The following is a 72,089-nucleotide window of genomic DNA, read 5'->3' on the forward strand; positions in this document are numbered from 1 at the left end:
TTTCCAACACATAACTCCTATTTCCTAAATGAGTTCAAACCTAAAACTCATTAGATTTGAAATTCAAATCTTCCCGCACTTTCTTTGCACGCTCTCCATATTTCTCGCCAGCAACTCATCCTTATCTGCCACCGCAACTCATAATTTCAGCAACCTCTGGGTCATGTTCTGTCTTTTTAATGCGAACTAGAAAATCTGCACAAATATCGCCTTAACTGGTTGTTAATTGTTGTAGACTTCAATAGCAGTTTTTTTGATGATATCCCATCATGACTGACTCACCTTTGGTCATCACATCCAACTTACCGATCACTACTCCGAGATTCTCGGTGGATATCATCCTTCAACTTGTATCACCGACGTAACTCTTCACCTTTTGCCACTGGTCACTAATAATCAATCACACTGATCACCTGTCTATCCAGAGTTTTCCAGTCGTGCATAAGACTACTAAAATACAATCCGAGTCACCTCTTGTGACCGCATCATCATTTCAACTACCTATTTAAGAAATTGATCTCAACACCTATCAGATGCTTGACTCACCGGTCAACTACTCTGTTGATCCTTCAACTGACTAGTCTTCGACCAACACACTGCTTAAGTGTGTCAATAATGCATCTTAGGGAAGCACTAGACTCTCCATACTGATTGCAACCATGAGTAAACCATTGAGGTTTACCACACCTCCTTTCCTATGAGCTTGACCTTATTCACCGGTAAGTATTATTCATCAATGAAAATATTAACTAATGAATCGGTTGTGCCAACACCATCAGTTATGCCAAAAATTTCCCCCTTTGGCATTGATGGAAACACTTCAAACTTCTCTTTTAGCAACTGGTCACTTCTGCTTTTGTTGTACCGATTAGCTGCATTGTTTGATCTTGAGTAATAATCTTACTCCCCCTTTTTCTGGCTTCCATTCATGTCACATCTGACTTCATCTTCCTTCATGTCACATCTGACTTCACTCCCCCTTTGACAACAATGAGAAAGGTGTAGTCTAGACATCCTAATGCACATACTGCAATGACTTCTCCCCCTAATAGGAGCAGTCCATAATCGTCAATCCAAATACATAGAATTTTTCAAGAAAATCACACTGGATTGATGTTGTTTCGATCTTCACTCACCTTAGAGCCTGCAGGGGAATTAGCCCTAGCTTACCTCTGAGATACTCAAAAGTATTCTTAGGTAGCACCATCATGAAGATCTCTGCCACCAATTCCTTGGTGGGCACATATTCCAGTCTAACTTCTTTCTCTTGAACCTGTTCCCTAAGATAATGACATTTTATTGCAATATGCTTGGTTTTGGAGTGCATTACCGGGTTTTTTGATATGTTGATGGCACTTGTATTGTCATAGTGTATCACCACAGGTTCAGTCACCTTTTCTTGGATACCTTCCAAGAGCTGCTTAATCCATACTACCTGTGTACAGTTTATTGTAGCAGCCACATACTTTGGCTTAGTTGTGGATTGAGAGATACAATTTTCTTTCTTTCTTGTCCATGACACAATCCTATCTCCAAGAAAGAATTCACCTCCGCTAGTTCTCTTTTTGTCATCAATGTTCCCTGCCCAGTCTACATTGTTGAAGACACTTAAGTTTAAATTTCCCTTATGTGGATACCAAAGACCATACTCATCAGTCGCCTTAAGGTATCTGAATATCCTCTTAACCACCACCATATGAGTCTCTTTTGGATTTGCAGCAAATCTAGCAACCAAGCCAACTGCTTGCGCTATATCCGATCTACTGTGCACTACATACTGCAACTTGCCGATCATGGATCGGTACAGTATCTCATTCACTTCATTAGCCTCATCATCTTTGGAAAGCTTGCAATGTTTAACCATTGGAGTTCCAACAGGTTTGGAATCTTCCATTCCAAAAGTTTTCCTTTATATATTTGGTTTGTCTAATGAATATACCATTCTTTAGTTGAGATACTTGCAAACCAATGAAGAATTTAATTTCACCAATCATGGACATTTCAAATTATTTCTTCATTTCTTCTACAAAACCTTTTCTCATTTCATCATCTCCTCCAGAGATGATGTCATCTACAAAAATATCCGCAATCAAATGTTTTCCTTCTTTTCCAATCTTCAAATACAAGTTACTATTGTCACTGGTTCTCATGAACCCTATACTTATCAGGTATGAGTGCAGTCTCTCATACCAAGCTCTTGGTGCTTGTTTTAGCCCATACAGAGCCTTCTTCAGCTTACATACCATATCTCTTCTATTTTCTAAAGAAATCACTTCCGGTTGCTCAATGTACACTTCTTCCTCTAGAACACCATTCAAGAATGTCGATTTAACATCCATTTGGTAGACCTTAAACTTCCTGTAAGGAGCATAAGCAAGCAAGATTATGACCCCTTCCACTCTAGCCACTGGTGCAAAGGTCTCTCCATAATCCAAACCTTCTTCATGTGCATACCCTTTGTAGAGTAACCTTTCTTTGTTTCTTACTACTTGATCGGTTTCATCCATTTTGTTTCTAAACACCCACTTGGTGCCTATCACATTTTTTGTTCTCTAGTCTGGCACAAGGGTCCAAGTTTCATTTTTCTCAATCTTCTCTAGTTCTTCATCCATAGCTTTGATCCAGTCTTCATATTTTAGAGCCTCCTTTGTTGTTTTGGGATCAATTTTAGAGAGCAGACAGGTACTCTCCCTTGCTTTTCTTCTAGTCAATACACCTACATTTTTGTCACCAATAATATTGTCAACATAATGATTGTTTCTGACATACCTTGGTGGTGCCGGTTCATTTCTTGGAGCTTCTTCTACTGGTTGTGTAGGTTCTACTTCACATGCTTTCTCATTTGCAGCTACACTTGGATTCTCTGCAGCAGGTTCGACCGGTACAATGTAATCGAATCCTTGATATTCCTCTAGTTCACTCTTATTGTCGTGTTTATTTTTCTCAAAGAACTCATCTACTTTGACATTTGCACTTTCCACAATATTACTGGTCCTTTTGTTAAAACACTGGTATGCTTTACTCTTTGTGGAGTAACCTAAGAGGATTCCTTCATCACTTTTAGGATCGAACTTTCCAGAGTACTCATCCTTGTTGATGTAGCACCTACTTCCAAATACCTTGAAGTAACTCACATTGGGTGAGTATCCACACCATAATTCATAGGAAGTCTTATTTGTCCCCTTCTTCACCTGTATCTGGTTCAAGGTATACACAACAGTACTCACTACTTCTCTCTAGAAGACATGTGGAATATCATTCTGACTCATTAGAGTCCTCGCACAATCAATTAGAGTTTTGTTTCTTCTTTCAACAACTCCATTCTATTGAGGTGTTCTGGGTGTAGACATCTACCTCATAATCCCATGTTCTTCATAGTAGTTTATGAACTCTTGAGAGGTGAACTCTCCTCCTCTATTCGATCTCAAACATTTTAGATTCTTACTGGTTCCTCTCTCTACTCGAGCCTTGAAGACCTTAAACATGTGAAAAGCTTCAAATTTTTCTTTCAAGAATACAACCCACATCATTCTTGAGAAAGCATCTACAAACAACATGAAGTATTGGTCCCCATAGAAACTCTTAGTCCTCACAGGACCACACAAATTTGTATGCACTAAGTCCACCACATTCTCAGATGAATAAGATTTGTTGTTGAAACTAGATTTGGTCAACTTTCCTAGCTGACAATCTTTACACATAGCATTCTCAGGTTTCATAATGTCAGGCATACCTCTGATAGACTTCATTTTACTAAGCTTTGCTATGCTATCAAAATTAACATGACACAATCTTTTGTGCCACAACCAACTGTCTTCTACCTTTTCCATTAGGAAACTTCCTACATTGGTGTCTAGGTAGAACAAATTACCTTTAGTTTGTTTATCGGTAGCAATCATACATCCTGATTTATCACTTATTTTGCATATTCCTTCATTAAACTCTAACCGGTAACCCTTATTATTAAGTTGTGCAACACTTAACAGACTATACTTTAGCCCTTCCACCCAATAAACATCTTCACAATTTGTTTTATCATTTAGGGCTATAGATCCCTTACTTTTTACTGCACAGGGAACATCATTGCTGAATCTCACCAATCCTCCATCACAGTCCTCCATGCTGAGGAATTTGTTCTTGTCACCAGTCATATGGTGAGTGCAACCACTATCAATTACCCAGTTTCCACACCGGTTTGAACTAGAAATCAGTGTCATATCACTTTCCTCTGTGCTATCTTCCTTTACCACTACAAATGCAATCCCTTCTCCATCAAATCCTTATGATTCTTCATCGGTAACTCCTTTTATAAGATAGCACTCCTTCTTTCTATTCTCTTTGTATCTTCTAAAGTTATCCTTCCTATCATTGTCAGGACATCTAGATGCAATATGACCTATTTTATTGCAAGAGAAACACTTAAGGTGTAGTTTACCTCTGTACTTTCCTTTTCCTCTTGGCAACCTTCTTGCTATTAGTGCTTCAAGCTCATCTTGTTCATTTTCTTTAGATAACAAGTTGTCATGTTCATGAGAATGACCGGTTCTTGTAGTAGAACTACTTTTAGTTTCTTTTCTTCTCATTGCTGGTGCAACTATCATGGAGGATTTGAAGGCAACATCAATCTTTGGCATACTATTATCATAGTTGCTCAGTTCAAATACAACCAACTTACCAATTAGGGAGTCAAGTGTAACATTAACTATTACCAAAGATCTGAGTTCCTGAATTGCAGAAAACCTTATGACATATTGAGGTAGCAAGGTTCTCAAGATTTTGCTGACCACATCATCTTCCTCAAGTTTTCCACCAGCATTTCTGATGGATTTTACGACATCCTTTTTTCTTTTGTTGTATTGTTTTATATTCTCTCCTTCTTGCATCCTCATCTCATCAAATTTGCCTCTCCAACTATCCACCTTAGCCTTTTGTATATGAAGATCTCCTCCATAAATAGTCTTCAGCTTATTCTACATCTCATAGGTTGTTTTCAGATCTTGAATCTCAATATACTCGTTATCAGATAGAGTACTAGCAATCACCTCCATAGTTGTGATGATATCTTGCTTCTCTTTGATCTGATCCGCAGTGAGAACCCCAGTAGGTTCATTGTACTCTATGCTTACATGATTCCAATATTGATCTCTTAGGGTTCTTAGGTAGAGCTTCATTCTACCACACCATAATGTGTAATTCTCCTTAGAGAACTTGGGACCTTCCTTTCATACCATCTTGGATCTTTCCTTAAGCTGTTAAGCTCTTTTGAATCTAAGGACCAGGGTTCTGATACCAATTGAATCAACACTATACCAGTTTTACTAGATATAACCTTAATCAAAGTTTTTACTCAAACTTAACACTTATCAGTAAAGGTAGCATTAATAAGAAACATGCACACATAAAATCAATCACACATGAGAAACAAGGTTTATCACGTGGAAGCCCAAATGGGAAAAAACCATGGTGTAAGTAGAAACTCACAAAATTTGCACTCTTCTGGAGTACGCCTAGTGAGGAGCCATCCCTGTTAGGAGATTACAAAGACACTGTCAGGTGCCACCCGATTAAGGGATTTTCTTGAAGTCCTGTTAGAACCTTTACCCTATTAGAGGTAGCCTTGTTAAAGGACTTAGGATCATCAATTAAGATGTCACCTGGTTAAGGGATTTTACAAAGGGCCCTGTTAAAGTCCACTCGGTTAAGGGATTTTACTATTTTAGTTATTAAAAAACAAAAGAGAGAATGATCTGCTATAATATCTACTTTTAGCTTAATCAGATCCAATTGAAGCTCTTCGGTTTGACCACCAGTTACACTTGCTCTGCACTCTACTTGTGCTCTGTATTCTTTCTCTACTCTTCACACTATCTGAGCTCTGCACACTCTCTTCACCACTCTACTATTCACTTAGCAGTTCTGCACTCTTCTCACTTTGTTGGATCGCCTCTCTTCAAAATTGCACTTAGCAATTTTACGATCAAACTTTTTGGTTTTCGCCAAAAACCTTTATACCATATTTTTCCAACACATAACTCCTATTTCCTAAATGAGTTAAAACCTAAAATTCAGTAGATTTGAAATTCAAGTCTTCTCACACTTTCTCTGTGCACTCTCTATCATTCTCGCTAGTAACTCATCCTTATCTACCAACGCACCTCATAATTTCTGCAACCTCTGGGTCATGTTCTGTCTTTTTAAAGCGAATCAAAAAATCCGCACAAATCTTGCCTTAACTAGTTGTTAACTATTGTAGACTTCAATAGGAGTTTGTTTGATGATATCTCATCTTGACTGACTCACCTTTGGTCATTGCATCCAACTTACTGGTCACTGCTCTGAGATTCTCAGTGGATATCATCCTTCAACCGGTATCACCGGTTCACCGGTGTAACTCTTCACCTTTTTCCACCAGTCACTGATCATCAATTAGACTGATCACCGGTCTATCCAAAGTGTTCCGGTTGTGCATAAGACTACTAAACTGCAATCGGAGTCACCTCTTGTGACCGTATAATCATTTTAAATTCATGTTTAAGAAACATATCTTAACACATATTGGATGCTTGACTGACCGGTCAGCTACTCTGTTTATCCTTCAATCAACTATTCTTCGACCAACACACTGCTTAAGTGTGTCAATAATGCATATTAGGGAAACATTGGATCCTCCATAATGTTTGCAACCATGAGTAAACCATTGAGGTTTACCACACCTCCTTGCCTATGAGCTTGGCCTTATTCACCAGTAAGTGTTAGTCATCAATGACAATATTAACTGATGAACCGGTTGTGCCAACACCATCAGTTATGCCAATAGTTCTTTCTACAAGACCCTAATTTTAAATTTAATTCACTTGTGGACAATTTCAAATTTAAATTTTAAAAAATCAAGAGGTTAATTAAAAGAGCCCTAATTTTTAAAATTAAAATTTTAACATTTCAAATTAAAATTTTAAAATTAAGAGGTTATTTAACAAAGGCCTAATTTTAAAATTAATTTTTTTTGGATAAATTCAAATCTTCTAGTGGGTAATTTTGAATTTAAATTAAGAGGTTATTTTCAAAGCCTTAATTATAAATTTAAATTTCCTAGGAGGTTGCATAAATTTTCAAAAATTCAATAATCAGTTTTCTAAAATTTTGACTTATTCAAATTCCAAGTCTCAAATTCTCATTTTTAAATTTTATTTCACATTTTTCAAAATTAAATCTAATATTTATTTTTTTCAAATTTGTGAATCCCATTAATTAAGTGGTTTTATTTATAAAATCCTAATTTATTTAAAATAATTTGCTTAAACTTAAATTTCAATATTCATCCTGACAATTAATGGATTTGATCTATTTGCTATTTCACATATGATTACATTGTTATTTACGTACATTTATTATAATCGTGTGTTGGATAATGGCTTCTTTTACTTCATGCTACTTCTTTTCATTCATAGTACTTGGACATATTGCATTTTTTGGACTTCCAAGTTCATTCCTTTTCATAGATTAGATCTCAAAGCTTTCATTTTTCATGTATGTTGCATCATGGCGATGTTTTTGGGAAAATGCATTTCATACATAGATCACCTAAAAGCTTTTGTAGATCCTGATCCTAGAGATGACAATGAGAAACTTAATACTTGTACCTCTCCTAGGGTATCTAATGTGAATGAAGTAAGAGCTAATACTCCTATCAATGATCTCTCTAATGGAGAGAAATAATTGAAGAGCAACATGGCCCCATCTTTTTCTCATACACATACCCTTGTGCAAGGGGGGCAAGGTCAAAATATTGATGTTTCCATCTCTCTAGATCCTCCTTATTCTCCTAGAGCCTATCTTAAACATAAAAGCATATTTGTATCTAATATGATGTCTCTCCCAATATAATATTAAGCAAAGATGAGGCCTTAGATGATAAGGATCTTCCTTCCCCATCTACCAAAGAGGATATGCATGATGAAAGAAAAGAAAATCCTCCTCTACAAGATATTCCTTCTTCATCTACTAATCCTTTCATTCCTTCTAAACATCCGTACACCACAAATTTCAAATAATTTTATTATAATGTTCCCCCGCCTTATCAATTAAAAGATTCTTATAGGAGTGGTTTTAACATAATATCAAAACAAGGTTTTAGAGGACAAGGACTTGAAAATTTTGAACAAGGAATTCGAGTCCCTATAGAGCCTCCTACACAAATCACCACAGAAGGCCTAAGAAATGATAATAAATCTCCTATGGATGAACTCATTAGGATTCAAGACTTCAAAAATCATCTTGCAAGACAACAAGCCATTAGCGCTCGCAAAAGAGATTCTTCTTCAAAAGCGTTCATTTCATCAAACCCATGATCACCATGCCGATGATTGTCCCTATTTTCAAAATTCAATGAAAGAACTTATCGATATTGGTAAAGTTAAAATCATGGATGAAAATCCTTCCTCTTCTAATAATGACTCTTGTCCTCAATCTCAAAAGATTAAACCTACATCTATTAATGATCAAGAAAGATTAGCAAATAGAATATTTTGGAGATTGAAGTATGATAAGAATATTTATTTTCCTTTCATTAGACCTAATTATAATTATAAGCATAAGAAAGGTGATACACATTGTCTTTTTCATAATTGGTATTCTCATTCTCTTAGAAAGTGTAGAACATTTAAGGAATTTGTTCAAGAACAATACAATTGTGCTCGTATATGTCTTTCAAGGGATCTTGCTCCCTTTTACGTGAAAAGGTAGTGCCTTAGCACTCCTTTCACCCTCAAGTTTCTCCTCACCCTATGACATAAGAGTTTAACTTAATTGGGGGCTCTTTGTCATTAGAGGTGGTTATTATTCAATTTCAAATATCTTGGGGTAGCAACATGATTTCCCCTCTTTCTCTCCTCTTTCTAAGGTTTCACTATTTTCTTTGTGATTGCATTATTCATAGGTTGATGCCCTTTCTTGCATAGAATTATCCTTCATGCGAGCACATATTTTTTCCTTGGAGGGGACCTATTCCTTGATTGAAATGGTGAATTTTTAAGAATAATCTCTCCTTAGAGAACTTTTTTTAACCTTCTTCTTCCTCTTCCTTTCTCATTGAAAATGATCTCTTCTTTTGTGTTGTGTTATTCATCACTTGAGGTCCTTTTCTGGCATACAATTATCCTTCATGCAAGCACATGCTTTTTCCTTTGTTAGGACCTATTCTTTTTCGGAAATGGTCCGTCTCTTATGAATAACATCTCTCTAACAAGATGTATAATTTTCCTCCTTGTCCTCTTGCTTGGGGCAAGGATGGTTGTTTCTACCTCTCTCTTTCTATCTAATGTATTGCTATTCCCTTTAGTGGTTGCATTTCATGTGTTGATATCCTTTCTTTCAATGATATGTCTCTTATGATTAATCCCTCCTTAGGGGAATATGCGATCTCTCTCTCTCTCTCTAAATATTACCACATCTTTTGAGATGCATTTTACATAAAGTAATGTCTTTTCTTGCATTGGATATTCATTCATATGAGTATATTGTGTATTTACTTATGCCTAATCTATCCTTAGAATATTGTGTAAGTCTTCTCATTGTCCTTACACTTGGGGGGAAATGATTTATTTCTCCTCCTCTCTCTCCTCTCTAAGGATCTACTTTTCCTTTGTGGAGTGGTGTTTGTTCATGATTGGGTGTTGTTCCTTGTGAGAAGTTATTGTTGGCTCAAGGATTCTCTCTTACACAAAGAAGTGTAAGTCCTTGGATACAACCTCTTATTCACTTGGCAATATACATCTACCATAAACTTACCCCTTTACATTGGGTCAAAAGTGTGTCACCCTTCATCAAGAATCCCTTTCACCTAGCAATAGGAGGAAGGTATGAATTATTGTTCTCCTTCCTTTTGGTAGAAGATGTTATGCTTGTTTAAGATATCTCCTCTTGGAGGTATATGTCTTTTGAGAAAAGATATCTTCTTCCTTCAAGGATCCCCTTTACACTTGTTGCAAGATATCTCTTTTCCAACTATCTTATCCTTGCTTGAAGAGTATTCCCTCTATAGCCCGGATTTATGAAATTGTTGCCTAAAGGATATCTCCTTGGTGTTGAAGGTAAGGTATCCTTGTTTCTAATCTTCCTTAAGACATCAACATAACACTATGTGGACATCTTAAGGTGGGAGGGGTGGCAGCCATATCGTTCCCTTTGTACTATATTGTACTATACTCTTGCATATCATTTTTGCATGTCTTAATGGGGTGTTCATTATTGGAACCAGAGTAAATAATCTTAGAGCGATATGCTTCACACTCAAAACTTGATGCAATATTTGATTTACGTCTTAGACAAGGTTACACATCACCGAAAATAGAAAATTCTTAAACGGGATGGCCTCAAAACTAGGCATGTATCTGCCACTTGGCATTTACACATTTGCACACACACAATTGCCCCTTGGAATTTGCATTTACATTAAATGTCTTAAATAGGTTGAATCTCACTAAAAAATAGAGAAAAGTCTCTTACACGGGGTGCTATACACTTGAAACTAAACATCACTTGCACACACGCATGAGGATGGGTGGAACTAGCTAAAAACAACTAGACTATTCTTACTCTCCTCCCCACATGGATCACCTAGATACAAGCATTTAGGGGCAAGTAGTCCATGTCCTTTTCTCCCATGAATCTCCTAGATAAAAACATCTAGGGGCGAGCATTCCATGTCCTCTTTCATCATTCTTCTCATGGATCACTTGGATAAACACATCTAGCGTGTATTCATGATCTCTCTTCTTCCTCTCATGAACTCATAGTTTTGCTATTGATAGTTTAAGGATGATTCTTTCTTTTCTCTTTTATGTGATCACTTGTGTTCATGAGATGGCATTTTTAAACAATGATACTTTTTGTTGACACATTTTGATATCGAGGTCTCTTCGGCTAGTTGACTTGAGGTCTTGTTTTTGGTCTTTAGCTTTTGGGTCTTGTGTGCTTTTGTGTCTTTGCCTTTATTTGTCTTTATTTATTTTTAATCTTGTTTTGTGTGTTGTTGCATATTTTTGAGTGAGTTAAGATCCTAAGATTGGGGGCTTAGTTCCTCAGAATTAGTGATATCTTATACTCTTTTTTATTTTGCTCGACATTCGTCATCTCTCTTTCTTCTACTTTACCATGAGTATTTCCGTAAGCTTATACTCTCACTAAAGTGGGGGCTAAATGTAGCATCTTGAAATTGCACCCCTTGCAATTTTGACCGCATTTGGGGTGCTCACCTTATCGGTCTAATCCCCATTCTTGATCGGGACCTACTTGTGCCTCCCCTATGCAACCAAGCTTCATGTTTGCATCTTGTAACTTGCATAGCCCCTTGTTCCTAGTGTAAATGAGGGCAGGACCAAGACTCCATGCCTTGGTGGGGGTTGCATATGCATTATATATATATATATATATATATATATATATATATATATATATATATATATATATATATATATATATATAAAGCAAATAAGGAATTAAGCTAATTAAGTAAAATTAACTCCATTGCAATAGAGGAGTACTAGTCATTTAAAAAAAAAATTGTGACTAATTATTTAGTTGTGTCTTACCTGATCACCAAAATAGTCATTTATTTAGTAATTTAGAATTGTGTTGCAAAAAATGACTAGAATTTGGTCATTTTTACTTGACGTGACTAAAAGTTTTAGTCACCTGATCATTTATTTACCATATTTCTACTAGTGAAGGGTTTTCCCCATGTAAATCACTATGTTATGTTATGGATGATATTATGTTTATTTTTGTTAAGTTTTTGTAACTATTGTAGCAATCTGTAAGAGTTTTTACATTATCCTCCTCTCAAGGTTAGTATAGGAAGTTGTTTCACTACTTAACTTCCTTACAAGTGGTATCAGAGCTTGATCACCTTTGGTTTTAGTTGTGAGTTGTTGGGTTTTTTGAACTAATCTAGATTTTAGTGTGAGCTTGTGTAATAGATACATTTTGATCTTGTTGCAAGAATTTTTCAAATGGCAAGTTTGTTAGGGAGAATGGAGGTGGAGAAATTTTCTAGAAGTAATTTTGAGATGTGGAAGCTGAAAATGGAGAATTTGCAAATAGATCAATATTTGTGGGATGTTGTTGATGCAAATGTCTCAAGACCCTCAGATCCTACTATGACTTCTCAAATACAAGGGTCTAATCAGATTGTGCCTAGAAGACTCTGTTCTAGTCAATGTCCACGAAGAGAATACTATAAAAAAATTATGGAGTAATCTTGGTGAAATGTATCAAGCGAAATCTTTACTAAATCAGATTTTCTTGAGGAAGAAATTGTATTCATTGGGAATAGAAGAGGGTGGATGAATTAGAGACCACTTGGAATCATTTAATATGTTGGTGGTTGAATTGGTATCTATTGGTGTTAAGATTGATGAAGAGGAGAAATGATAGATCTTTCTTTGTTCTTTATTTGATTCGTGGGATTCTCTTGTTATAGCTATCAATAGTACTTCTATTGTTTTGAAGTTTGAAGATTTGGTGGGTACCCTACTTGGTGAAGAGATGTAGAGGAAGTTATCCACCATTTTGAAGGAAGCCCTAACTGTTCATGGAAAACCTAAGGAAAAAGGCAAGAAGAATGGGAAGTGCAATAAGTCCAAATCTAGAGGGAGATCGAAATCTCCTATAAAGTCCAAATTCATTTGTTGGAATTGTGGTAATTCGGGTCACATCCATAAGGACTACAAAGAAGAAAAGAATACGAAAAGATGAAGTTTGATTGTGATTCTGAGTCCGAGAAGGAAGATGGTGATATCTTCATTGCAACTTTGGCTACTCATGTGGGTAATGATGCATGGTTAATTGAATCGGGTGCATCTTTTCATATGACTTCCAATAAAGATTGGGTTTTTGAATATGAATAATTTAATGGAGGTAAGGTGTACTTGGGTGATGATTCACATTTAGATATTATTGGTCATAGTAAAATTAGGATTAGATTTCCTAATGGTAGAATAAAAAGGATTAGCGGTGTGTTGTATATCCATGGATTAAAATGAAGTTTATTATCTGTGAGAAAACTAATAGATGCGGGTGTCCAAGTAGTAGTTTTTGATGCAAGATGTAAGATGATTAAGGGTTCTATGGTGATTGCTAGAGGTGCCAAGTTCAACACTTTGTATAAGATAGAAGCATACACTATTGAGTGTAATAGCACTTCTGTAAAAGTAACTCCATGGATACTTCATCGAAAGATTTGAGGGTTTCACTTTCACTGGATTGACATGACTTTTGGGTACCTAAGGGTTCCCTTTCTTTTGAAGAAAAGTTACCTGCAGAGAAGACTATGTTATGACATCAGAGACTTGGCCACATTGGAAAAAAGGGTCTAAGGACCTTGAAAAATAAAAAACCTTGTTGAAGGTTTGAATGATTGTAATATTGACTTTGATTTATGTGGGCATTTCATTTATATAAAACAAACCATGTTTAGTTTTACTCGAGTTCTCATAAATCTTGTCGTGTTTTGGATATTATTCATTATGGATGTGTTTGGTCCTGTAGATGTTCCTTCCATTGGAAAATCCACATATTATGTTTCATTTATTGATAATTTTAATAGGACATGGGTATACTTTCTAAAGAATAAATTTGAAGTTTTCAGTTGTTTTGAAGAATTTAAAGCAATGATTGAGTTGCAGACTGGAAAGAAAATCAAATGTTTGAGGACTAATAATGGTGGTGAATTTTGCTCTCGTGGTTTTGATAGATTCTATAAAGACTGTGGCATTGATAGATAGATGACAACTCTGTATCCTTCACAACAGAAAGGAGTTCTAGAAAAAATGAATAGGACACTGATGGAGAAGGCTAGGAGTATGCTGAGTAGTGCTGGTCTAGAACATAAGTTTTGGGCTAAAGCTATTACCACTGCTTGCTACCTGATTAACATGTCTCCTACATCAGCTCTTGTTGATAAAACACCTATGGAAGCATGGTCAGGTCACAAGCCTTCATTGAGTCATCTTAGAGTTTTTGGTTTTGATGCATATGCGCATGTGATAAAGCAAAATAGAACAAAGTTAGAGAACAAGGCTATGAAATGTATCATCATCGGATACTGTTATGGTGTGAAAGGATACAAGCTTTGGGACCCTGTTGCACAGAAGGTAATTCATAGTAGAAGTGTTATTTTTAGAGAAATTAAGTCTCCTTCTGTTAAATTGCAGCCAAAACAAAATAAACAAGAAGATGTGATTCAATTCCCTTCTATGCCTAAAAAAGTTGAATTAAGACCACTTGATAGGCAAGAAGCTGAAGAGAGCTCATCTAGCTTTGAATCTTCAGAAGAGGAGGAAGAACTTCCAACTCATCTTGTTCAAAGGTCTACAAGACATAGATATTCACCTAATGATTGGAGATGTATTTTTACTTTGAATACTAATATGGATGAACCTAGATTTGTAGAAGAGGCATTAGGTATGAATGATGCAGAATCCTAGAAGATTGCTCTGGAAGAAGAAATGGCAACTTTGAAAAAGAATGATACATGGGATCTTGTACCATTGCTTGAAGGATGGAAACCTGTTGGTTGTAAATGGGTGTTCAAAAAAAATATGGGTTCAGATCGAGGAATTGAGAAGTATAAAGAAATGTTGGTTGCAAAAGGCTACTCTTAGGTTAAGGGTGTTTATTATGGTGAGATATTTTTTCCTGTTGCAAAAATGACATCCATTAGATTTTTTCTTTCTATTGTTGTTGCTTATGATTTAGAGGTTGAGTAAATGGATGTGAAAATTGCTTTCCTTCATGGTGATTTCGAGGAGGATATTTATATGACACAACTAGAGCACTATGTGGTGAAAGGTAAAAGTAATTTGGTCTGTAAATTAAAAAAAGATTTGTATGGCCTCAAATAGAGTCCTAGGATGTGGTACTAGAAATTTGATACAAATGTGTTGAGTTTGGGATTTGAACGTTCTAAATCAGATCATTATGCTTATTATAAATTTGATGGTGATCATATCTTGTACATTGTATTATATGTTGATGATATGTTATTCATTGGTAAAGGGAAAGGTATGATTTCAAAACTAAAGTCTCAGTTTGTTGCTATATTTGAAATGAAAGATCTTTGGTGCAATGAAACACATTCTTGGGATGGAAATTAGAAGAGATAGAGTGAACCAAAATCTATGGCTAGGCCAGAGTAAGTATGTGAATTTAGTTTTACAGAGGTTCAATATGCAAGATTGTAGACCATTGTGTTCCTTTTACAATTGTAATGAAACTATATGTTCCAGATTGTCCTACATCTACATTGGAGATGGAAGACATGAGTGGAGTGGCTTACCAAAGTGCAGTGGGAAACTTGATCTATGCTATGGTCTATACTAGACCAGACTTTTCCCAAGCAATGGGATTTTTTTCCATATATATGTCTAATCATGGTAGAGTTCAGTGAGATGCAGTCAAAAGAGTCTTCAGATATTTAAAGGGTACCTCAAAGTATTCTTTGTGTTATCATGGTAATTTGGTTGGAGACATGATTTCCCTTGATATTCATGGTTATGTGGATTCAAACTGGGCATGTGATATTGATAGTAGAAGATCCACTAGTGCTTATGTGTTTACTTTATTTGGTGGTGCAATTAGCTGGATGAGTAATCGATAAGTTATGGTTGTTTTGTCCACTATGAAACCAGAGTATATGGTAGCTACTCATGCTTGTAAAGAAGCCATTTGGCTTGAGAGATTGTATTTAGATATTGGAATAAAAAAAGGTTCAATGATAGTTTATTGTGATAGTCAGAGTGTGATATGCCTTGCTAAGAACCCGACATTTCATGCCCAAACCAAGCACATTGATGCTCAGTATCATTTTATCATAGATATGGTCGAAGATGGCAGGGTGAAGTTGGTTAACGTAGAAACTTTGATGAATGTTGCAGATTCTTTAACTAAGGATGTGAACATAGAGAAGTTTAGATGGTGTTCAAAGTCTATGGGCCTCATGTCCCCTAGCAATTAATTTACTGTGTTGATACTCCCTTTTCTATTGCAAGGTGTTCGACAAGTGGGAGAATGTTGGGAAAATGGTGTCTCAACCTTACATTTACATGAGGTTAATATTTATAGTAAGTTTTTGTTTGAGCATGAATGGTGTGAAATTCTCCCCAAAGCGTTATATTAGCTAGATAAGCATGCTAGTAAATTTTTGTCACAAGATCACAACTAGTTTTGAAGATATTAAAGTCTCTATTTTGGAGAGGTGCAATTAAAGGTTTAAACTTAATTTTGGGGACTTTAGACCCTCTTAAATACCCTGAAAATTGGGCATAAATAGTGTAGTAATTTATGAGGTGATAGAGAACTTCTTGATCTTTCTGACTATTCAAACGATTTGACAATTGGACACACGGTTCGCAAGTTATGGCCTCCGAAAGTTTGTACTCCTGAAATAGGAAATATAAAATTTATCAAACACATAAATGAGTTGTAAAAGGGAGAGACACATGTTGATGTGTGTTTTAACATGTCATAGGGCATCTAGAAGGGAGACAAGGTCGGCTACACCTTATTGGGTGGTTTTAGTGTATGGTTTTGTAATACTGTTTGACGGTTTCTTGTATTGTATCTCCTATATATGAGGTGCATGAGATAGAGGTTATGTGTAAGAGTCTTATGGCTATTGAGTTACCTCTGAATCTCTAATTAGTGGTACTCTTGTGAAGATATTTCTCTGCAAGTATATTGTAATTTTTTTTTATTACTGAATAATATATTGGGTGGTTTTTGGAGTGTGGGGTTTTTCTCTCGAAAGGGTTTTCCCCACATAAATCACCATGTTATGGTTTGAATGTTATTATGTCTATTTCTATTTTCTGTAACTGCTGTAATGATCTATAGAAATTTTTGCATTACCCTCCTCTCAAGGTTAGTGTAGGAAGTTGTTCCGCTACTTAACTTCCTTAAACTTATCACTCTGTATGAGGCCCGTCCATAGTCAAGCGACACGACAAAAGACACAAGGGACAACACAGTAGGGACCATTGATGCATGTGAGGAAGTACATCTGCCTTGATCAAATCATCTAAGAGCTCAACCTACCAAAATTGTGGCATTAACACCAACTCGATCATGTCAATCCGTGCATTAAGGGTTGTACATCTCGTCCATCGTACCTTGATATTTTTCTCTACAAATACAGGATGAAGAAACAAGTTTGAACAAGCATATGAACATGTCGAGACTCAAACCGAGGATGTGATATCAACACCACTTGCAACGTTGTCGTTGCACTGCGGGGCCATCCCCGTTTATCTATTTATTTATTATTATAGTTTATTTTATTATATTATTATTACATTTTATCTTATTATTATATTAAATTTTAGTTATATTGTATTATATTTTTAATAATATTATATTATATTTTTAATTATTATTTTATATTTATTATATGGGTTTAATGAAGTTAAAAACTTGATTAGCATATTATTATATTATATTATTATTACACCATATTATTATTATGTTAGATTGTATTAATGTTTTATATTATTATTATAATCAATTAGAGTTATGGTTTTATAAGTGCTAAGTTTAGTGAAAGCAAAAAATTAATTAACATATTTTAGAGTTTAGTGCATTAAAAAATTATTTACAACATATTCATATTTTTAAGATTCTTTAAAACTTAGGAAAGAATTGTATTTTGTACTAATTATGTAATTGAAGAATAATAAGCAATTCATAATAAATAATATTTCTGACCTTCAAAAAATTTAAATTGAGAGAGTCATTTCTAATATATATTAAAGGCTATTCAATCATCATTTTGGTGATTATTTATGGTAATAAATAAGTACAAATTCAATACACAAATTTGTAAAAATATGTAAGATCAAATGTAAATTACTTCAATTCAAACATTGTATAACATTATTGTTCTATGTTAGATTAGATTTTGTAAAAGAAAAGAAATCTCAAGCACTATAATTGAATAATAGTATCAACAAATAAAATTTACACATAAATACAAGCAAGAATGTTTAATGATCATATAATTGGATCAAACACGAAAGTTTAATGATCATATAATTGGATCAGATTAAAATTATTTGGAGCTATTGAAAATCAATTTAAGTTCTTTATTGTATAATTTTTCTAAATTGCTAGGAATATTTTTGAGTTTAGAATAAAGAATCAACTAACAATATTGTACATGGATTGTTTGTGGGACCTTTTAGATCATGTTATTGGCAAATTGTCATTTTGTATTTATGCATATGCGTATATTTCTATCGATGTAACCATTGCACCTTGTTTGGGTGCAACTGCTAGTCTTCAGTTTTCTTACAATCGAAGCACCATGGTTAATAGAATGTGATCAATATGTAATTTTTTTCTCTAAAATAATTAAAAGTGAGACACATTATTATGCTTAAATTAGATTCTAAGTAAAAGTGAGAGAGGGACTATTATCAAAATATACTATAAACAATAAAAAATGGTATCTCCATTCATTTTGATCTTCGAGGAAAACAAAATTAACATAAAACACCAAAAAGCGTTGTAATTATATATAATTAGTAATAAATGGCTATAGTAGAGGATCATATGGAGCATAGGCCATGTTTCCTAAAAAGTCTGTCAACATCTGAAAGTTGATATCTCGTCAAAGTAAAAAAGAAGTTGGACTATTGACTTTAATTAAGTGACTTGTAGTTTATTAATTAAGATGACTTATAAACGATTTGTTAAAGATTAAATCTTGTTGAATGAATATTTTTAAGAAATAAAGTTGAGATCAAAATAGATATTCTTGAAATTCAACTCAAGAATAAAAGAAACAATATTTTATAGATCTAATATCATAACTATAAAAATATTCTCAACTAATTTTTTTAATAATAAAATTTATGATATAAAAGATTGAAAAAAAACTAGACGATATCTAACATCAAAATAACTTTTTTTTCATTAAAATGTCGTGGAATAGAGAGTAAAAAGTATTTGAGTGGATTGAGCCTAGGTGAATGGGGGACAAGGATGTTTGTATGTGGTCAAACTTCCATTTTTTTTCCTTTGAACAAATTATTTTGTCAAATTTGTGCCCACTTTTCTAAATGATTTAGGTGAGTAAAATGACCTACCCACTTAAGACCAACTTCATTGAGTCAAATTGACCGCCCTTTATTCTTCCCATGTATTTGTTAATTTTCTTCATAGTTATATGCCACTACTATATGTTTTAAGTCCATATTCATGATTGGTATTTAATATATAAATACAACTTTATTCCACCCAAGTATTTATATCTTTTTATAAGGGAATAAAATCCATTTAACATAGATTGATTATATAAATTTAAAAAATAAATAGGTAATTGATTTAGATTAATTAAAGTTGAATTGATTATTATTATCATAATTTAATAAATATGAAATAAGATTTAGGAATTGAATAAAATAAATAAGTAGGTATTTAGGTTTAATTTTGATATAGAAATGCTTGTCAAGAATTTTGAGATGTCAAAGATTTATAAAACTAAAATTACTGAGATGTCAGAAAGTGCGATAATAATTACTCCTTATGAAATGCTTATATTAGCTCTAGTGAAAGTTTGGGTATATATATATATATATATATATATATATATATATATATATATATATATATATATATATATATATATATATATATATATATATATAATGGGCCTAATGAGTGATCATGGCTAGCCCACTAAGGCTAGACCCTACCAAGTATGTGGTGGTTGCAACATTGGTTAGCCACTAGATGTAGCCACCAAGATTATAGTTCTTTAATAAAATTTAGTGTTGGGTAGCCACTCAAGTGGTACCAACATCCCCACCATTAGGGAACTTCCACCACTAGGGATCTATCACCAACCGCTGGTTTGTTTTGAATGAGCTTGATATTTATTTTTTGTTGTTGTAGAGCACATAAATTTTACTTATGGTATTTTTTTATTTTTTTAATAGGAATTGAAAATATCTCTCTAAGTAATATATAATGGAATAATTTTAGTCATCAATTTTTTTGTTTGTGTCAAAATTTGGTTCCTAGATATCAATTTACTCTAGGATGGCTTTAACAAGTGATATATTTCACATATAGAATTAATTTTTATATTTGAATAATATATGGAGATAATTTGTTGTATACTACATAATATTTTAGGTGGTATTTCACTTAAATGAACATAGAGAGTTTGTACTTATAAGAGTTTGAGATTTGAGGTGTGATTGTATGAGCATCCATATATATTTATGGTTAAAAATTTGTGGGGGTGCATATTTTTGTGAGACTAATATGATGGTATAGTAGGCTATTATTTTTAGTATTCCTTGATACAAATTTATAGGTATTTTTAGAGTCTGGAGTTGTGTGGAGATATGTATACAAGTTGTCTTATAGTTTGAGGACATGGATCAGACAAGTGTGAGACTTGAATTATTGGCTAAGTGAGGGTTGAGTGTAGGTAAACTGATGGTGATGATTATGCTATCATAAATATTAATGTATATTCAGGTAATAGTATGACTACGTATGTGGTTTAAGGTGGTGATGTGTTGAATGTTAGGATGTTGTCATTACCTCCTAGATGTTTGTTTGGTTCCTTGACTATGATTTTCTTATTAAATATTTCTTTAGAAAATTATATCTAGAGTCAATCTCGTTTTGAGTCTTGGAATCTATAAGTTATCTTATTTATTGTCTCATTTTTTTGAGTTATGTATGATTTGATGACAAGTTCACATGATTTTCATATTTGAAATCTATCAGTTGTGCAATTTAGTGGGATGTCCTTACCCATAGGTTGTTAAGATGAATCACATGCTATCTATCTATATCCACATATATATTTTAGTGTTGGTACTAAATGTAATAGTTGGATTATTAATATGTTTTGGGATAATAGGATGGATTATTAGAGTGTCTCTAGATATTATTTTTTTAATCAAAATATCATGGGTAGTTTGGTTAAATAATTTAATTGGAGCTATTAGAAATGAGGACTTATTTTTAAGATTGTGATATCATGAGGATTCCTTTTAATTTGTATTTTTGGCATGACATGGTTGTTATTCATATGCACTAGTGGTTCTTAGATTGATTCCTAATTGTAGGTGGTACTTTATCATTTTTTCTTGGTGAGCTTGGTTTAACTTTATTATTTAGTCATTAGTATTTGAATTGAGTGAGTATGCATCATGGGTGGTCTTCATTTAGGAGATGGTTATCACAAGCCCATGGATAGATACATATCATGGTTTGGTTAGATCTTTGTTAGTGACATGGACTCATCACTTGGTTATAGATGATATTCTTTTGTAGTTTTTGGTATCATGGAAAATGTTTTGGATCATGATTCTTGTATATAGTGAGAGTGCTTTGATATCTTGAGTTCCTTCAATAAGAGATGGTTGTCTTCTTGTGATTCAATATTTTGACATCTTGGTTAGCCATGGAGGACTCTTATAATCTTTATTAAGGTGTCTATTTATGGATTGTTATTTTTCAAGGTAGGAGTAAGCCTATATGACGTGGATGGAAGACAAATAGCCACCTTCCATTTCTGATCTACTCATGCTCTCACTTTGGCCTTGTTTCGTTATCTGTCTATTTCGATTGTTTTGTGTGTCAATACTTTTCCTTGATTAGGGGTGAGATCTTTGGAATATTTTATTTTGAGTTTTTAGGTATTGTGTTTCTTGCCTTTAATTTTTTTGTCTTAATTTTAATTGATATTTTCTTGACTAACCTCATTAGGCTCTTGGTTGTATTTATAATTGATACTTGGGAAAGATAAGTCTTCAAGTGATTCACTTGAGGAAACAATGAAAGGAGGTTATTTTAATGTCTTGGAGTCATTAAAAAAGTCATCCAAAGATGTATTAGTAGGTGCAGAGGCTAAGAGTTCTATTGAATAGACCGAAATACTAAGAGGGGGGGACAGGTGAATCAATATTCAACTTCAAAATCTAAAACTGAAAGGTTAATATGCTAAACATAGCTTAATCTTAATTATCCTTGAAAACATAGAAATAAATTGCATAACACAACCACAAAAGAGACACCAGATATTTTTCTACGTAGAAAACCCAAAGAGGGAAAAACCACGGAGAGGGTTAACTTTCAAGATAATATAACTAGTTATATGAGATTACAAAATAGGCTCACTGTCAGAGGGCTAACTGCCCAAAGAGTTTACTGCTCAAATATAATTGGTTTACAATCAAAAGGCTTACAACCAAAATGAGTGAACTAAGAAATTTTCATCTACATATGCGTGAAAACAGTTCCAATTAAAGCTTAGACAACACACTATCTGCTTGCAGTAGATCTGATTAAGAACCTCTGCAAAATACTTCACAAACTTTCTACAATACTTTGACTGTTTGTAGCAGACCCGATTAGGAACCTCTGCAAATCACTTCACTAGCTCACTACATAATTCTACTTATATCGAACCAACAATTCAACTCTATTGCTTACCGCTACTATTCTTCACTCATATGCTTCACACACTACAAAAGAACATAACATTTTAATAACACACTACAACCATTGGAGCAAAATATCAATATAGATCCTCAAGGTCAGCTAGACCAGGTAAGAACATATCCACAGAGCACCAAAACAACACAATATCATAATGTTGCAATAACCAGAGCACAAAATAGAATAACTGAATCATAGCTAAGACCAAAAATTTCAGAGCATACTAAACACAATCATCACATGATTTAAGATGTGAAAACAAAGAAACCAATGAAGCCATAAGACACTGTAGGAAACCAGAGCACAAGAATCTGCTCACCACAACATATCCAAACATACAACTGAAACATGTCACCCGAAGAAAAAATTTCAAGGTAGATGACAAATGTCACAACCAACACCAAAAGCTCTCACATTCATGCACTCATATCCTCATGATTTTAGAGCAATAATCATCTCAAATATTGCGATAGAAACAACATCATCAACAACAAGGATCATGCAATTTGTAACATACATACCTATCTTGAACTGTGCTACAACTCAATATTAACAACCTCTCACATATCAATCTACATATTCAACATCTAATCTAGAGCACCAGATTTGACATCATTGACAATATGGATAAGTCATTCCAACAATCTTTCAATAATCTCCCCCTTTGTCATTGATGGAAAAACACATATATCAAAATTTTCCATAGCTCATAACTCCCCCTTAAATAATGCTTCCAATATTCTCACAACATTTCTCCCTGACACAATATTTCTCCCCCTTTGACATCAAGGACAAAGGGTAATAGAAAAAATGAGTTACCAAAACAAAAACTACACTACAAAGGAAAGAATGGTTCATTTACTCTTCTGAAAGATCCTCTTATACTTATCCTTGAATTCTAGATTAAAATATTTCCAAGAATTTATTACCAAATGGATACTTAAGCTCGTATTGTCATTCTGCACAATTATATCAACTGCATCTGATAACGAACCAGTAACAAGGATGTTCCGCACACACTTTTGTACTTCAAAAAGAATACCAAAAAGATGTTCTAACCGAGGTTTAACAATCTCTTATTTTCAAGATTATACTTACCAAAACTTCATTCTATTTTTGATAAAAAAATAAGATCTGATTGCAAATAATTTATCTTCCTTCTCCGTGCACCATCAATATCACTTAAAATATCAACCACCTTACCTAAGGAACACAATTCAAATTCAACAGAATCAATTTTTTGCTTTGAAATTCTCCATAACAACAGGCCATAGGAAACAGTATCGGTAAACTTTGCTTGCTTATACCACACAAAATCTCATATTCTTTATATCTTCAGATAGTTTTTTCTAAGAATATATGCACTTCTCCATTTTGAATATCTTCATCATCCACTAGTACCTTAACAGACTACTTCATTTGATCTTTAAGAACAACACACAGGACATATAACAAGATGACTGCAATATTGTCAAGAGAAATATAGTTCTAGACTAGATAATCAACAAAAATATCCTCAATTTGATCTTTGATCATAAGAGGGACGCTCAAGTCACAATTCACCAACCTTTTTCAAGAAAACTCAGAATATTGTCAACACTCCATAGATAATCTTCTTCAACCTTTCTTTCTTCAGCAACATGCTCATCCTTAACCACAATAGATGATTATGGATCATCCAGAGAAATAACCTCATGCACAAGCTCACTTCTTGCCTTCTTCATTGATCCCAAAGGAGACATCACACTTTTCCTCTTTGAAATCTTACTACTGGAGGCACTTCCTTCAAGAGTATTGACAAAATTGGGAACTGAACCAGAGAATAACTTCTTCTTTTGAAACTCCAAGAAATATTCTTGGCATGCTAGATATGTAAGGAAGTTAAGTAGCGGAACAACTTCCTACACTAACCTTGAGATGAGGGTAATGCAAAAAAATTTACAGATCGTCACAATTTACAGATGCTAACAATTAGTCAAGAGCGCATATGGGATATGTGCTTTGATGGATCGAGATGTCAGACTGGTTCAGGAGTAGGTGTTGTATTAATCTCACTCGAAGGAAAGCCAATCCCTATTTATTTTTGTTTATAATTCCATTGTACTAATAACATTGCTTAGTACGAAGCCCTTATTGATATCTTACATGCCACAATAGCAATGGAAGTGAAGCATATTCATATTCATGAGGATTTATAAATTTATGATAAATCAAGTCACGGGAAAATATCGTGTCAAGCAATTGAAATTATCTTAGTATAAAGACCTATTCATAACTATACTTCAATATTTCACGACCTACACTATCGATAGCATATCTTTGAGGGAAAATCATCATGCAAATGCAATGGAAAGCACTGATTTCCTTATAGGTCTGGGTTATAGTCTGAACATTCTTTGCTCTCCTACTGTATCTGATCAGTTTGATTTTGATAGTTTTATGTATGCTCATATAGACTCAGAAGATTGGTTTGTGCATATCTATAACTATCTTAAGAGTGAAAGTTTTCTTGATGATGCTAGTATGAGTATGCATGTCAAAATTTGAAAACTTGTCACTTTGTATATTCATTTATCTAATGCTCTTTATCATATATCATACAATGGTTTTCTTCTCTGTTGTTTGACTAAAGTTGAGATACCTCTCACTCTCTAGGAAACTCATTTAGGCTCTGAGGGTGGGCACTTTAGAGGCAAATCTTTGGTTCACAAGTTAAAATACATGGGGTATTACTGGAAAACAATGGAACAAGATTCCTTTGCCTTTGTCAAAAAATGTACTCAATGTCAATAACATAGTAACCTTATTCGGGCTACCGCACATGAGCTCTAATTTGAGGCTTCTCCTTGACCATTCCAAATTTGGGTACTAGATATTATTAGCAAGATATCTCTCCCTTCTTCTAAACATCATACCTTTATCATAATTACTATAGATTACTTCACAAAGTGGGTCGAAGTTATACCAGTAAAGTTCACCATTGCTAATATAATTTATAGGTATCTTGTACATAATATCATATCTCATTTTGGTTTACCCGCTACCCTTGTGTCTGAGAATGGTGTAGGCCATTTAAGAACAAGGAGGTGAAGAAGTTTTTGAAAAAAAATCATATTCAACATCAATTTTCTACACCATACTATCTAACAAGAATATTGAACAGATCTTACGCAAAACCATTAGTAAGCATGGTAAAGATTGACATACTCAATTGATTTATGCACTATGGGCCTATCACACAAGTGTATGTACAACCACAAGGACAACACCTTATAAACTTTGTATGGTGCTGGTGCAATCATGCTATTAGAGTTGGAAATTCCTTCATTGTGGATTTCCCTTAAAGGGCTTATTGATGATGACGGTTATCATCCCCTTTGGATTAACCAAATTGAGTTGTTAGATGAGTGTCATCTAAAGGCCCTTTAGCATCTCCAAGACTATAAAAAATCTTTATCTGAGAAATATAACCAGAGCATCCTTCCTTAAACTTAATTTCAAAATAGGTGAGCTAGTTCTTTATGAGAATTAGAAGAATGTTAATGTGTCACCCGACCAAAGAGGTAAATTCAACCTAAATTGGTTAGGTCCTTACATAATCACCTCTATCTATGGCTTTGGTGCTTGTAGTTTATCTCATATGGATGGCACACCTCTTAAAGAGCTTGTGAATGCTCTGCACCTACGTTAGTACTATGTGTAGACGAATTGTATGTGTCATGTGCACGACACTTAGTTCTCTAAGGTTGTTTTGCTATGACATTTCTTCATCAACATAATTCTATATATGTTTGTGTTATGAAGTGACTGTGTGTGTGTGTGTGTGTGTGTGTGTGTGTGTGTGTGTGTGTGAGTGATACAAGAATATTCTATATCCTTGAGACATATTAGATTATCACAGTATTTAGGTGAGTAAAATGACCTACCCATTAAGACCAACTTCATTCAGTCAAATTGACCGCCCTTTATTCTTCCCATGTATTTGTTAATTTTCATCATAGTTATATGCCATTAATATATATTTTAAGTCCATATTCATGATTGGTATTTAATATATAAATACAACTTTATTCAACCCAAGTATTTATATCTTTTTATAGGGGAATAAAATCCATTTAACATAGATTGGTTATATAAATTTTAAAACTAAATAGGTAATTGATTTAGATTAATTAAAGTTGAATTGAATCTTATTATCATAATTTAATAAATATGAAATAAGATTTAGGAATTGAGTAAAATAAATAAGTAGGTATTTAGGTTTAATTTTGATATAGAAATGCTTGTCAAGAATTTTGAGATATCAAAGATTTATAAAACTAAAATTATTGAGATGTCAGAAAGTGTGATAATAATTATTCCTTATGAAATGCTTATATTAGTTCTAGTGAAAGTTTGGGTATATATATATATATATATATAATGGGCCTAATGAGTGATCATGGCTACCCCACTAAGGCTAGACCCTACCAAGTATGTGGTGGTTGCAACATTGGCTAGTGGTTGCAACATTGGTTAGCCACTAGATGTAGCCACCAAGTTTATAGTTCTTTAATAAAATTTAGTGTTGGGTAGCCACTCAAGTGGTACCAACATCCCCACCATTAGGGAACTTCCACCACTAGGGATCTATCACCAACCACTGGTTTGTTTTGAATGAGCTTGATATTTATTTTTTGTTGTTGTAGATTACATAAATTTTACTTATGGTATTTTTTTATTTTTTTAATAGGAATTGAAAATATCTCTCTAAGTAATATATAATGGAATAATTTTAGTCATCAATTTTTTTGTTTGTGTCAACATTTGGTTCCTAGATATCAATTTACTCTAGGATGGCTTTAACAAGTGATATATTTCACATATAGAATTAATTTTTATATTTGAATAATATAGAGATAATTTGTTGTATACTACATAATATTTTAGGTGGTATTTCACTTAAATGAACATAGAGAGTTTGTACTTATAAGAGTTTGAGATTTGAGGTGTGATTGTATGAGCATCCTTATATATTTATGGTTAAAAATTTGTGGGAGTGCATATTTTTGTGAGACTAATATGATGGTATAGTAGGCTATTATTTTTAGTATTCCTTGATACAAATTTATAGGTATTTTTAGAGTGTGGAGTTGTGTGGAGATATGTATACAAGTTTTCTTATAGTTTGAGGACATGGATCATACAAGTGTGAGACTTGAATTATTGGCTAAGTGAGGGTTGAGTGTAGGTAAACTGATGGTGATGATTATGCTATCATAAATATTAATGTATATTCAGGTAATAGTATGACTACATATGTGGTTTAAGGTGGTGATGTGTTGAATTTTAGGATGTTGTCATTACCTCCTAGATGTTTGTTTGGTTCCTTGACTATGATTTTCTTATTAAAGATTTCTTTAGAAAATTATATCTAGAGTCAATCTCGTTTTGAGTCTTGGGATCTATAGGTTATCTTATTTATTGTCTCATTTTTTTGAGTTATCAATGATTTGATGACAAGTTCACATGATTTTCATATTTGAAATCTATCAGTTGTGCAATTTAGTGGGATGTCCTTACCCATAGGTTGTTAAGATGAATCACATGCTATCTATCTATATCCACATATATATTTTAGTGTTGGTACTAAATGTATTATTTGGATTATTAATATGTTTTGGGATAACATGATGGATTATTAGAGTGTCTTTAGATATTATTTTTTTAATCAAAATATCATGGGTAGTTTCGTTAAATAATTGAATTGGAGCTATTGGAAATGAGGACTTATTTGTAAGATTGTGATATCATGAGGGTTCCTTTTAATTTGTATTTTTGGCATGACATGGTTGTTATTCATATGCACTAGTGGTTCTTAGATTGATTCCTAATTGTAGGTGGTAGTTTATCTTTTTTTCTTGGTGAGCTTGGTTTAACTTTATTATTTAGTCATTAGTATTTGAATTGAGTGAGTATGCATCACGAGTGGTCTTCATTTAGGAGATGGTTATCACAAGCCCATGGATAGATACATATCATGGTTTGGTTAGATCTTTGTTAGTGACATGGATTCATCACTTGGTTATAGATGATATTCTTTTGTAGTTTTTGGTATCATGGAAATTTTTTTGGATCATGATTCTTGTATATAGTGAGAGTGCTTTGATATCTTGAGTTCCATCAATAAGAGATGGTTGTCTTCTTGTGATTCAATATTTTGACATCTTGGTTAGCCATGGAGGACTCTTATAATCTTTATTAAGGTGTCTATTTATGGATTGTTATTTTTAAATGTAGGAGTAAGCCTATGTGATGTGGATGGAAGACAAATAGGAACCCTCCATTTCCGATCTACTCATGCTCTCACTTTGGCCTTGTTTTGTTATCGGTCTATTTCGATCAGTTTGGGTGTGAATACTTTTCCTTGATTAGGGGTGGGATCTTTGGAATATTTTATTTTGAGTTTTTAGGTATTGTGTTTCTTGCCTTTAATTTTTTTGTCTTAATTTTAATTGATATTTTCTTGACTAACCTCATTAGGCTCTTGGTTGTATTTATAATTGATACTTGGGAAAGATAAGTCTTCAAGTGATTCACTTGAGGAAACAATGAAAGGAGGTTATTTTAATGTCTTGGAGTCATTAAAAAAGTCATCCAAAGATGTATTAGTAGGTGAAGAGGCTAAGAGTTCTATTGAACAGATCGAAATACTAAGAGGGGGGGACAGGTGAATCTATATTCAACTTCAAAATCTAAAATTGAAAGGTTAATATGCTAAACATAGCTTAATCTTAATTATCCTTGAAAACATAGAAATAAATTGCATAACACAACCACAAAAGAGACACCAGATATTTTTCTACGTAGAAAACCCAAAGAGGGAAAAACCACGGAGAGGGTTAACTCTCAAGATAATATAACTAGTTATATGAGATTACAAAATAGGCTCATTGTCGGAGGGCTAACTACCCAGAGAGTTTACTGCTCAAATAGAATTGGTTTACAATCAAAAGGCTTACAGCCAAAATGAGTGAACTAAGAAATTTTCATCTACATATGCATGAAAATAGATCCAATTAAAGTTTTCACAATACACTATCTGATTGCAGTAGATCTGATTAAGAACCTCTGCAAAATACTTCACAAACTTTCTACAATACTTTGACTGTTTGTAGCAGACCCGATTAGGAACCTCTGCAAATCACTTCACTAGCTCACTACATAATTCTACTTATATCGAACCAACAATTCAACTCTATTGCTTACCGCTACTATTCTTCACTCATATGCTTCACACACTACAAAAGAACATAACATTTTAATAACACACTACAACGATTGGAGCAAAATATCAATATAGATCCTCAAGGTCTGCTAGACCAGGAAAGAACATATCCACAGAGCACCAAAAAAACACACTACCGTAATGTCACAATTACTAGAGCACAAAATAGAATAACCAAATCATAGCTAAGACCAAAAATTTCAGAGCATACTAATCACAAGCATCACATGATTTAAGACGTGAAAACAAAGAAACCAATGAAGCCATAAGACACTGTAGGAAAACAGAGCACAAGAATCTGCTCACCACAACATATCCAAACATACAATTGAAACATGTCACCCAGAGAACAAATTTAAAGGTAGATGACAAATGTCACAACCAACACCAAAATCTCTCACATTCATGCACTCATATCCTCATGATTTTAGAGCAATAATCATCTCAAATATTGCGATAGAAACAACATCAACAACAACAAGGATCATGCAATTTGTAACATACATACCTATCTTGAGCTGTGCTGCAACTCAATATTAACAACCTCTCACATATCAATCTACATATTCAACATCTCACGTACTAATCTAAACCAATCTAGAGCACTAGATTTGACATCAATGACAATATGGATAAGTCATTCCAACAATCTTTCAATAATCTCCCCCTTTGTCATTGATGGAATAACACATATATCAAAATTTGCCATAACTCATAACTCCCCTTAGATAATGCTTCCGATATTCTCACAACATTTCTTCCTAACATAATATTTCTCCCCCTTTGACATCAAGGACAAAGGGTAATAGAAAAAATGAGTTACCAAAATAAAAACTACACTACAAAGGAAAGAATGCTTCATTTACTATTCTGAAAGATCATCTTATACTTATCCTTGAATTCTAGATTAAAATATTTCCAAGAATTTATTACCAAATGGATACTTAAGCTCGTATTGTCATTATGCACAATCATATCAACTGCATCTGATAACGAACCAGTAACAAAGATGTTCCGCACACACTTTTGTACTTCAAAAAGAATACCAAAAAGATTTTCTAACCGAGGTTTAACAATCTCTTATTTTCAAGAATATATTTACCAGATCTTCATTCTGTTTCTTATAAAAAATAAGATCTGATTGCAAATAATTTATCTTCCTTCTCCGTGCACCATCAATATCACTTAAAATATCAACCACCTTACCCAAGGAACACAATTCAAATTCAACAGACTCAATTTTTTGCTTTGAAATGCTCCATAACAACATGCCACATGAAACAGTATCTGTAAACTTTGCTTGCTTATACCACACAAAATCTCATATTCTTTATATCTTCAGATAGTTTGTTCTAAGAATATATGCACTTCTCCATGTTGAATATCTTCTTCATCCACCGGTACCTAAACAAACTACTTCATTTGATCTCTAAGAACAACACACAAGACATCTAACAAGATGACTGCAATATTGTCAAGAGAAATATAGTTCTAGACCAGATAATCAACCAAAATATCCTCAATTTGATCTTTGATCATAAGAGGGACGCTCAAGTCACAATTTACCAACCTTTTTCAAGAAAACTCGGAATATTGTCAACACTCCATAGATAATATTCTTCAACATTTCTTTCTTTAGAAACATGCTCATCCTTAACCACAATAGATGATTATGGGTCATCTAGAGAAATAACCTCATGAACAAGCTCACTTTTTTCCTTCTTCATTAATCCTAGAGGAGACATCACACTTTTCCTCTTTGAAATCTTACTACTAGAGGCACTTCCTTCAAGAGTATTGACAAAATTGGGAACTGAACCGGAGAATAGCTTCTTCTTTTGAAACTCCAAGAAATATTCTCTACATGCTACATCTATAAGGAAGTTAAGTAGTGGAACAACTTCCTACACTAACCTTGAGATGAGGGTAATGCAAGAAAATTTACAGATCATCACAATTTACAGATGCTAACAATTAGTCAAGAGCCCATATGGGATATGTGCTTCGATGGATTGAGATGTCAGACTGGTTTAGGAGTAGGTGTTGTATTAATCTCACCTGAAGGAAAGCCAATCCCTATTTATTTTCATTTAGAATTTTATTCTACTAATAACATTGCTTAGTACGAAGCCCTTATTGATATCTTACATGCCACAATATGAATGGAAGTGAAGCATATTTGCATTCATGAGGATTTCTAAACTTATTCTAAATCAAGTCACAGGAACATATCATGTCAAGCAATTGAAATTATCTTAGTATAAAGGCCTATTCATAACTATACTTAAATATTTCACCACCTACACTATCAATTGCATATCTCTGAGAGAAAATCGTCATGCAGATGCAATGGCAAGCACTGCTTCCCTTGTAGGTCTGGGTTATAGTCAGAATGTTCTCTGCTCTCCTACTGTATCTGATTAGTTTGTATTTAATAGTTTTATGTATGCTCATATAGACTCAGAAGAATGGTTTGTGCATATCTATAACTATCTTAAGAGTGAAAGTTTTCTTGATGATGCTAGTACGAGTATGCATGTCCAAATTTGAAAACTTGTCACTTTGTATATTCTTTTATCTAATGCTCTTTATCGTAGATCGTACAATGGTTTTCTTCTCTGTTGTTTGACTAAAGTTGAGATACCTCTCACTCTCTAGGAAACTCATTTAGGCTCTGGGAGTGGGCACTTTAGAGGCAAATCTTTGGTTCACAAGTTAAAATACATGGGGTATTATTGGAAAATAATGGAACAAGATTCCTTTGCCTTTGTCAAAAAGTGCACTCAATGTCAATAACATAGTAACCTTATTCGGGCTACCACACAAGAGCTCTAATCTGAGGCTTCTCCTTGACCATTCCAAATTTGGGGACTAGATATTATTAGCAAGATATCTCTCCCTTCTTCTAAACATCATACCTTTATCATAATTACTATAGATTACTTCACAAAGTGGGTCAAAGTTATACCACTAAAGTTCACCATTGTTGATGTAATTTGTAAGGTATCTTGTAGATAATATCATATCTCATTTTGGTTTACCCGCTACCCTTCTGTCTGAGAATGGTGCAGGCCATTTAAGAACAAGGAGGTGAAGAGGTTTTTGAAAAAAAATCATATTCAATATCAATTTTCTACACCATACTATCTAACAAGAATATTGAACAGATCTTATGCAAAACCATTAGTAAGCATGGTAAAGATTGACATACTCAATTGATTTATGCACTATGGGCCTATCACACAAGTGTATGTACAACCACATGGACACACCTTATAACCTTGTGTATGGTGCTGATACAATCATGCCATTAGAGTTGGAAATTCCTTCATTGTGGATTTCCCTTAAAGGGCTTATTGATGATTACTCTTATTGTCCCCTTTGGATTAACCAACTTGAGTTGTTAGATGAGTGTCATCTAAAGGCCCTTCAACATCTCCAAGATTATAAAAAATCTTTATCTAAGAAATATAACCAGAGCATCCTTCCTTAAACTTAATTTCAAAATAGGTGACCTAGTTCTTTATGAGAATTAGAATAATGTTAATGTGTCACCTGACCAAAAAGGTAAATTCAACCCAAATTGGTTAGGTCCCTACATAATCACCTCTATCTATGGCTTTGGTTATTATAGTTTATCTCATATGGATGGAACACCTCGTAAAGAGCCTGTGAATGCTCTGCACCTATGTTAGTACTATGTGTAGAAGAATTGTATGTGTAATGTGCATGACGCTTAGTTCTCTAAGGTTGTTTTGCTATGACATTTCTTCATCAACACAATTCTATATATTTTTGTGTTATGAAGTGATTATGCAAATGAGTGTGTGTGTGTGTGTGTGTGATAGGGTGATACATGAATATTCTATATCCTTGAGACATATTAGATTATCATAGTATTTAATTAAGCATGTGCACAAAATATCTAAATTAGATGATGATATACATCTAATATAACCATCCATCTCATGAGTATATGACCATGAAATAAAAGAGCATCCATCCATGATAACACAAGACATGGTCGAATCAAGGCATCATATATATAATGTCAATGTCCAGTCGCAATGTACATGCATCACATCACTACAAAAACATGTGATGCTAGTATATATTTCCATAAAACTACGTCAGTACATATATATAACAAAATAATATTGTGCATCACTATCAAAAATGTGAATTTGTACAATGTCATGTCAAAACTATGCTCAAAACCCTCAAGGGGCATGAGTCCTTGAGCCCATTGGTGCCGAAGGATCCTGGTCTCGACGTGAAGGCTAATGAAATAATGTGAAGTGTGAGCTCATGACAATGGTTTTGCATGAGAAAAGGTCCTCTAAGCTCTCCTCACAACTTTGTGATGGTCCCCCTCTAAGTCATCAACTCCTCCCATTGGGTAGCCTCCCGTTGTTGCACCACATCAAGATCTGCTATCAACTAGCACACTCTGGGATGGTCGAGATCACTACCTATGCCCTATTGTGCCACCACAACCTATTGATGAAGGTTATTGACCTAGCTCTATGTAGCATCATGTGTCTCAGCACTCTCAGTTTGTGTCATGACTCGATCTCTCTCTAATGATGGTTTGAAGCTCCAACAGGGCTTGGTCCCTCTATCATGTCACTGTGGCCAACTATGCTACTCCTTGCACTAGCTCCACTCACCCCTCCTTATATGTTATCCTAAGCCATTCTATAGGCTTGAACAGGTGTGATGTTTTCCCACTGACTGGAGTGGTCGATATTAATCTAGGATAAGACCCTAGATTTGAACAACCAGGATGATGTTCAAGAGTTCTTGATGGATGAGGCTCAACGACGCCCTCTACAATCACAAGCAATGTACTAATGTCAACATCTAGATCATAACATGTATATATCACATATAAAAAAAAACAAAAAAAAAACTATATCATACAAACTAAAATCACAAAACATATTGGGATTGCTTCTTTGCCAGTCAGGATCCCATGGAGGCACCCTACTAGAGGATTCCCTTGTGGTCCCTATTGTAACTGATGATGCTGGTCCTAAAGGTGCAACAGGTGATTTCAGGAGCCCCATAGGTAACTAACCTCATGTATCTCTCATCAGGATCCTATTGGATACCCGCTACCTTTGTGTCGGCCTCTCACCCTCACCTCCTAAGGATTAACCCTCCTCAGTGTCTCCTCCTAATATGTTGACAGCTCCCCCCTGAGCATCTACTAGAAAAATGGGAGTAGGACCCACTACACTCCACCACTCAATAAAGTCCTGGGTTACCTCAACATCATTAATGTCTAGCTAGGGCAGTATATCATCATCATCAGTACCCTTTGGACTATCCCTCACATTGCCAATGTTCAATCAGGGAAGATCTTGTGGTCACGCGATGTTATTGGTTGACCAGATATAAGTGGACGTGGCTAGAGGAATCATCTATAACTATGAAAACTATCGCATTCACTGATGCCAATAACAGGGGACGACTAAAAGATCTTGTCACTTGAGAAAAAACCTATCTTGTTGCATCTGTGGCAGCTGTGTCTGATTTGTAACCTAGATTGCCATCTCCTGGAATGGCTACCATACTATGTCCTTGATCTCAAGATGGTCAATAGTGACCCTCTAGTATGTGAGGTGAATGGTCCTCCACTTAACTCATCGCAGTGGATACACATGTTCTCACGACATATCCACATGCATCAAACACATAAATCACACAAGCCTCGTGCAAGTGATATGCTCAAACAACAACACCTATAGTAGTGTGAACACTATCAAGTTGTGGAACTCATGGTGGATGTAGCATGATAACCCATAGAAAAGATGTGCGAGCTTTCTCAATCCCCATGCAAAGATGGCACCCTCCTCCTCCATCTCCCACACTAGTGACATGAAGCTCACTGCTAGCTCCAAGACTAGTCCATCTATGAGCACCTGCAATGTTAGTGTCATGATCATGATGCATTGAATTAGTGGTGTCATCCTTCATCCCTGACCGAGTTCTCAAAGATAGATGTGGTTGACCATGTCTATCATCCAACCTAGTCCCCACTCCTAAAGTGCACGTAGATCTTGCATAGATGATATGGTCAGCAACATTCATCAGTTGTGAATCGGCAATCTTATGATGTAATATATATCTATCAATCTATCTTCATCCTACCAATCCATCAGTGCCCTCAACATCAGTGCATAGAAGAAAAACTCTAGCATGCGGTACACCCATCAAAGTCCCACTCTTTGAAGCCACTATCAATTTGTTACAGGTAGCTCATCTTCTCTCTCATGTAGCAGGTTGAGGAGATGTTCAGATGTATGCTCCCATACCTTTGGCAATACCTGCATCAAAGAAATATTGATAAATCTCATGTGCACTCCTATGGATACTAGCGCGTCGTGCAGACACCAGTGCATCCACCAAACGATAGTGTGAATATGCCCATGGGATGAACATGTATGTCTGGGACCTAAGCGCATCCTGAGAACACCTACGTTGCTCCAAAAAATAAATCCAGCATAAAATATGAAAAATACACTAAAGAAAGTGAATCAAGACTCACTTACTTTGGTTTCTCACCCTAATCCACTACAATACATAGCTCCTCAATCTTGCTCACTTTGTGCTCTCGTCTGCATGGAATTTTCACTGAGACTCTATAAATCTTAGAGAAAGCTCTCGTGATGAATAATGCTAATGACCCTTCTAGGGGTGCACCCCTCAAGTATATATCCAAATTGTGCTAGCCCCATTTGTGATGAATTTGGCTCATCCTCCTTCCTATTTTCCCCACCTTGTTGGGGGCAAAACAGAAGGGGTCATATACTCACCTTCATGAGATTTTTCACTTTCCATCTATACTAATGGCTCTTAAGCATTCTTCTCATCACACTAGCTTCTTCTATTTTTCACACTAACAAAGTTTTGATCTTTTTAGTACTTAAAAATTCACAATGAACACTATAAGTTTCATAAAGTACTAGGATCATTGCTCACATTTTCCGGATTGACCTTTGTGGCCTCTACAATATCCTTTTTTTTAGGTATTTATTGCATTTAATGAACAACATTGGTTTAATAAATTTATCTTTCTAGACTACTTTAGTGCACTTGATCCCTCTAGTTGATCAGTTTACCAAAGTAGGGGCAAAATGTAGTCTCCTAAATTATGTTTGGTTCATTTATGAAAAAGTTCATGATCAAGATTTCACTACTTTTACATCATGGGCTCAAAAGACAAAGTGTCCCCAATCATCCTAAGAGCTCATTTGGGACTATCTTAGTATGGATGAAAGTGTGACGTGCAGACGTCTATGCATCGTGCTAACGTCCCAATAGATTCCTAAATTCGAAATCATATATCCTACATCAAGCTTTTTTGGATGTGTCCCTTTGCTTGAGCGCATATGTAACATCTATTTGTTCCTTTTCTCTATAGTAAAATCTCATCCCTTTTCTCATTGCAAGCTCTAGACACTCTTGGGAAGTAACTCTCTAAGAAATGATCTGCTCTCACACTCTTGGATCTCGGCACTCATGCTTTAGCTTTCATTGCAATCAATTGGCTACTATCTCACAACAATAAGAGCATCTTAAGATTTGTCACACTCTCATCTCAAGAGAGGGGTTTGACTAGAACACTTTGTCTTCTCTCTTATCTCCTATCTTTTATCTCAAACATTGCATGCTTTGAATTGTTATATCTTTGAATGTATCTATTGTCTAAGTGCATTTAATTAATCATTTGATTATTTATCTCATGTATATTGCAATAAGGGTTCTTCTCCATTAAGTGGGGTTAGTTTCTATTACAGTTATCCTTTATTATTCAATGTATCTATCTAGTTGTCCATGGTGGTGGGAACACCAAAGCAGGTGTTTGACTGAAGCAAACCCCTATACAACCCCAACATTTTCTAGTCTTTGTTTGTGCAAGTGGCAAACATGTTATGTGTGGCTAAGGACATATTCTAGAACGTTTGTAGTGTATTTTTGGATCTCAGTCCATACAGATGATAGCACAGTGCGCAGATGTCCCTGTGATGCGCTAGCATCCAAGATTCAAGATGAAATAGGTTCTCTAGTATAATTTACTTTCCATTTGTGAATTTGCATGGTAACTAGAGCTCCTTTGCTTTATTGTATGTTTCAATATTTTGTAGTTTAAATAGTTTAATTTAGTGGTTATTTCATTATTATATTTTGCATCCCCTGGATCACATTTAGCACTAGTTTAAGTGAGGTGGTGGTGGTGAGTGTTTTCTTTGAGATTCATCATCTTATAGGTAACAAATTCCCTCCTCTACATGATGATCTGTTTTAAAGTCATGGACCCTATGTTAGTGTAGGTTTTTTATTTTCCTTATGTTAGGGGATATTTATTTTTTCCTACACATATATTATTTAAGCTTGCTTAGTTTAATAGGAGTGGTTTATATGAGGACACATGGCGAAATACTTCAGCTACATGTGTAACTTGCTACCTCTCATAACCACTATTTTGTCATTTCCTAAGTGGGTTATGGGGTAGTTGAGTTACACACCCTCTTTTGGCTTGTTGTGCCACCTCTCATAACCACTATTTTGTCATTTCCTAAGTGGGTTATGGGGTAGTTGGGTTTCACACCCTCTTTTGGCCTTATGTGCCAACTTTCTCAACTCCTTTTTTGTCTTCATGTAAGGAGGTTATGCCACATGTTTTGGCATTTAGCAAGAAGGTAAAACCTCCCACTTTTTATGGGGAATAGGAGTTAATGCACCTCTTGGATGTATATGCTTATATTTTTCTATATAATAAGCACTATACTCTCACCTTCACTAGTCAAGCAGGTGAAGTGATAGCTCAGTGAGATTCTTCTCCAAATTCTCTTCTTTGTCTCTATTTCTCTCTCATATCAAAATTATCTTCATTCAGCTATTTTGATCTTTGATCATCTGTTGCGTGAGGAGTTGCATGTGATCTACGACCGACATCAGATCTTGGCTCGGTTCTCACTTCTTGCAGAATCTCACACCCTAGAGCTTTGCATACCATAAATTTAATAAAATATTTTCTTATGTCAAAAGTTGTTTTGTTAGGGTTTTGGTGCCCAAAAATAGGGGATTCTATTGAACATAATTGAATGCTAAGAGGGGGGCGAATCAACATGTATTAAAACTTGATCAAATTACAATAATTAAACCATAATATCCATTCATCATATGTTCATGAAATTAAATAAAGAATATACCCACACAAGAACATCAAGATTTTTACATGGAAAACCCAAATTGGGAAAAAACCATAGTGAGATTCTAGCTCACATTATATGTATTGTGTTTACAATAATTTAGGGCATAGGATAGGGAGCTCACTACTTTTGAATTGCATGCTAAGGTGTGTTGGCTTAGGGAAAGATACAAAAGAGACACTTGCACAACTAAAGATCACTTCTTTAGGGCAAGATACAAAACACTTGTCTAGATACAATACTAAAGAGATATAGAACTGCAAAAGAGAAGTGCTAATAGTTCACAACTTAATACTCATCTAAATAAATTTGTGTCATGACACATCCAAACCAATGAGTTATCACTTCTACACCATACATCTAACATTCCCACCTCTACATGCACACTACTTTGTTATATCCAACAACCATGTATTCCTCTCCATCTAACACAATTAATATGTCCATTATATATATATATATATCTCAATAATAATCTCTATTAGGTCATTATAAAAATATGTAACGTGTATATGCATCATCAACACAAAGCAATACATATGTTAGCACACCTCCCAAACAACACCAAAAAGACTTTATATGCAACAACTTGGACAAAAACACATAAGATAATCCATATTGAACCTCTTTACCCAAATACTTAATCCAAAACCAAAAATAAGATATCTGGACCACCACAAAAGTAGTATATCATGATAGATGCATAATACAATGATCCACAAAAACTCATAGAGAATTAACAAGATGAGGAATGCAACACACTCCTCTACAACACAAACTCTAATCACAAACATAGATAGCTCTCAGAGTAAAAATTTGTCCACCTGAGAAACCAAAATATAAGAAGATTGATCTACTATAAACATTATACTTTAATCTATACAACCATCTAATACATATGTGGTGCAACCATACATAACCAAACAAAGATACCATTCACCAGAACAGTCTTTGGACCAAGCAAAGAGACATTAATCCTCAAAAATGCAGCATATCATATGTATTTACCTTCCAAAACACTTATAGATAGTTTCCATAGCATATGCACAAATTATTGAATGCACTACATCATTCTACACAAGATCAACATACACCTCTACATTATATACATTATTGATAGACATTTAGACCAATAACTAGATACAATCGATGTTATAGACAATAAAGATACTATCACACCATATACTATTGGTATTATATTGTCATTGATGTCAACTGGTATGGAATGGTCACTGGTGAGTAGGTAGTGGTGACTGGTATGGGTGAAGTAAGTAATGATGTCAATCGGTATGAAGGATGGAGTGTGTAAGTAGACAAAAACGGTATGTTGCCGGTACACATGAAGTGCAACATCTACCACTAAAGCAGGACCACCGGAAAGAAAGAAAAGAAGTAAAGATGAACAAAGGGATGTGATCACCAATAGACAAAGAGAAGTATAATGCAATCGGTAAATGGATTTAGTGGATGGACCATCATGTTTGATGGAAGGCCAAGTTGATCCACCGACAGAGAAGAGGTCAGTAGGTATGATGGTCCACTAGTGAAGTTAGGTTATACCGGTAAGGTGTGTTGAATCGAGAGTGATTCTTGGTCAGTGAAGGATGTCAAATTGACTTTGTAGTCTAAGCATAGGTGGATGTTGACAAGTATGATAGGTGGACACCAGGTGGCAAGCATGCAAATGTCGGTGAAGTGTTCATCAATGTGATAGTTGACAAGCAGTTTGACATTAATGAAGAACCCTCAAATCATGGGACGATGGAAGGATGTTGCGGCTCAATGCAGACAAAGTGGTAAGGTGATTGAACTAACCTTCTAGAACAATCTGATCCATGTACTCATTGGCTGAAGGAAACAACCGAGCCATTAATGGTGATTAATAGAGCAACGTTGAAAAGCATATTGTAGACATCTAAAAATAAAAACCGTGCATTGGAAGGAAAGGATATGGTAGTGCTATTTGATATGATCCAAATAATATTTCCAAAAAAGGAGTTCTGATTAGATTTGATACAAATTGAGTTGGTAGAGGAAAACCCTAGCATGCCACCATTTGAATGTTGCTTTTGGTGGGAACCCTCACATATAAATATGTGAACTCAAGATTGAAGATGTTGATGTTGGATGCGAGTTTAGAGTAAGAAGAGAGATGAGAAAGAAGAGAGACTATCTACCTGAGAGTTCTTTCACAGATAGTTAGAGTGTGGAGTCAGCAGGCTGAACCAGTGAGAGGTTCTAACCAGCAAAGATAGAGTAACCGGTAAACTGTTATAATCTTAACTGTCAAGCATACAGATAGAGGTTGTATGGTTAATAAGGCATCCAAGTGTGATACTATATAGGGTGAGGTTCTGAGAAAGAGAACAGAGGGAGAGAGTAACTGGTAAGAGACTAGAGAGAGTAATCTAATAACTGACAGAAGAAGGACTGGTGAAATAGAGGAATCTGATAACCAGTAGACATAAGTTGATTAGGTGTTGCAGAACTCATTTGCAACTAGGTGCTATCATTGCATTAAAATTGTATTTCATTGTATTAAACCAAGTTGGTGCTTGGTGTAGGGGTTGGTGCTCCTTGGGTTGGTGCCCTAAATTATTTGTAACATGTTGGTTCATTGTGAGGCTGGATTGGAGCAGTAGACTCCAACAGTATTTCTCACCGAGGTTTTTTTCATATAGGGTTTTCCTTGTACATCTGATGTTGTGGGTTATGCATTTGTGTATTTTCCTCTTTTGATATCCTCTCATATCTTACTAGTTTGATTGCTTAGTGTTTAGGTTGTTAATCAGTACTCAAAGGTTGGTTTAAAAAGAAAAGATTTTTAGGAACCACTGATTCATCCCCCTCTCAGTGGTACATTGTGTTCAACAATTGGCATCAGAGCCTAGGTTCCTGTTTGATTAAAGATTTCTCTAGCTTGGGTAGATTCTGGTCAAAGAACGCAATGGCAAGAAATAAGTCCCCCTCCTCAAAATCCCCCATGTTTGATGGATCTAATTATGTGTTCTGGAGCAGAAGAATGGAGACCTATCTTTCCTCTCTTGGTTTTGATGTGTGGATGTCTGTCAAGAATGGGTATACTGTCCCAAGTGTTCCTCCCATTGATCTGGATGCTAAGGAGTATGAGAATAATGCAAAGGATAAACAATATATTCTAAGCGGGTTGTTGGATAATGCATTTGTCAAGGTCATGCACTATGTTGTTGGCATTTTTGATGATTATGTTGTGATTGTCATTGATGGACACGCACTTGCTATGAGATCACTTTTTGTATGTATGAGTTATGCTCAACTGGTATTTGTTTCAAACCGGTATTATGTTATAGTATTTAGACTATTGGTGTCTTGCAGAAAGTGTTTACCAATCTAAAGCGGCATGAGGACCTCAAGCGGTTTGAGGATCTTAAGCGGAATGGAGGAAAGAAACTAGAAGCGACAGTTATCATTTTCCCAGTCTTCATTTCTATCAACCGGTAATCTGTTTAAAAGTTAAACCAGTATTACTCTAAGTGACAAACCGTTAATCTGTTAAACCGGTATTACTCCGAGTTACCAACCGGAAATTAGTAAAGTTGTGTAAACTGGTAATACTCTGTGATGAGTTACCATCCACTGACACTTTGACGGTGATTTTGTGTTGTGTTACCAAATGTGTCTAGATACAATGAACCTAGGAACTTGCAATGTAATCCTATTGGACCGACATGAAATCAGATTCCTTTTAAGGACATGATGTCTAGGGTTTTAGTATGTGTGTAGTTGTTAGGGTTTGTGGTGGTTGATGAGTTCTTGTATGTGCGCTCTTAATAGAAAAGATCAAGTCTAGGTGCTGTAACAGAGTGTGGATTTACTGAAGACTGAAGTAATGCTGAAATGCATTAGTAATGAGCTATCATGGATCTAACCAAGCAGACTGTGCTATTTGCTAGATCATTCACTTGTTGATTACTCACATCTTTGACAAGTTAGAAACCCTTAACCAGGTAGGCCTAGAAAAGCCTTTGTAAAACCTCTAACAAGGTGATTCACATCTGTGGATCTAAAATCCTCTCACAAGGTAGTCTTTAATCGAACTTATCTCCTAACAGAGATTGAGATTCCTAACAGGATCTGTTCTGGTAAAGAACATTGTATGACCTTAACCAGTCTGATCTTAATCGGTCTGGTTACTATTCTGTAGATAGTTACTTGTGAGTTTCATCTCACCGTGGTTTTTCTCATTTGGGTTTACATGTCAAAATCTCTTGTGTTATGGTGATTGTACTTCTATGGGTGAATGCCTTACTTGTTTTTTGGTTTGCATTTGTGTTAACCAGTTTGTTAGTTAAACTGTTATACCGGTTTACTGCTAGGCTGATAAAGTGTTTGAGTTCAGTAATTTTTGGTATACTAATTCACCCCCCTCTTAGTATTCATCAATTGGTATCAGAGCCAACCTTTCTATAAGTTTAACCACTTGGAAAGAGATATGGGGGAATACACTGTGAGGGAACTTACTTATCGACTCACTCAAACTGAGCAAGCCTATGATGAACTTAAAGTCAAATATAAGGCCTCTCAGGCAAAAAGAAGAGAGCATATTGAAAAAATGATGGAGCTAACTGAAAATAGTTCTTCTGATGAAGCGGACATGGAAGCCCTAGTTCAAGAAGTTGAAAAACTGAATGAGTCCAATGCCAACCTAAGAAGGGAACTTGAAGGACTAACTATCAGAATGTGTCAAGAGCTTGAGAACTGGAGGAAAGCTGAAGATCTGGTAAAAGACAAAGATCATGAGATCTCCAAGCTGAAGCAAGAGATCAGTGCACTTACCGCTCATCTTCATGAAAATAAAATAGAAAAGGAAGAAATGCAAGGTGAACTACACATAACTATTTTTGAGAATGCAAACTTGAAGGAATCCAATGCTACTATTACCAAAGAACTTACTGAGTCAAAGGAAATACTTGCAAAATTCAATAAGAGCACTGTCAAGCTAGAGCAGAAGCTTAAACCGATAAAGAATACCAATCGACTTGGTTTCTCTGAATATGAGGAAGGTGAGATCTCTAGAACAAAAGATGGAGCATCAAAGAAACAACTGACACCAAAGGATAAAGGTAAGCAAAAGTTCAAACCTATTTGATTTAATTGTCTCAAGGAAGGACACACTGCTAATGTATGTATAAGTAAGGCTTACAATAACTTTCCTTATTTTCTAAACGATAAGCCTAGTAATTGTTCTGCATGCAACAAGTTTGGGCATAGAGCATTTCAATGCAGGTCTGTCATGCACAACATTGGAAGGTATCCTTAAAGGAGTAAAGGAGCTTTTTCTGAACCCTCTGGGAATCGGAACCCAAACTAGTTTAATACCTATAATTATCAGTCAGGAAGCAGTGGCTATCAAGCGACAACTAGATGGAGAGAAACCTATTTGATCTGTCATGGTAATGGTCACACTGCTGCAACATGCTGAAAGAAGAATGGAAACATGAACAATGGACCTTGGAGAGCACTTGAAATGATTTGCTATCATTGCAACAAACCAGGTCATACAACAAGATTCTACAAAATGAGAAAGAATATATCGGATGGTATACCGGTAACTCCGGAAGGAAAGATAGATGTTGAAACCGTTCAAGTGGATATGAAGAAAACCTAGAAGAAGAAGCCAGAAGAAGCGATTCAAGAAGAACTGGTTTCTGCACCTAGTGTGGAAGTCACTGAACTGACAAACTAAGCATCAGAAAAGCTTAGGAGGAGCAAACAGTGAAATATTTTGAACCCCTGGTTTACACCGATAAAAGACCTTAACCGGTAAGTGACACCTATCAGCTGGCAGAACACCGAAAATGGTAAAAGGCAAATTAGGGTTTACACCCTAATAGTGGAGCATTTATTATGGTAGGTGGAGAAATTTCTTAAAAGGATTTTTCGTCATTTTCCACTTATCAGTTCTCGAGCGAAGAAGTTTTTTTTTTGCACAGAGCGACGAAAAGTGATTTGGATTGTGATTCGAAGAATTCTCAAAATCTTGAAGAAGAATTAGAAGCGAATATCAATCGGTAAAGTGTAGAGCACCAAGTGGTATTTCAGCAGCCGAAGGAGTGTGTGGCGAAGTGTAATTTGCAAGCCCTAAATTTTGAATTACGAAGGTATTTCTCAAATTTCTCTATTTATCATGGCTTCCATGTCACACTCTAGCCCTAGTGCACCCGTTGATCTAGTAGACTTCGTTCAACAGAAGGCAAAATACAATGCCCTATCTCAAATACCCATAAGTGTTATAGTGGAGGAAGGCATTTCCAATTACATTGACTGTAAAATTGAAGACTTAGGATCTCTTGTAATCCATTCCTAATTGAGTTTGTTTTGCGGGAAGGACAAGAAGATTAAACCAGAATTTAGCATCCCGGAAAAGAAGAAGCTTCACAATGCAGTCTATTTCCTTGAAGAGTATTCAGATGATCACATCTATATCATCCTGAGCAGAGTGCACGGTGATAAAATGTACTTAGAGCGGACGCATGGCATCTCATCGGGAGCGATTCATGTCATCACCGATTTCTGTAACATCAGTGAAGTGCCAACCCTAAGGAAGATCAGCAAGACATAAATGACCAAGCTCACCAGTTCTATGAGCGACCAATGAGGAATGACCATCAATCCCATCAAGGATGATTTGGTCAAATATGCCTACATGGTAATAGGTTACCGGACATTTTATGCTAGCAGGATCAACTCTATCTCTGCTGCAATGGTAAATGCTGCCTACCAGATGATCATGGAAGATGCATCATTTAACTTATGCACCTATATGCAAAGGCAACTTCTGGTGAACCTAAAGTTGATTAAACAGGACAATGCCTTGAGATTTAAGTTTGGACAACTATTGGTTGGGTTGTTCTTCTATTTCCAAGGTTACTTCCCAGAAGTCAGAGATATTGAGTGGTTTGCCAACCAACTGGTTACAAAGCAAATCAAGGAAAGCCTTCAAGTGGTTGGAATCGGTTATCCAGAAGTTCTAAACAAATACTTTGATGAGTTCAGATGCAAAATGAGCCAAAGAGTGAGAATATCAAGTGATATTGTCAAGAAATATGAAGATGACATCCGCTTCACCATCAGAGTTGATGAGTGCATAATGGAGGTGGTTGAGCCTAGACAGGAAGAAGTGGAACCGATGGGATATGAGGTAATGTATGACATGCTAGATGGGTATGCCTCTACCCTACTCACCTTGCCCCTTGATCCAAAGGCAAAGAGAACCAACTCCTACTTGGAAAGGGTTACACCGGTTGAAGAACCGTCAGTAAAGAAGGGGAAGGTAGTGCCTTCAGTATCGACACTGGTTAGCACAACAAGTCCCAAAGTGACCAAGCAGTCACTAGCAAAGAAGAAACCAGAAGCTGCACCCGCCAAAGTCTTTGAGAGAAAGCGGAAGATAAAAGACACCACACTAGACTCAGAGGACACTGTGTCTGAAGAACAGCCTAAGAAGACTAGGCAAACGAGGAAAAAGACAAAGAATGAACTGGCAACATCTGCACCGGTAAATATTGATATTTCCTCCTACAAACCTTTGACACATTGTCAAAGAACTATTAAGAATATTAGAAGAAAATTGCTTAGTGATTTGCAAGAATATTTTGATGATTTCAATGACAATGAGAAAGAGGAAGTTGAACAGGAAGTCATTCAATATTTATGTGTTAATGACCGGTCGCCATCAGAAATTAGATCTGTGACACCAGATTCTTTATATAATTCTTTAGATAACAAATGGCGCATTTCCATAGAGAAGGAACAAGACATAAGAGAGGAAATATTTGCACAATATTTTCTTAATGTGTCAAATTCAAAACTTTATGAAACTATGGAAAAATACAAAGGCCTCTTCCTCATGAGAAGAAGAAGACTCTTGTTGCTAGAAGGAAAAGTTCCTGAAGTGGTAAAAGATACCCACTCTCATGCCCAAGCCACTTGAAGGTTGCATCAAGTGGCTGAAGCCAACAGGAAAGCTAAGCAAGAACAGGCAACCAATAAACTAGATGATGTATATGACAGTGAAGGAGAACAGGTCACTGATCAAATGGACCCTATTGATGTTGATGCCTTGAATGGTGAAAATGTCACTCTGGGTACACCATTAGAAGCGATAGAACAGTAAAGATAGGACAAAGAAAAGGCTGCCAAGGAGCAAGTAGAGAAAGAGAAGAAGCAATAGGAAGAAGAAAAGAAGAAACAAGCAGAAGAAGAGAAAAAGAGAAAAGAGGAAGAAAAGAAAAAAGAGGAGGAGAAGAGGAAATGAGAAGAGGAAAAGAAAAGAAAAGAAGAGGAGAAGAAGAAACAAGAGGAAGAGAAGAAGAAGAAGGAAGAAGAAAAGAAATAAGAAGAGAAACGGAAGGAAGAAGAAAAGAAAAAGGAAGAGGAGAAGAGGAATTAGGAAGAGGAGAAGAGAAAGGAGGAAGAGAAGAAGAAGCAGGAAGAGGAGAAGAGGAAACAAGAAGAGGAGAAGAAGAAGTAGGAAGAGGAGAAGAAGAAGAAGGATGAAGAAGAAAAGGAGCGGAAAGAAGAAGAGAAGAAGAAGGAAGAAGAGAAAAGAAAGCAAGAAGCAGAGGAGGAAAAGAGGTAGAAGAAGATAAGTTAAGAGTCAAAGAGAAGGAGGAAGCGGCATAGAGCACACAGGTGGAGACCCCAAAGGCAGCCGATAGTCAAGCCAAATCGGCTGACATTACCAGTCCCATTGACCTCCAATCTGCTAACGAATCAAAGCTACTACAAAGCATTAAGCTTTCTCAAGAATGCCTAGAGGTGATAAGGAGGAAGAAGGAGCAGGACGTGATCCAAGCTACAGTGGACACTCTTACCAGTTTGATACCCGATACCAACCTCCCTAGTACTGATTCCTCTCTAGCCCAACTAAAACTCTTATGCATAGTTGTGGACGACCAGGTACCAAGCCTGGAAGAGGTTGCTGAAGTGCATGTCAAGAAGGAGCATCAAAAGGCTTTGAACATTGCCTTGGTGAAAAAGCTACATGAGCTCCGGTCCGCTCTACAGAAGGTATAGAAGGACATCAGAGATGCAATGGATGAGGGGAAATTGCTACTTAGTAAGATATGTCTACCCCATCTATTCTGTGATGATGTGCTTACCCAAAAAGACAAACTGCAAACTGATTTGTAGACATTCATAAGCACCTTCAAGAACCCATATGACTCCTTTACCGATTCTAGGCAAACCCTTCACCAGTTTCAACTTTAGGCTGCAAGAATTGATTTGGAGATCAGCAACCGGACCAAGGATTTGCAGGAACTACAACTGGTTCTACTACCAAGACTGCAAATACTTCAGAAGTGCTATCTCAATCTAGGTGCCTTGACGATTGCTTAAGAGATTAGTACTTTGGACGCCCTGGAGGAACAGTTATCCCAGATGCAAACAGAGAGTGAGGTTGCTACGTCATTACTTGAGTCATGGTCCTTATCCATGAAGCAATTTATGCAGGACTTTAAATCAGTTTTTGACAAGTTTGACTCTTTATTGTCATAAACATTTATTTAGCTAATCGAAATAGGGGTTATTCAGCTGTATTTTGTCATTGTTGGCAAAGGGGGAGAAGTATTATGGTATTTAAAATTTTGATGCATGTTGTGTATACTCATGTTTATCTCTGTAAGGATGTAGTATACATTTTTTTTTCTGCAAAGGGATAGTGTATATGCTTAGGGGGAGTATTTTTTTTTATGGCATATTTTTTTGTAAAAACACTTAGACATAAATTTTTTTCCTAGGTGTTGCCATCAATACCAAAAGGGGACATTGTTGGCATTTTTGGTGATTATGTTGTGATTGTCATTGATGGACACACACTTGCTATTAGATCACTTTTTGTATGTATGAGTTATGCTCAACGGGTATTTGTTTCAAACCGGTATTATGTTATAGTCTTTAGACTATCGGTGTCTTGCAGAAAGTGTTTACCAATCTCAAGTAGCATGAGGACCTCAAGCGGTTCGAGGATCTCAAGCAGAACGGAGAAAAGAAACTAGAAGTGACAGTTATCATTTTCCCAATCTTCATTTCTGTCAACTGGTAATCTATTTAAAAGTTAAACCAGTATTACTTTGAGTGACCAACTAGTAATCTATTAAACCAGTATTACTCTGAGTTACCAACTGGTAATCGGTAAAGTTGTGTAAACTGGTAATACTATGTGATGAGTTACCAACCGGTATATCTTTGTAATGAGTTACCATCCACTGACACTTTGACGATGATTTTGTGTCGTGTTACCAAATGTGTCTAGATACAATGAACCTAGGAACTTGCAATGTAATCCTATTGGACCGACATGAAATCAGATTCCTTTTAAGGACATCATGTCTAGGGTTTTAGTATGTGTGTAACTGTTAGGGTTTGTGGTGGTTGATGAGTTCTTGTATGTGCGATCTTAACAAAAAAGATCAAGTCTATGTGCTGTAACAGAGTGTGGATTTACTGAAGATTGAAGTAATACTGAAATGCATTAGCAATGAGCTATCATGGATCTAACCAAGTAGACTGTGCTATTTGCTAGATCATTCACTTGCTGATTACTCACATCTTTGACAAGTTAGAAACCCTTAACCGGGTAGGCCTAGAAAGGCCTTTGTAAAACCTCTAACAAGGTGATTCACATCTGTGGATCTAAAATCCTCTCACAAGGTAAACTTTAATCAGACTTATCTCCTACCAGAGATTGAGATTCCTAACAGGATCCATTCTGATAAAGAACATTGTATGACCTTAACTGGTCTGGTTACTATTCTACAGATAGTTACTTGTGAGTTTCATCTCACCATGATTTTTCCCATCTGGGTTTCCACGTCAAAATCTCTTGTGTTATGGTGATTGTGCTTCTGTGGGTGAATTCATTACTTTCTTTTTTGTTTGCATTTGTGTTAACCAGTTTGTTAGTTAAACTGTTATACTAGTTTATTGCTAGACTGATAAAGTGTTTGAGTTCAGTAATTTTTGGTATACTAATTTACCCCCCCCTCTTAGTATTCATCATGTGCATCCACCAAGGAGACCTGAGATAAATTTCAGAGATTATTTGAAGGAGATGCCAAAGTCAAAGAGGCCAATCTGCAATCACTGAGAGGTCAGCTTGAAGGCCTGAAGATGAAAGATGAAGAAAAGATTACAGACTACCTTCACAGAGTAGATGAAAATCTGAACACCATCAGAGGACTTGGAGAGGAAATTGTTGATGAAGTTATTATCAAAAAGGTACTTAGATATCTTGCATCTAAGTATGATACTAAGGTTTATGCCATAGAGGAAGCCAAGGATATGAAAACCTTTAGAATGGATGAGTTATTTGGCTCCTTAATATCCTATGAAATAAGGACAACCGGTGAAGCATCTTCAAGGAAAGAGGTGGTTTTCAACTCCATCAAAAAGGGAAAGGAAGAGGTTTCTCATAAAGGATCCAGTGAAGACTTAGATGCAGAGGTAGAAAAATTTGTCAGAAAGCTCAAGAGGGGATCTAACAAGTATAAAGGAAAGTTACCATTCAAATGCTTTAACTGTGGTAAAGTTGGACACTTTCCTGCAAAATCTCTTTATAATAAAACTAATGGAGATGAGCAAAGAAGTTTTAGCAGATCTATTGATAAAGACAAAGAAAGTTATGTCTATCAGCAAGGAAGAAGAAGCTACTAGAAGCAAAATTGCTTATCTACTATTGAGGATGATTCCAAAGATGAAGAAAGTGCATCAGAAGATGACTATCATGAGACTGAAAGAGAAGTTAATCTCTTTATGGATCTAGATGAACCGGTTGGTAAAGATGAGGAAGAAGAAGAAGTTGAAGCTAAAATGGATCTAGAAGGTGAGCTCATAAGTTCTCTTGAGGAGTTAAGTAAGAAAAGAAGAGAACTCAAGAAGGTCAAGCTTGCAACAATAGAAGAACAAGATCACTTGAAGCAATCTCTGGATAGGTCCAATCAAGTTATCTCTGACTTAAAACTCTAGTTGGAAGAAGCCAAGAGGATATGTGAAGTTACATCCTCTGATTTGATGAAGAAGGAAAAGGAGCGTCAAGACCTGGAAGAAGAAATAGTGAAGCTCAAAAAGGAGCTTGAAAAGAGTAAGGATGAACTGAAAGTGAGAAGAAAATATGAAGGTAGCACATAAGCCTTGGACAAGATGTTGAGTAAACAGAAGAAATCTAAAGATATCGGTGGCTTAGGATTTGCAGAAGGAAAAAGTTCAAATAGAAAAGACACATCTGGTAAGGAGATACAGTTCACTTCTTCTAGTGAAGGTGAAGAAAAGAAAACATTCACAGTAAGCAAGGATACCGATAAGAGGACTTATGCAAAAGCTGTTAGAAACTGTCACACAAACCAATATACACAATCAATGAACTAGAGGCCACACTCAATGTACCAAAATACAGATCTAAGGAGAAATGCAAGAGTTGACCATGAAGGATTCACTAGAGTTAGCAGCATGAAAGGAAGACCCCCGGTGGAACAGACATTTGTAGGACCAAGGCAAACTAACCAGTATGTTCCAAACTTTCATGGGTATTGTTACTAGTGTAACAAATTTGGACATAGGTTAGCTGATTGTAGATTAACCAATAAGCCCACTATGAGTTATGAAAGTAGAAATCCATTTAATGCACTCTGGGATATGAATGTTGTCTGCTATCAGTGTAATGGATTTGGTCATAGAAGTTTTGAATGTAGGAAGAGTAAACTGGTATCCTACAATAGTTTCAAAGATTCATCTTTCAATGTAAATGTGGAATGCTATAATTGTCAAGGGTTTGGACATATAGAAAAGCTTTGTAAGAACAGGAAAATAAAGCAGAAGAGGGTAGATCCTGATCATGAAGCAGTAGCCAAACTAGAACACAAAATTGCAGTAGATAAGAAGAAGGAAACTCAACTGGTTTGGGTTGAGAAAGAAAAGAACAAAGCATAATCAAGTCTGATAGTGAAGACTGCCCTACATGTTGAAAGAAGAAATCTATGGGTTGTAGACAGTGGCTATTCCAACCACATGATCGGTGATAATTTTTTTAATCAAACTTGAAGACTAGAATGGTGGCTTAGTAAGGTTTGGAGACAATTCATCTATCAAGATAAAGGGAAAAGGTACTCTAAATATTGATGGAAAACTAAAAGCACATGATGTGTATTATGTGGAACGACTTAAGAACAATTTGCTGAGTGTGAGTCAGATGTGTGACAAAGGTTATAAATTCACCTTTGACTCTATCGACTACCATATAAAGAAGGAGAGTATTGGTCAGATTGTTACTGAAGGTAAATGGACATATGGTAATGTATATAATCTAAAAGAATGTTTTGATTCCCAATGCATGTTGGGACAAGTGGATGAAAGCTGGTTGTGGCACAAAAGATTAGGCCACATAAATTTTGATAATCTAGTTGCAGTAAGAAAAAAGGGGTATGTAAGAATTATACAACTAATTATCAAACTAGTAAGTACATTTTATGATGAATGTGTGAAAGGGAAGCATACTAAAGTGAGCTTCAAGCCAAAAGAGCACAACACCTCAAGACCACTTGAACTTGTACATACAAATTTATATGGTCCAACTAGAACAACAACTCTTGCTAGTGAAAGATATTTTATGCTCTTCATTGATGACTATTCAAGAATGACATGGGTCACTTTCCTACAAGATAAATCACAAGCATTTGATAGATTCAAGATCTTTCGGAAATTGGTAGAGAAGGAAAGTGGGTGCAAGCTGAAATGCCTAAGATCAAATCGAGGTGGAGAATTCACATCAAATGAGTTTGAAGATTATAGTGAAACACATGGAATCAAAAGGAAATACTCAGCCCACAGAACACCATAACAAAATGGTGTGGTAGAAAGGAAGAACATGACAATCAAGGAGATGGAAAAAACCATGTTAAATGAGGCAAGTTTGTCGAACATGTATTGGAAGGAAGCGGTTCATATTGTTGCATATACCTTGAACCGGGTTCAACTAAGAACAAACAACAAAATAATACCTTATGAGTCGTGGTATGACTAGAAACCATCAGTCAAGTACTTCAAGGTATTTGGAAGCAAGTGTTTTATCAAGAGAGATATGGATAGTTTAGGTAGTTTTGATTCCAAGAGTGATGAAAGAATATTCCTTGGTTACTCAACTAACATCAAGGCCTATAAATGATACAAAAAAAGACTAAGAAGAGTCATTGAGAGTGCATGTAAGAGTTGATGAGGATATGCACAAAGGAAGACAAGAACAAGTGAACCAGTATGATGATTCTAGTGATGAAGGTGAAGAAGCTTAGTCAGACAATGAACCAGAAGAAACATCCAATAAGGTCTCTAACCAATATGTGCAAAAAGACCACTTGGAAGAGAAAATTTTAGGTAACAAGACTGACGATGAGTAGATTAGGAGAAAACTTGCCTAGAATGATGAACAAGTCAATTTCTGCCTCATGATTGAAGTAGAACCTAAAAAATTCAATGAGGCCAACAAAAGTAAAAAATGGATAGATGCCATGGAAGAAGAGTTGTAGTAGATTGAGAAGAACAAGACTTGGGAATTAGTCCCTAGATTGGAAAAAAAGAACATCATTGGCACCAAATGGGTCTACCAGAACAAGATGAATGAATAAGGTAAAATTATTAGGCATAAATCTATACTTGTATGCAAGGGTTACTCTCAAGTAGAGGGCATTGATTTTGAAGAAACATTTGCATCAGTAGCTAGATTAGAAGCAATTAGGATGTTTCTATCTTTTTCAGCCTACAAGGGTTATATGGTATATCAAATGCATATAAAATCTGCCTTCCTAAATGGAAATTTGGAAGAAGTGTACATGGAGCAACTGGAAGAGTTTCCATTACATGATGATGAAACCTTTGTGTGTCGATTGAAGAAAGCCATGTATGGTTTAAATCAGGTTCCTAGAGTATGGTATTCGAGGCTAGATCAGTATCTAAAGGAGCAAGGATTCAAAAAGGGGAGTGCTGACAAAAATCTATACATCAAGACAAATGGAAATAACATGATCATTGTGGTAGTGTATGTAGATGACATCAATTTTGGAGGCAACAAGGACACTCTTTACAAAGATTTTAGTGATTAGATGTAGTCAGAGTTTGAGATGTCAATGCTTGGATAATTGACATACTTTCTTGGTTTGCAGATATCATAACTAGACAAGGGAATCTTTATCTCACAAACCAAGTATGCAAAGGACATACTAACAAATTTAAAATGGAGGACTACAAACTGGTGAGTACCCCCATGGTGACCAAAAGAAAATTAAGCAAGAATGATGAATCACCGGTAGTGGATCAAACATTGTATAGATCCATGATAGGCAGTTTATTGTATCTTACCGCTTCTAGACTGGATATAGTGCAGGCAATGTGTATGGTGGCTAGATTTCAAGCAACACCTAAGTAGTCACATATGAATGCAGTAAGCAAAAATTTTAGGTACCTGCAAGGAACACTCAATTATGGATTATGGTACCCTAAGAAAGGGAACTCATCTTGGAAGCATATATTGATGTTGATTAGGCAGGTTCCATTGATGACAGGAAGAGCACAAGTGGTGGTGCATTTTTTCTAGATGACCGGTTGGTCTCATGGCATAACAAGAAGTGGGATTTAGTCTCCCTATCAACTGCTGAAGCTAAATACATTGCTGCTACTACATGCCGCTCTTAGGTGCTTTGGATGAAGCAAACCCTCAAAGACATATAGGTGGACATCTTAGATCCTATTCCCATCTGGTATGATAATTCAAGTGCCATCAACATATCAAAGAACCTGATGATGCATTCAAGGACAAAGCATATAGCCATCAAGTATCATTTTCTCAAAGAGAAGGTTGAGGGGCAAGAAGTAAAGATGGAATATGTCCCTATAGAAGAACAAGTGGTAGACATCTTCACCAACCATTATTGGTAAGCACTTTTGAGTACTTAAGACACAAATTGGGAGTTGTGTCACCTGCCTCATGCACTTAAGTTTGTAAGGAGATATATGGTTCAGGGAGAGTTCATATATAGCAGTATCTATATCTCTTGAGCCACATGCTGATCATAGGGAAAGTTCAGGGTCGTATGTCTCAGTACCGACTGTAATCACTAAGAGAATATTTGACTAAGGGGGAGATAAGTATGAATCAAAGGGGGAGAATAAAGTACCCTAACCCTTTGTCAATGTGTCAAAGGGGGATAAATCTACTGGTGTGAAGACTTGCAATAAGTTGACATCAATGCCAAAGGGGGAGATTGTTGGCATTAGGTTGTCATTGAAGTCAACTGGTATGGCATGATCACCGGTGAGTAAGTAGTGGTGACCGGTATGGGTGAAGTAAGACATGATGATGTCAACCAATATGTGTGTAAGTAGACATAAAGGTATGTTACTGGTACATGTGAAATGCATCATCTATTGGTAAAGGAGGACCACCAACAAGGCAAAGCAAGTAAGAAAAGAACAAAAGGATGTGAACCAGTATACATAGAGAAGTTTAATGCTACCAATAAATGGACTAAGTAGATGGATGAGGATGTTTGATGGAAGGCCAAGTTGATTTATCGATAGAGAAGAGGTTAACAGGTATGAAGGTCCACCGATGAAGTTAGGTTATACCGGTAAGGTGAGTTGAACCGGTAGTCAGTGTTGGTCGGTGAAGGATGTCAAATCGACATAGAAAACTGAAGATGATACCAAACTGACATAGCAAACTGAGCATAGGTGGATGTCAACAAGGATGATAGGTGGAAACCAGGTGGTGAGAACACAAAGGTCAGTGAAGTGCTCATCGATGTAGATTGTTGGCATTTTTTATGATTATGTTGTGATTGTTATTGATGGACACACATTTGCATTGAGATCATTTTTGTATGTATGAATTATGCTCTACCGATAATTGTTCCAATCGGTATGATGCATTATAGTGCTTAGACTATTGGTGTTTTGTAGAATGTGTTTACTAGTCTGAAGTGGTATGTAGACCCCAAGTGGTTCGAGGATCTCAAGCGACACGAAGGATCAAAGTGTTGGCATATGCACACTCCAATGAGACATTGTATGTGATTGAAGGTTTTGTCATTGATGACAACCTTGCAATCCTATGGCACTAACAAAGGCATTATATCGACATCAATAGATCACACTCTACACCGACACCAGCACAAAGAAAAGAAGTATACCGACACAGAGGCTGACATGATTTTGTTATATTATATTTTGTTTATTATTGTAAAAATTTGTAAGCCGACTTGGAAAATTGTAAAATGACTCTTATATATAAAAGAGATCATTGTAGACATTTAAAAATGAGAGAAAAAACAATTAAGGAAAATATTAGGTAGACCTATTATGTGAAATATAGGCTAAGGGTTTATGTAAGATGCAGAGCAGCAACCGGTACTGGATCAGGCATTATAGATGCTATTGTAAAGCAGTACAAGATATTGGATTTGTATAATCCTCATTGTAAGTCAGTGAGACTTCCCTTTGAGTAGTGAGCTCTAGGCAGTTGGCCTTCCTGCATGTGCATGCCCCTATTGTAAGTAATATTCTCTTATTGGCTAGTGAGTGAATATTGTGGGTCACAAATCCCACCGAGGTTTTTCCCACACCGGGTTTCCTTGTTAAATCCTTGTGTTATGGTGTGCTTTTCATGTGGATGTTCTTGATTCTGTTTATTGCATACCGGTACACTGTTATAATATGTTCTGCATGCTTTAAGTTAATAAATTCTATACACCGGTCAGATACTGATTCACCCCCACCTCTCAGTATATGTGGGATTCCTAACAATTGGTATCAGAGCCTGGTCCTCTATTTTCAGAAGCCTAACAACTTGAGGAAGATCTTGACACTGGTAAAGATGGATAATTTGATGAAGCAACTTGAAGGAGCTCTTACAGACTATGATGCAAAGAAATTGAAAAATATCAAACTAGAAGATGATTTAAGGGCAGCTCAGGATATCATTCAGGCACTTCAAGAAAAATTTACTATTTCAAGAAATAAGAGAAGAGAACTTTGTGAAAAATTGCAAAATGAGAATGATGAAAAGGAATCACTTAATGATATGATAAGCAAGTTGAAACAAGAGAACATGACAACAAAGAATGAGATGCAGGATATGACTATGAGATTTTGCAAAGAGATTGAGGATAGGAAGAAAAATGAAGAAGAATTGACCATAAGAATAAGTGATGCAGCAAATGAGAACACAAGACTTAGCTATGAAAATGACATGTTGAAGATAGATCTGATGCATACTCAAAATGACTCAAATGAACTAATGAGACAAAAAGAAGTCTTAGAAAGAGAACTAGAAACTGCAAATCAACATAAAGAAAAATTCAAGAAAAGCTCAAAGGAACTTGGCACCTTGCTGAAGAATAAAAAACCTAAAGGTGACACTTCTAGAATTGGCTTTGAAGTTGGTGAAAGCTCCGGTACTGCAAATACTCAGGATCACAGCAAACCGGTAAGACAACCTAATGCTTATAAATTCAATGGAAAATGCTTTAACTGTAATAAGTATGGTCATAGAACAAATGAATGTAGATCTAGAAATTATCAGAATATCAACACACCCACCGGTCAATGTTCTAAATGCAACAAAGTTGGTCACAACTCTAAAAATTGCAGAATGAATGTGCGATGTTATGTTTGTGGAAGATTTGGACATTTATCTAATCAATGTAGAACACAAACCGACATAGGTTATGGGAAAGCTATTCAGAAGAATAATGTAACTTGTTAGGCATGTAACAAGATTGGGCATATTGCAAAATTTTGTAGAAGTAAAGAAACACCAGTAGACAACAAAAGGTCTAGCTTGAAAGGTAAAGAAAAAGTTGAAGAGGTCAAGCAAGAATTCTCAAAACAATGGATTAGAAAAGCTGATCTAAATATTGGGAATACTCCTCCACTGGTAGAACAAACCAATGCTTCACCGGAAGGACAGAGTGATGCTTCACCGACAGGATAGAGTAGTGCTCCACTGACAGGAAGTTCTTCATCTAATTAAAGAAAGTTTCCTTGAGGGTTTGGCAATCTGATGACACATGTGCTATTATTCCCTCAGTTAGAGATAAGAAGTTGAAAATTACTTTTTACTGACAGACAATGTTAAGAAAATACTTAACCAGCATGCATTTAATGTGGTAGATGGCAAAAAGACACTATAAAATTGAGGTTTTGGCTCCATTCCATTTCACTGAGATTTCAAACCTACAAAGAGCGTGAAGTTTCCGAGCTAAGGCATTTCGAGCAAGAGACAAGAACACTCCGAGAATTCATCCATCCTAAAGGCAGTAAAAGGTATTTAATCATGGTATCCACTCCTACAATTGAATATATAGCAAACCCTACTATTATTGAAGTTATAAAAAGACCTAGGACCATATTTCAATTAGTTCTCGAGGTAGCAAAGAAAGATGATACCTTAGGGGCTTTTTCTCAAATTCCCAAGGGAGTTGTTTATGTTGAAGACCCCATAATTTACATCCACTGCAACATTGAGGAACTAGGAGATGAAGAGATTAAAACCCTGTTTAAAACTGTGATATGTGATAAAATCGACAATGTAAAAGATGAACACAAGATCATTGAAACCCTAGAATTTACAGAGATCCTTAGCATTCCTGAATTTCCCAAGGATGTGATTAGGATAGTCTTAAGCAGGGTACATGGTGAATTTTTCTGGTTAGATGCAGTCCACAAAATCACTAAGGAAGCTGTGAAAGTTGTCACAGGGTTACCGACCACCGATAAAAGGCCAGATAAAACCAAGAAGGTATCCAATGACCTAGTTACAAACCTAACTGGTGCAACTTTCGACAAAAGGTCCCTAAGAGTTAATGATATAACAGACATTAATGTGAGATTTATCAGCATGATATTAGGGTATAAAGCTACTCATGCAAATAGACTCAATTCAGTTTCAAGTTTATGCATTAAGAGTGCTTATGATATGGTCATAGAAAAAGCAAAGATTGATATATGTGAATGGTTAAAAGATGAATTAATTGACAACCTTGGAAATATTAAGAAGGACAAGAAAGGAACTTTCAGATTTGGAAATTTGTTAATATGTCTAATGCTACATATAACAAAAGAGGTTCTTGGTATAGGCTACAAAGAACTTGGTTATGATATACCGGTAGGTAAACAGTTAACAGGACTATTCAATAACATGGGAGAAAACAAGGAAAACAATATTCATGACTTTTTTCAAGCATTAAATGCCAAAATGAAGAAAAGAATCAAGTTATCACAAAAGATTGTCGACAAATACAAAGACAAAATATGCTTTGTAATCAAGAAGGATGAAATCTGGATGGAAGCAGTCATCCCTAGGACAGTTTGCATAACCGAGATGGGCTATGAAACAGATGATCACATAATTGAAACATATGCTAAAGCACTTCTAGAAGCCCCCAGAGAACCTAAGGAAGAAATATTTGGTAGTGCAGAAACTATTGAAAGCCAAATACAATCAAAGAAAAGAGTAAAAAAGGTTAAGGCAGTTGTAAGGAAAGGGTCTAGACAAGCAAAGGCTATCAAAGAAGATGTGTTGAAGAAAACCGGTATAACAAAGGATGAGTTAGCAACTCCACAACCTAAAACTCACCTATCACTGGTAGGTACTTCTTCGGGGAGTGACATGCCTACAACTTTCAAAAGAGTTGTAAGGAAAAGAGATCCTTCACCGACAACCATACCCTCACCCAAGAGGACAAGACAAAAACAACAAGCAGTGAGATCTCCGGTAAGAAAGGCTACACCAAAGAAGAAGAAACTAACACCCAAAAAGAAGAAGAGGACAAACAAAGACTTGGCCCCTCTTGATATATTGCTGAATGAAATTATAGAGGAAGGTAAATTGAAAAATATAGAGAAAATATATGACACTTTAACGACTAATGAAAAATAACAAGTTGAAAATAGTGTTATATTGCATATGGATATGTATAACAATTTTTTGTTGGAAGTAGTAAATGAAATTCTAGATGAACTATTTAAGAGACTAGAAGTAGGAAGACAAGCAGTAATAGAACTGGACAAGAAAATAAAGATTGAAAAGCTACCTATTGTTTATCTAGTAAACTCACCCAAAGAAATTGATGACCTAATTGCTCAAGCCAACCGGTCAGTATTTTCTACTACACACCGGCACATTGCTTTAATGGTTGGAAGAATTAATGAGGTGACTGAGGAAACAAAAAATGGATGGGATATATTCTTAGTTGAAAAAGAAAAACAAGAAGAATACAGGAAACCCAAACCCATAAAAGTTTATCAGAAAGATAATGACAAGGGTAATGGTAAAATTGGTGGACCACCTAGTATCAAGGTTAGAGACAACTTACCCCCACCTCCTTTGATTACTCCATCAGTAAAAACAACAACTACAAAAGATCAACCGGCAACTGAGAATATGGATGTAGAGGATGGTAATAATAATCCTGAAGTCTTATATACTATGGATGTTGATACTCAAAAGATCAAAATAGTGGTAGACAAAGATACAACTGATAAAACTGACATGGCTAGTGAACCTCCGATAGCTGAGTAAACTGAAAACACACAGGAGAAACTGGCAGAAGACAAAGAGAAAAAGGAAGAGACTCAGACTGAGTCAATGCAACAAATAGAGCAAAAGGCTCTGGAATAGGGACAACAACAACTGGAATAGGAACAACAACAACCGAAATAGGAACAACAACAACAGGAATAGGAACATAAGGAAACAGTGCCACTGGCAATTGGAGAAATAGAAAAACCATTGCTTAAAGAAATGCAGACACAAAGAGACCTACTGGAGGTCAATACAAGCTTGGTTATTTCTCCCGGTACTCAGATTGTTGGTTCATCATTAGGCTTCAAATCAACTAATGTGACTGAGGTACTATTAGATTCAATAAAAAAGATAACAAACTGCAGCTCACAAGCTTACAAGGCAATTGATGATACCATACCAATTTTGAAGGTAATTTCTCCCAACTATAATATAGACGATAAAGATTCTTTAGGACAACTTGATACACTGTGTAAATATATGACTGAAAACATTGAGAAAATAAAGGAAGAGTCATTGAAGGATAAAGTAAAAATTGAAAAACAAAAATTCTTTGATGAGCAAATAAAGAAGTGTAACAGAGATTTTGACACACTTCTACCAGAATTATGTAATTTATTGAAAGAGTATAAAACTCTGTACAAAGACACCTGTAAGACAAACTTTTTGACTGTAGATATAGACAAGAAGATGAGCAAGGTACATGATGAGATCAATAAACTTGCAGATAATTTTGTTAACTCACCGGATACACTATCATTTTTTGAGGAGAAGATAACAAATTTTGAAGAAGAATTACTTAAATTGGAAAGAGAAAAAGAGAGAATTGTGAATAAGGCAAAGCATCTGAGATTAAAACTGAGTCCAAGATTGGACTATCTAGCATAACTGTGGAAGGAAGTATTTGAGGTACTAAAACAGGGTCAGAAAACACTAGTAGAGCATTTGCAGCATCTCATTCGTATAGTGAAGAGAATAGAGACAACAATAAAGGATAGCAAGAAGTTTATGGATAGTATAAACTTGATTTTGGGAGATCTTTTTCAAATTGTAACCACCCAATTACAAGGTTGAAACTACAAACTCTACTGACATCTTGACAACCTTTGTCATTGATGCCAAAGGGGGAGAAGTGGGATGAGAAAATTCAATATCACAGGAATCATATGCTCAGGGGGAGCACACACATATTTGGTAACATTTTGGACTTCACATTTTTGGATACATTTTTTGAAATTTCTCATGAGTGTTACCATCAATGCCAAAGGGGGAGATTGTTGGCATATGCACACTCCAATGAGACATTGTATGTGGTTGAAGGTTTTGTCATTGATGGCAACCTTGCAATCCTATGACATTGGCAAAGGCATTATATTGGCATCAGCAGATCACACTCTACACTGGCACTTAGGACACCGACACCGGCACAAAGAAAAGAAGTATACCGGCACAGAGGCCAACAGGATTTTGTTATATTATATTTTATTTATTATTGTAAAACTTTGTAAGCCGACTTGGCAAATTGTAAAATGACTCTTATATATAAAAGAGATCATTGAAGACATTTAAAAATGAGAGAAAAAATAATTAAGGAAAATATTAGGTAGACCTATTATGCGAAATATAGGCTAAGGGTTTATGTAAGAAGCAGAGCAGCAACCGGTACTGGATCAAGCATTATAGATGCTATTGCAAAGCAGTACAAGATATTGGATTTGTATAATCCTCATTGTAAGTTAGTGAGACTTTCCTTTGAGCAGTGAGCTCTAGGCAGTTGGCCTTCCTACATGTGCATTCCCCTATTCTAAGTAATATTCTCTTATTGGCCACTAAGTGAATATTGTGGGTCACAAATCCCATCAAGGTTTTTCCCACACCAGGTTTCCTCGTTAAATCCTTGTGTTATGGTGTGCTTTTCATGTGGATGTTCTTGATTCTGTTTATTGCATTATTTCTTGCATACCAGTACACTGTTATAATATGTTATGTATGTTTTAAGTTAATAAATTCTATACACTAGTCAGATACTGAGTCACCCCCCCTCTCAGTATCTATGGGATTCCTAACACAAAGTGGTAGAACACATACTTCCCAATCTTTATTTTGTCAAATCGGCAACCGACATTTTTCTTGAACCGGTATTTTGTATGAACTCGTAATACTCTGTGATGAGTTACCATCCACCAATTGTTTGACGGTGCCGACACTTTAACGGTACTTTTTGTGTTGTGTTACCATGTATGTCCAGGTTCATTGAACCTAGGAAATTGTAATGTAATCCTATTGGACCGACATGAAATCAGATTCCTTTATAAGGACATCATGTCTAGGGTTTTATGTTGTTGTGATTATAGAGAAAGTTTATGTTGTTGCTAGGGTTTAAGGTGGTTGAGGAGTTAGAGAGAGTATGAATGTGTAGAAGACTGAAGTAATGCTCGAATGCATTGGGAACGAGCTATCAAGGATCTAACCAAGCAGTTTGTGCTATTAGCTAGATCAATCACTTGTTGATTACTCACATCTTTGAAAAGTTTGTAGCCCTTAACCGAGTAGGCCCAAAATCCTTTTGTAAATCTTCTAACAAGGTGGCTCACATCTCTGGATCTAAAATCCTCTAGCAAGGTAGTCTTTAAACAGACTTATCTCCTAATAGAGATTGAGATTCCTAACAAGATCCGTTCTGGTAAAGAACATTGTAAGACCTTAACTAGTCTGACCTTAACCGGTCTAGTTCCTATTCTGCAGATAGTTACTTGTGAGTTCCATCTCACCATGGTTTTTTTTCCCATTTGGGTTTCCATGTCAAAATATCTTGTGTTATGGTGTTTGTGCTTTTGTGGGTGAATGCATTATTAGTTGTTTGGTTTGCATGTGCGTTAACCAGTTTGTCTGCTAAACTGTTTTATCAATTTACTGTCAGTCTTGTAAAGTGTTTAAGTGCAAAGATTTTTGGCATACTAATTCACCCCCTCTCCTCTTAGTATTCATGAGTAATTAACAAGAAGGTCGACATTAATGAAGAACCCATAAATCATGAGAGGATAGTAGAATATTGCAGCTTGAGGAAGACAAGGTGGCAAGGTAATTGAATTGACCTTGCAAGACGATATGATCTTTTTACTTATTTGTCAAAGGATACAACCAATCCATTAATGGCGATTGATAGAGCAACGTAGAAAAACATGTCGTAGACATCCAAAAATAGAAAATGCACATTGAAAAGTGAGGAGATGGCGGTGTTGTTTGGTGTGATGCAGATCACCATTCAAGAAAAATAGATTAGATCAAATCTAATATGGATCGAGTTGGTGAAGGTAAAATCTAACATGACATTGTTTGAATGTTTCTTTTAGTGGGAACTCTCATAGATAAATATGTCAACTCAAGACTGAAATCAGTTGATGCTAGATGTGAGGTGTGAGAGGAAAGAGAGTCTGAGCAAGAAGAAAGATTATTTGCCTAAGAGTTATTTCTCAAAGAGTTAGAGTGTGTGTTAGCAGGATGAACCAGTGAGAGGGTCTAACTAGTAGAGATAGAGTAACCGACAAACTGCTACAGTCTTAACAGTCAAGCGTACTGGTAAGGAGTGATTGGTTAGGAAGGCATCCAAGAGTGACATTGTTAAATGTGAGGCTGAGAAAGAGAGAAGAAAGACTGGGAATAACCGGTGAGTGATCAGAGAGAGTAATCTAATAACCGACAATGAGAACTAGTGAAGAAGAGGAGGTTGTTAACCAACATATATTCATTGATCAAGTGATGCAGAACTCATTTGCAACTAGGTGATTTCATTGCATTAAAATTGTATTGCATTATATTACACCGAGTTGGTTCTCCTTGATTTTGTGCTCTAAATCAGTAGGGGTTGGTGCTTCTTGGGTTGGTGCCCTAAATCATTGTAATATGGTGTTTCATTATGAGGATGGATTGGAGCAGTAGACTCTAGCAACATTTCTCACTGAGGTTTTTCCCATATTGGGTTTTCCTTGTACATCTGGTGTTGTGGGTTATGCATTTGTGTGTTTGCATCTTTTAATATCTTCTCATATCTTACCAGTTTGATTGCTTAGTGTTTAGGTTGTTAATCGGTACTCAATGCTTGGTTTAAAAGGAAAATATTTTTAGTAACCATTGTTTCACCTCCCTCTCAGTGGTACATTGTGTTCAACAATCCCTTCATCACTCCTAGAGTCAAAGCTGCCCAAGTCATCTTGATCTCTTTTAATGAAGAATTTACTCCCAAACACCTTGAAGTAATTGACTGAGGGTTTCTTGTCATACAACAATTGATAAGGTGTCTTATTTTTGTTTGTTCTCAACTGAACCCGGTTCAAAGTATATGCTACAGTATGAACCGCTTCCTTCCAATACATATCCGAAAACTTGCCTCATTCAGCATGGTTTTGGCCATTTCCTTGACTATCTTGTTCTTCCTTTCTACCACACCATTTTGTTGTGGTGTCCTAGGGGCTGAGTATTGTCTTCTGATTCCATGTCTTTCGCAGTAATATTCAAACTCATTTGATGTGAACTCTCCACCTTAGTCGGATCTTAGGCATTTCAACTTGCATCCACTTTCCTTCTCTACCATCTTTTAGAAGATCTTGAATATGTCAAATGCTTGTGATTTATCCTATAGGAAGGTGACTCATGTCATTCTTGAATAGTCATCAATGAAGAGTATAAAGTATCTCTCACCGGCAAGAGATCTTGTCCTAGTCAGACCACATAGATCTGTATGTACAATTTCAAGTGGTCTTGAGGTGTTGTGTTCTTTTATCTTGAAGCTCACTTAAATTTGCTTTCCTTTCACACATTCATCACAAAATGTGCTTACTGGTTTGATAATGGGTGGAATATTTCTCACACAACCCTTTTTTCTTATTGCAACTAGATTTTCAAAATTTATGTGGCCTAATCTTCTATGTTGTAACCAGCTTTCATCCACTTGTCCCAACATGCATTGGGATTCAAAATATTCTTTCAGGTTGTATACATTTCCATGTGTCCTCTTGCTTCTACTACAACCTAACAGGTACTCTCCTTCTTTATCTGAAAACCGACAGAATAAAAGGTGAATTTATAACCTTTGTCACACATCTGACTCACACTCAGTAAATTGTGCTTCAGGCCTTCCACACAATATACATCATGTGCTTTCAGTTTGTCATCAATATTTGTAGTACCTTTTCCCTTTATCTTGATAGATGAGTTGTCTCCAAACCTCATTGAGCCACCATTCCAATCTTCAAGTTTGATAAATTTTTGTTTATCACCGGTCATGTAGTTGGAAAAATGACTATCTAAAACCCATAAGTTTCTTCTTTTTGCATGTAGGGCAGTCTGCACTATCAAAATTGATTATGCTTTGTCCTTTTCTTTCTCAACCCAAACCAGTTGAGTTTCCTTCTTCTTGTCAACTGTAATTTTATGCTCCGGTTTGAATATTGGTTCCTGTTCAGGAGCTATCCTCTTCTGCTTGATTTTCCTATTTTTACAATGCTTTGCAGTATTTCCAAACTCATGGCAGCTATAACAGTTTACATTCATATTAAATGATGAGTTTGAAAAATTATTGTAGGAAACCAGTTGACTTCTCCTACACTCATAACTTTTATGACCCAATCCATTACATTAATAGCAGATGATATTCATCTCTCGGAGTGCAGCAAAAGAGTTTCTATTTTCATAACTTACAATGAGCTTATTCATTAATCCACAGTTAGCTAACCTATGTCCAAATTCATTACACCGATAACAATAACCATGAAAGTTTGGAACATACCGGTTAGGTTGCCTTGGTCCTACAAATGTCTGTCTCACCGAGGGTCTTCCCTTCATGCTGCTAGCTCTAGTGAATCCTTCATGATCAAACTTTTCATTTCTCCTAATATCTGCATTTTGGTACATTGAGTGTGGCCTCTGGTTCATTGATTGTGTATACTGGTTTGTGTGGCGGTTTCTAACAACTTTTGCATAAGTCTTCTTATCGGTATCCTTGCTTACTATGAATGTTTTCTTCTCTTCACCTTCACTTGAAGAAGTGAACTGTATCTCCTTACTAGATGTATCTTTTCTTTTTGAACTTTGTCCCTCTTCAAATCCTAAGCCACCAATATCTTTAGATTGCTTTTGTTTGCTCAACATCTTGTCCAAGGCTTATGTGCTACCTTCATATTTTCTTCTCACTTTCAGTTCTTCCTTACTCTTTACAGGCTCCTTTTTGAGCTTCACTATTTCTTCTTCCAGGTCTTGATGCTCCTTTTCCTTCATAAAATTAGAGGATGTAACTTCACATATCATCTTAGCCTCTTTCAAGTGGAGTTTAATGTTAGAGATAACTTGATTGGACTCATCCAGGGATTGCATCAAGTGATCTTGTTCTTTTGCTGCAACAAGCTTGACTTTCTTGATTTCTCTTCTTGTCTTAACTCCTCAAGAGCACTTATGAGCTAGTTTTCTAGATCCACTTTAGCTGCAATACCTTCATCTTCCTCATCTTCCATAACCGGTTCATCTAGTGCCATAAAGAGATTACTTCTCTTTTATCTTCATGGCAGTCATCTTCTGATGCACTCTCTTCATCTATGACATCATCCTCAATGGTATATAGGTTATTATGCTTCTGGTAGCTTCTTCTTTCTTTTCGGTTAAATTTCTTTTCTTTGTTTTTACCGAAAGATCTTCCAAAGCTTCTTTGTCCATCTCCACCAGTTTCATTATAGGGACATTTTGTAGCAAAGTGTCCAGCTTTACCATAGTTGAAGCATTTGAGTGGTAACTTTCCTTTATAATTGTTAGATCCTCTCTTGATCTTTCTAACAAATTTTTCTACCTCTGCATATGAGTCTTCACTAGATCCTTTATGAGAAACCTCTTCCTTTCCCTTTTTGATGGACTTGAAAACTGCCTCTTTCCTTGAAGATGCTTCATCGGTTGTCCTCATTTCATAGGCTATTAAGGAGCCAAATAACTCATCCATTGTGAAGGTTTTCATATCCTTGGCTTCCTCTATGGCAGAAACCTTAGTATCATACTTAGATGTGAGAGATCTAAGTACCTTTTTGACAATAAATTCATCAACAATTTCCTCTCCAAGTCCTATGATGGTGTTCACAGTTTCATCTACTCTATGAAGGTAGTTTGTAATCTTTTCTTCATCTTTCATCTTCAGGCCTTCAAGTTAACCTCTCAGTGATTGGAGCTTGGCCTCTTTGACTTTGGCATCTCTTTCAAATAATCTCTGCAATTTATCTCAGGTCTCTTTGGCAGATGCACAGTGCATGACCTTGACGAACTCATTATCTAACAGCCAGCTTAGAGTAGAATGTTTAGCCTTTGCATTGTTCCCATACTCCTTCTTGAAAAAATTCCACACATCAAAACCAAGAAAGGAAAGATAGGTCTACATTATTCTACTCCATAAGGCATAATTAGATCCATCAAACATGGGGGCTTTTGAGGAGGTAGACTCATTTCTTGCCATTATGTTATTTGACTAGAATCTACCCAAGCTAGAGAAATCTTTATTCAACTAGGAACCTAGGGTCTGATAACAATTGTTGAACACAATGTACCACTGAGAGGGAGGTGAATCAGTGGTTCGTAAAAAGATTTTCCTTTTAAAATAGGCCTTGAGTACTGGTTAACAACCTAAAAACTAAGAAATCAAACTGGTAAGACATGAGAAGATATTAAAATATGCAAACACACAAATGCATAACCCACAACACCATATGTACGAGGAAAACCCAATATGGGAAAAACCTCAGTGAGAAATGTTGCTAGAGTCTATTGCTCCAATCCAGCCTCACAATGAAACAACATATTACAAAGATTTAGGGCACCAACCCAAGGAGCACCAACCCTTGCACCAAGCACCAACTTAGTGTAATATAATGCAATACAATTTTAATGCCATGAAAGAACCTAGTTGCAAATGAGTTCCGCAACACTTGATCAATGTATGTTTGTTGGTTAACAAGCTCCTCTTCTTCACTAGTTCTCACATTGTACTCTTTAATCACTCACCAGTTACTCCCAGCCTTTCTTCTCTCTCTCTCTCAGCCTCATAGTTCACAGTGTCACTCTTGGATGCCTTCCTAACCAATCACTCCTTATCGGTATGCTTGACTATTAAGACTGTAACAGTTTGTCGGTTACTTTGTCTCTACCAGTTAGACCCTCTCACTGGTTCAACCTTCTAACACACACTCTAACTCTTTGAGAAATAACTCTTAGGAAGATAACTTTCTTCTTGCTCAGACTCTCTTTCCTCTCACAACTCGCATCTAGCATCAACTGATTTCAGTCTTGAGTTGACATATTTATCTATGAGGGTTCCCACCAAAAGTGGCATTCAAATGGTGTCATGTTAGAACTAATACATTTGGACTAGATTTCCGACAGAGAAGGTATATTGTGACCAAATTTGATTTTTTTTTTAAAAAATGCCTGAATTTGTCAAAATTCTGGCGACAATTTGCCATTTGGTTTCGATGAAGAAGGCATTAGTAATTAAATTTATTTTGTTTTCAAAAAAGTGCTTGAGTTCATCGTAATTCCGATGACAATGGCCATTACTTAAAAAAAAGAAGAGGGCAAGTCATTTGTGCATTCTAATCCCGCGTAGGCATCTGTGGCAACTTCAACCCCCAACAAGATCAAACCCGCGTCGAAGGCATTTGTGCATTGCTTGCAATCCCGTGCAAGAGGTATATTCTTCACCTTAATTTCATGTTGCAAAAAATATACCATTCAAGAGATTCTACAACTTTTTCTTTTATACATGCTAGCTATGCTTGCATTCTTGTGGGATATTGACCGATTGTGGAAGCAACTCTTGGAATATGAGAGATTCCTTTTTTATGAAAAAGATGTTAGGAAATGAGACATGTGGTGGTTAATTGCCCTAGTTTTTTATGCAAATTGGTCAATCTCATATTCATATTGATTATCCAATCTCAGGTTGGATGGCTCCTAGTCAAAGGTGTGGTTCCCTGAATGTGTAATACCCTGTAGGAATCCAATCCTTGTAAAACCATAGAACTGTGATTGAGGAGTGAGCGTTCAATTTTGTCAGAGCAATCCCTTCCTCCCATATATGTGTTGATTGATCATTATTGTACGAGCTAATATATAGGGTAGTGTTTGCCTCTGGCTGCTGAATCAATGGAGATCAAACCAACGCACAAGAAAACAATGGGAATGAATATTATTCAAGTGATTTGCGACTTTCATTCAGTGTTGTTCAGGAAAGTCTTTCTTTCTCTTGCTAGCCAGCCTAACACACCTGACCCGAAAGCCCTAGGGAGATACAATTGTGTTCAGTTCAGTATAATCCTAACCTAGAAGGGGTGGACTGAAAATCTCCAACCACACAACTTATCACTTTGTAATTAACATACAGTATAAAGCTAGTCTATATGACCCCTGAACCATTTTCTTACTGTCTCGGGTTACCCTAGTTTAGGGTATTGGCAGTTTTTACTAAATCTTCTTTATTTTAGGGTATTGGCAACTATCTCTCCTTTTGCATAGTTTTAGGTGGCATACAAAGTCATTGCCTTCTTTGGCTTCCTTGTGGCCTCAACCTCAATGATCATCTTTTGAAAACTTACTTTCTTCAATACTCTCTTCTTTATCCTTTCAAAGTTGAATTGTAGCCACTTAGAAACATCTAGATTCTCATCACTTTGGATGGATGGGTTCATGGTAGTTACAACCTACTTTGGCCTTTTTTCTTCATCTTGTTTCTTGTGCACCTAAGTTTTATTGGCATATGTATAGAATATGTTGACATGATGATACTATGTTGTCATTGATGTCAATATGCTGAAAGAGAACCAGTAACATGATGAAGAGTGAATTGGTAACATGATGAAGAGTGAACCGACATATGTGAAAAAAGGTGAAGTGGTATGCTTGTCCAAGTGAACCGGTATGATGTTGTGAACCAGAACTGGTATATGGAATGTTTTGTATCAAGGGTTTATATGGCATGACTACCGGTTGGTAGTCTCAGCTTTAGGGTTTCTGATTGAAGTGTTTCGAGCCTGTGTGTTTCAATCGATGGTATTGTGTGATGTGTTAGCATTGTAATGGAGATCAGATTGTGTTGCCATGTCAACCTTATGTACGTGAAGGATCTTGCATGAAGGAGATTGATCCTATCTACCTCAGGAATGTGCGAAATCTCTGCAAATGGTGGAGAACGCGTGATGGGTCATCACCTCCGAGAAGCGGTGAAGAACGAACGATGGAGAATGTCTTGAGATCTATTCAAGACTGTTGTATTCAAATGCAAAGTGCTCAATGGTCAGGATTGAACTGACTAAATTTCTCAACCTAAGTGTTAGGGTTTAGGGTTTATGCTACCAACCTATTTGTTTCCTATAAGGTCGATGTGATGTCTCATGCTGAGGTTGTTGGCAAATGTTGTGTGTGTATCTATGTGTAGAGATACGTGATTCTTTCCAGACTAGTTTGAGAGGATTGATACCTGCATAGTGTGTGTGTAGAAGGAAGGAACTAAAGTGGATCTGCATTGGCATTGAGTGCTATTACCAGATCATTGTAATACCTGTTGATCTCTAATCACTTCAACAATTGGAAAATCCCTTAACAGGGTAGCTTTAACCAGCTTGCTATAAATCCTTTGACAGGGTGACTCAAAGCCATTGAGTTCATAAAAACCTCTATCAAGGTAACCTCTAACAGGGTTTAAATAGTCTTTAACCGGACTAGGCGTCTAATAGAACAGACTTCTAAAGAGTTCAAAACAACTTGTGGGTATTCATCCCCACTGTGGTTTTTCCCAGTTGGGTTTCCACGTGAAAAATATGTTTGTCATATGTGATGTCTTTTTCATGTGATGCTTTGTTGTTGTCTGTCAAGCGGTGAATCATGTTGATCTAGCAAGTTATTATATTTCTGATGATAGATTATCTGTTTATACATAAGGACAAAGTGGAAATGAGGGAGTAGGTTGTATGAAAAGCTAAGAAGATTGATCGGTTCATGTCTTTCACAGTTGCACTGTGTTTAGCTGGTAGTAATCTAGTTTGGACCGATGTTAGGGATTGCCAGTAGTTTTCAGTCTGCAATCAAACCGGTTCAGGAAAAGTTTTTGTGTCTGTACTGATTCACCCCCCCTCTCATTACCAGATTGGTACTCACTATTCATCATTGAGTCATCAAGTTTAAAATTTTGGAGGAGTCATCTTGGGGGTGGGGGCCTAGATAGATCCTCTTTTTCTTGTTCTCCATGCTTCTTTGACTCCATATTCTAAGTTCCTTCTGACTTATATTTCATTTTCATGAGTCAACTTATAGTTCTTAATTCAGTTATAGGCTAGTATCTTGTGTGTTGATTGTACCTCTTAGTTTGATAAGGTTTTGGGTGGAATTTAATCTCTAATTTTGAGGAAAAAGTTTCCCTATAAATGTAATTTCAAAATTCATTTTGAGGGTCTAA

This window comes from Cryptomeria japonica, chromosome 3 (assembly GCF_030272615.1).
Source record: "Cryptomeria japonica chromosome 3, Sugi_1.0, whole genome shotgun sequence".
NCBI lineage: Eukaryota > Viridiplantae > Streptophyta > Pinopsida > Cupressales > Cupressaceae > Cryptomeria > Cryptomeria japonica.